This window comes from Phalacrocorax carbo, chromosome 3 (assembly GCF_963921805.1).
Source record: "Phalacrocorax carbo chromosome 3, bPhaCar2.1, whole genome shotgun sequence".
Taxonomy (NCBI): Eukaryota; Metazoa; Chordata; class Aves; order Suliformes; family Phalacrocoracidae; genus Phalacrocorax; species Phalacrocorax carbo.
In genome coordinates this window covers 22,217,043-22,289,131 of record NC_087515.1, presented here as the reverse complement: position 1 = coordinate 22,289,131, position 72,089 = coordinate 22,217,043, and the positions used below count along the sequence as shown (strand labels likewise).

At 39.7% G+C, this 72,089-nt stretch overlaps 1 long non-coding RNA gene across 4 annotated transcripts; it reads right to left on the bottom strand.

Moving 5' to 3' along the window:
• Positions 1 to 20,117: 20,117 nt before the first annotated feature.
• Positions 20,118 to 51,258, bottom strand: LOC135312825 (uncharacterized). 4 transcript variants are annotated; one of them, XR_010372443.1, is made up of 6 exons: positions 50,791 to 51,258; positions 50,633 to 50,698; positions 50,422 to 50,555; positions 35,715 to 35,818; positions 27,135 to 28,211; positions 20,118 to 20,921 (listed from the first exon to the last, which is right to left on the bottom strand). It is a non-coding gene; the product is annotated as an uncharacterized LOC135312825 (long non-coding RNA). The 4 variants fall into 4 exon arrangements; XR_010372442.1 differs by lacking the exon at positions 20,118 to 20,921 and having other exon boundaries at positions 27,037 to 28,211; XR_010372445.1 differs by lacking the exon at positions 20,118 to 20,921 and having other exon boundaries at positions 27,037 to 28,211; positions 50,422 to 50,549; positions 50,637 to 50,698.
• Positions 51,259 to 72,089: the final 20,831 nt, after the last annotated feature.

The following is a 72,089-nucleotide window of genomic DNA, read 5'->3' as shown; positions in this document are numbered from 1 at the left end:
TTTCTCCTCAGGAAGTTGTTTTCATACAAGAAACTTGCAGGATCAAGCCATTGTTCACACAAACCTATGTGCTGCAGCCCTACAGCCTACTGCACAGCCATTCATTTATTTGATGAGAAGTGGTGATAGCAACCAGTTACCTTGGCACAGTTTTACCCAGCCAAGGTGAGGTGTAGTACTGTTTCAGATATGCTGCACACTAGGTGAGCAGGGTGCTCACCAGCTTTCCCAAAAGAAAGCCAAACTTCCAAAGCTGTTAGCCATGTATACTTCAGACAAAAGTTCTGGAGTTACTAGGGTCTGGGAGGAGTAAGAAGAGGGTGAGAGAGACTAGAAAGTAATTTTCCTTATTCTCCAATGGATATTTGATGAACTTTACTGATTTTTTGTGACTTTGTTCTTTTTCTTCTTAATATATTTAACATCCTAGTTTGGGAATGAGGAATTAATAGCCCTAGGGTGTTTCCCACTGCTTTGAGGGAGATGCTAACAGGAGTATACCAGAAAGTTGGAGAAATGTGTGCCTCTGCATTTCTTCCAGTAGTTGTACCTCTGACAGTGTATGGTCATGCAAGCAACGAATGTGTATTACGGTGTTGTATTTAGAGTAACTGCATGAAACTCCTCCACATTTTTTCACAAACTTTTTTTAGCTTGAAAAAGTCCTTTTCAGACATTGAAGAAATGCTCCTCTGTTGAAAGTTTAGGATGATGCATTTTATTTTGTGACAGTTGAAGCAAGGAAGAGGAATATTCATTTTGCTCACTCTTTTCTGTGATCTCTAAATAAAAGAAGATGAAGTGGCAGACATGCAGTGTCACTGTCTTTGTTGAACACACTGGCTGAGGGGTTCCCTAGAGGTTGCTTGGCCATCTCTGTTTGACTGTTCAAAGTAAGAAGATGTCAATGCTTACTGTTGCCAAATTCTTCTCTACTAGAAAGCTAGAGTAGGGAAATAAAACCTGTTCATGATGAGCATAGGCTTGATCCAGTAAGAAACTAAGTCTCATAGATAATGGATGCTAGCATCTGTGTGAAAAGTTCACAACAAGCATGTGAATATTTCAAGTCTTCATACTTATTTGCTGTGAATTTCATCATCCTGGTCACACTTAGACTGTATTTCTATGTAGCCATTTCTGTTACGTATTCCATCCGTTCATCAGGATTTCATTGTTTTGGCTGCTTCAGGCACCAGGTTTATTTTTGGTGGTTGCTTAAGCTGATGAAGCATATAACCTTCGATTAACAGAGTGTTTCAGGTTTGTCTCTCAATATTGCCTGTTTTTCTTGACTAGGAAAACCTGGGGTAAACACTACACATACTAGTAGTGAAATGCAGTACAGATTGCTGCTTCAACAACTCACAAAGTCTATTTTGTTATAGAAAAAATAAATACATTGGGCAGACAAAATTGCTTACAGCAGTGAGTGGGGGTTTACAAACTAACTAAAGATCTTTGATTCCTGTGTCCTCTAGTTGCACTAAATACCAAAAGATAATATCGCAGCATAGCATAAATAAAAACACTGAAGGCAAATCGTTTGTTTATTACTGTTTTGTTTAAATTTGTGGATACACATGTTCCACTCTGGATGCTTATAGAGTTGCATAAATATGGTTTTGCCTGGGTAGGTTTCTTTTTTATTTCTTGGAGCCACAAATTATAATGTTTATCATGCTGATGAAGCAATGGTTGGGGGACAAATATGACATTAAAAATAGACTTGGATTTCCCAATCATCTGAAGTGCTGGCTTGCAAGCCTATGCAGCAGTGTTGATTTGTGGGTAGTTAATTTTCTTGGCCATTGTTTTTCTACTGTGTGATGCTGTGAGGTTATTTCTAGGCAAAATGAAATATACAGTTATACATAGTAAGAGAATTGTATAGTAGAAAATGTTCTTGGCACACACACACTACTCGGACGGAGTACATAATGTGTGCTTGAATGGACTAGCTGTTTTTTGTTTGTTTTTCCATTGACAAGCCAAGAAATAAAACACAATCCATTTTGAACTTAATTTTTCCTTTTTTTTATTTTTTATTTTTTAAGATTAAGATACAAAATCTTATTTTCCTTTGGATCCAGTTCCAAGACTCTAGACCAAAAGCTTACTTAAGTGATATTTCCATCACTCTACAGATGTTACTTATTCACTTTTCAACCCAGTTTAAAAATCTTAAAAGATCCAGATATTTAAGAAAACAAAAATTTATTTCCTTACAGCAGTACTGAGTTCATGTTTTGATCCTGATACAAATATAAAGGTGAAATTCACTAGGGGAAAGAGGGCAGCAGAAAGCCATGCACAAACACTATGTTTTAAAATGTTTGCGTGGGGGATAGCTCAGTACCTCCTTCATCACTTCAGGTTTGCATTACCTGGAGCCGAGACAGAACAGAAAGCACAAGCTGGGGTTGAACTTGGGTTGGACTCAGTGTCTGAAGGCTGGATTCAAGGCTAATTGAAATAGAATGGAGCTTTTCCTTTTATTTCATTGGTCTTTGGACCAGACTCAGTTTATCTGGCCCTAACTCATTTGCTCCACAGGGACAGAGATTGTAGATGCTGTTCCAATACATGGACTGGAGCTGTTGATTCAGAAGAGCTACAACTTACTCCCAGGTTTTTCTTCTTCAGGAAATTGGATTATCTGAACTTCTAGATGGTGAAACTAATTTCATGCACAGCTAGTAAAAGACAGAATTAAAGCATTCCTGGTACAACAAAACTTAATTTGCAGGGCTTTTTAAACATTCTTGAGCTAAAGAAGTTGTGGCAGAGTGTCCTGTACTATGAGATCATTTCCCATCATTCTAGGAATATATTATCTTATTATTCTGCCTTGAAATGGAAATATGGGAGACAGATACAAGCAGGATTTGGTCTATGATTTCTAGGTACAAAAAAGTCACTTCTTGGAAGAGATGACTAATAATTTTCTTTGTAAAAAAGGAGGGAATAGTTAAAGAATTCAAGTGACGTGAGTAATTTCCGTGTTTAACACCATATATCTTCTTACCTTTTTATTCTCACTTAGATATGTAAAAGAATGGACATTCTCTTTTACCTTGGAATTTTGCACTTATTCTTTCATCTAGATGATCTGAAAAAAAATCAGTTCACATAACTGTCTTCCTCTTTCTGTCAGGCACGAAGCGTCTTTGGTACAGATAGGGATGGAGTCAGACTAGGGTCAGAACTATCTTTTGGATTCATGCTTTAGACTGGAAGAAAATGGTTAATAGGTGGCAGAAACAGATTGGTTTTACTCTTGTGACATGACAGTCAGAGATTTCTCTCTGCTGTTGTTCAGGCTGTCAAATGTTCCTAGGAACAGTAGTTAAGCAAACTGGTGGAAAGGGGGATTAAAAGAAAAGAAGCAGCAAGTTGAACAAGGTGAGAAATTCAGAGTGGACACATAAAGAAAAAAAGTCACTGAGTTCTCATGTATTCTTTGTAGAAAACAAGATGTGGAAAATCATCAGTTTTCTAACCAGACTGTGCTAGTAATTTTGTAATTCCAGGGTTTTTCTCCTCTCCCTCCCATCCCCAGCAGTGCTTCAAAATTCGCTGTAATTTTCATGGTTCAGTTATTAGAGTATGAAATGCATAAGGCTTGGTGGGTAGCAGCAATGAACCCTAAAATTAAGCATTTAGTACTGAAATGTCTATATTATCTGGGGTAAATATGCCTATATTTTTGTTGGATGGGTTCAGCTAAACTGGCTGGGAAAACCTGAAGTATCCTAAAACTAACTAGGTGAAGGGAACAGAAAGCAGTTATTTGACTCAAGTGGTGGTTGGGGAGTGGGGAGAGCAGTAAGGGGAAAACTGAGTAAGACACTTGAGAGATGCTGTAATAGAGTTGGAATACGGGGTTAATATTAGAGGGTTAAGAGATGGAACTGCTTATTCTCTGTCTCTTTATATGCTGTTCCTTACCTTTGTGCTGCATTATCTTGCATTCATATTTTTTGGACACACTCCACTTATCTTTTTTTCCTTTTTTTTTCTTTTCTCACCAACTATCACACTTGACCCACAGCATGCATTCTATTTCTATACATCTTACAGCAACTTTTGGACCCACATACAACCTGGATATTGCTCTATACGTTACAGCAGAGGACTTCAACTTGTACTGAAGGCCATAACTATTCAAGTGCCAGGCCCTGGCCCTGGATTTAGGTCACAACAACCCCATGCAATGCTACAGGCTTGGGGAGGAGTGGCTGGAAAGCTGCCCGGTGGAAAAGGACCTGGGGGTGTTGGTTGACAGCTGGCTGAACATGAGCCAGCAGCGTGCTCAGGTGGCCAAGGCGGCCAACAGCATCCTGGCTTGTATGAGGAATAGTGTGGACAGCAGGAGCAGGGAGGTGACCGTGCCCCTGTACTCGGCACTGGTGAGGCCACGCCTCGAATACTGGGTTCAGCTTTGGGCCCTCAGTACAAGGACATTGAGTTGCTGGATCATGTCCAGAGAACGGCAACAAAGTTGGTGAAGGGTCTGGAGAAAAATACCTGTGAGGAGCAGCTGAGGGAGCTGGGGTTGTTTAGTCTGGAGAAGAGGAGGCTGAGGGGAGACCTTATTGCTGTCTACAACTACCTGAAAGGAGGTTGTAGTGAGGTGGGTGTTGGTCTCTTCTCGCAGGTCACTAGCAATAGGACGAGAGGAAATGGCCTCAAGTTGCATCAAAGGAGGTTTAGATTGGATATTAGGAAAAATTTCTTCACTGAAAGAGTGGTCAGGCATTGGAACAGGCTGCCCAGAGAAGTAGTTGAGTCACCATCCCTGGAGGTGTTCAAAAAACCTTTAAACGTGGGACTCTGGGACATGGTTTAGGAGACATGGTAGTGTGGGGTTGATGGTTGGACTTGATGATCATAAAGGTCTTTTCCAAACTTAATGATTTTATGATTCAGAGGAGCACTTGTTTTAAATTTCAGGTGCGAACTTAATGTCTCACATGGAGCCCTAAGGTATTTACTGGCAGACAAGAATAAGAATAAGGGTTTTGCTACTATAGGTGGAATAGTGAGTGGTTGCCTACACAAATGCCTCCTTGTTCCTCTCGTCCTTGTTCTGGAAATCCCTTTGGGCTGACCACTGGGCTGGTGGTTCTGTCTCTGTTATTGTGGTATTCTGACTACGAACAATTGTATGAGGTACTGTCATATGCAAGATATGCAGTAACTTGTATTTCTGTTTGCCACAAACATTGTTTCCTAGTCTTTTTCTATTTCAAAGTTGCATTCCCCTTAGTGAGAATTTCGGTTTCCCTCCAGAGTGCTCACAGATATTTCTGCTTGAAAGGGATTTCCCTTCATCCACACTTTGTTCTTCACCTGGTATCTCTTTCCTTCTTTCTTTTGTCTTCTTCAGGGGCTAACCTGAAATAGAAAGAACTCCCGGCCTTGCTGTTTTCTTTCCCATACTCATTACCTCTGATCTCTTCTGGCTATATGCGCTTGTTCTGGCTATTGAGCGTTGTTCTATCCTGTGCATTACTTCTCATTTCCCATAAGTTCAGCATCATCAGCTGTTATCATTCACTGGGCTGTATCCTTTGTGGGTGTAAGTCATTTTCCAGAATATCAGGCAGGGTCCTCTCCCCTTCCCTTTTATATAACCTAAAAGGCTGCATCCTGCTGACTGAGGCAACTTGGTTACACAAAGCATGCAACAGAAAAAGTTCCACATGCTACTTACAAATGACCCACCAAAGCTGGTGGGGGTATGGAGAATTGTAGTAGAAATGTTAAAAATAGTATCTTAGGACAGCTAGTGAATAAGTCCGGTTGCAGAAACATCAGAATGAGTAAATAGTTGGAGAAGGGTTATAAAAAAGGCATGTGCTGATGGCAGCCGGATTAGCAGGTCATCAGGATCCTAGCATGCATATATGTGCAGCTTTTCAAGTCACCCAGTCTGGGAGAAAAAGTAGAGTGAGTAAATCTTGATGACTCACAGAGGTGGAACAGGATGGAGTGATTAATCACTGTCATCCCCTGAAGGGTGCAAAAAGGCACTTCCAAAACCAGTATAGGGTCGCCAGCTGAGGAAGAAGAGGAGACGTGAGGAGGAGTTGGTAGCTGCAGGTCCCCTGTGTCACTGCAGAGAAGCCTGCCTGGACAGGACACCTGGGTAATGAACATCTGGGTGCCTGCATGCTGGGCAGACCACTCATGCAACAAGCCTTAGCACTTGTGAGGGAGGGTATGAGGGTGTGACTGAAATCAGCTTTGTTTTAAAATAAAATCCCCCTTCTCCTAGAATTCTTACATGATTTGCTGCATTGTTGCCACAGTACCACAGCATTATTTCCTGCAATTTTGCCATCTCATGGATGGCAGGGAGTCGAGCTTCCCCTGGGACAGCTCTGACCCTAACCCAGAAGTGGGAGGAGGAAAAAAAGGATGATACCAGGTAGTTCTCCGGTACACACACAGGGCAGAGATGGTGCCATCTCCACATCATAGACATGGGCGCTGAACACTTTATTCATCGCACCAACCTGCTTCATCTTTTACAATGAAACTGGGGCCTGGACCTTAGTCTTGACATCCAGGATGCTGATGTTATACCCTTTGTGCTGGTAAAGTTCTTTCCTACTCTTGGAAGAAGTAGGAAAATCCTCTTTCTCAATGAATACTACTGACCTCAGCTAAAGGACACTGCCACGCTTTTATCATTTTCTGGATAAAGCAGGAAGAAGAGACTAGCATTCTGCATAGAGAGAGAAACATGCCTCTCATTGACATATGTGTGTTTAATGCTGGAACATGCAGTACTTGGCACAAGTTGCACCCCATTTAGCAAGTCTGGGCTTCCTTAGGTGAGCTGATTTGCAGGGTGTTACTCAGTGGTCTGAAGTCTTAGCAAATTACATTCCTTCATAAAGTCTTACAGCAAAATTTCCCCATTCTCATTTGAGGTAATAGCCATATAATCTCCTCCTCTTAAGTGTCACATTCCAGATGATTTGTCATGTTTTCTAGCTAGAAAAACCATCCAGTGATGTCCAAGTGATTTAGAAGCAGAAAAGTGTTCGCAAACATGCTCCTGAGAGGATCTAAAGCAAGGAGCCAGGGGCCTACAGATCCTGGCTTTTAGATACTGGACACCAAGGTATCAAGGTTGCCTCTTTACTAAAGGAGTTAAAGGCTGCAGATAGATATATGGGTGCTTCCAAAACTGTCAGTGTACTGAGAAAGGAATCCTTAGTAGGACAACAGCAGCTTATAGTCAGCCCATAAAAAACACAAACTCTTCAATTTCAAGTCAAGGCTATAGAGGATTGTTTATGTCTGCTCTGAAACCACAGACTGGAGCCCCCTTTTCAGGCAGATACTCTGACATGGGAGGACAGGCAATTTAGCTGGAGCTGTAGTTCTGAAGTGAGGTAGTAGTTTGTAGGAATACTTGTATTTTATGTCCAAGACCATTGCAATCCTAAATGGCAATTTTTACTCCAAGAACATGTGTAATTGGAATTTCACAAATCTGTAAACATACACTAAATGTATCTTTCACAAAATGCCTGTTAAAAATTAACTCACTTTCATGGCACCTTTAGAGGTTAGTTAAAGTTTAAGGCCCATTAAGAACCATTAGAGTGAGACACAAATATCATGACATGCCCCATGTCCAAGGCCACTTCATTGCTGGAACAGAGTAACTAGTAACAATGGGGAATGAGATGGTCTGGCTGTCTTCTGTATTTGTCTCATGCTTCCTTCACTTCCACTCTCCCATAGCACCCTGTATGTGAGTTCAAACCTGCAAACTCTTTTACCCAATTAGCAGCCTCTCAATCAATGGTCTCATTCAGCTCTCAATTAATGTCGGCTTTTACCAGGTCCCTTTGCCATTTGGATTCAATAGAACATTTATGTAAGTGAGAGCCAGTGATGGGGGACTAGTAGGACTTGTGTGGGCTGGTGTTCCATTTTATGCCTTTGTAATGGATTTTTTTTAAGCATTTGCTTCTCAGAAAGATCCTCTCTCACTTTTCTTTTAAGCTGGTATTCTCAGTTAATAATTCTGCTTCATTTAAAGTTAATGCCAAGTTACTGCTATTTTATAGGGTGTTTGCTTTGTAAGTGGAGAGCTGGTAAATCAGTGTGCTAATTTCTGTTGTCACCCCAGTGTTTAATTTTGCTTTTGTCAGATGATTATCTGTTATGTACACAACGGTGTAGTTTCGTACTTGTCATTTGTCTCTCTCAGTTATATTTGTTGCACTCCTGTCTCAAGGCTTCTTGCTTGCAGACATCTGACTGCAACAAGCTTACAATTATTATTTTATAAGCCTAAAAGATATGAAGTTGCAAAAGGGCAAGAACATTTTAAATATAACTGTGCATTAAGTATGGTTACTGAGTCATTGTTTCGGTTTTATGCAGTACATATTTCTGGCTAGTGTAAAATGCACTAAGATCCAAATTTAAAAACCATCTGCGCCTCCTGTTTCCGTCTAAGACGTTATTTATGTTTTTGGCTTTGTACCCTGAGCTAAATACAGAATGTGTAAAGACTGTTAATTAACCCTTTGAGACATGAGTTTCCCATCAATGTGTGGAACAGGAACATGTTTTTAATTAGGTAGTAAAACTCCCAGGATTTATACTTACTCAAAATTTGCTCCATAATGAAACCAAAGGGAGTGCATGTTAAATGAATTAAGAAAAAAAGAAGGAGGGGAAAAAAAAAAAAGACTCTGTGTTTAAGTAAAGTTAAATTTGTGTCATATTCCCACCAAAGCCAGGAAACTCAAATTTAAGGCCAGTGGTATGTTATTAATCCAAGATATTTTCATTAAAATGATCAGTGTTAGATACAATTTTTCTCACTTGAAAAGGCAGCCTCTTAGTCTTTCTCTAACATTTTTGGTAAGGTCTATTCATGCCCTTAGGAATTCCCAAGGATGCCCAGTATCCTCCTGATATGGTGGATCAGTCAATTAAAGAAGGAGGCCTCTTTAAAGCTGAGATGGGCTCAAGTCCAGTAAAATGTTTGAGCACTTGTCTAACATAAAGCAAGTGAATAGTCCTGTTGAAACTGATGGAATTAGTTGCATAACTAAAGTTAGCCACACACTTAAATAAGTTAGTGCATTTTGGCCCAAAGAAACACTCTGGCTGTTTAATGATAAAATGGGGCATTGGTGTTGTGATGTGCCATGGCCTGCCGTAACCCAAAACCAACAGAATACTTCAGTGGGGTTGTAATCTTACCTGTAGTCTTATTTCAATCCTTAGTTAAACTTTATAGAGAGATTTTGATATTGATATATGTAATAAAACATGCTACAAATAAAAAGTTACCAAAGCACAGGGCTTGTGTTCTTATTCTGCTGTATTTGCTACTCAATCATTTCAATTTAAAATCAGAAATTCCAGAAATGCCTAATTCAAGCATAGGTCTTAAGGATCTGGAAAATATCATGTTTTAAATAAAAGCTTGTTTAAGTTACACAAGCACAAGGGATCGAAACCAGTTCAAACTGGGAAGCCTGTTTGTTTTTCTTTGTGCATGTTTAACTCAAAATTAAACAAAATATATTTATCTTTTTAAAAAAATTTTTAAAAGGATGTTGATGAAACCCTTCACAGTCCTATATCATATCTTTGAGTGCCAGTTTTCAGTCTAAGTGAATTTTTGTGGACAAGTGATAAAACACCAAAAATAGTAGTTCAAAGCAAATGTAGCCAGACCAGCTGAAAAGAGCTTCAGCTGTGTAACTGTTGGTCCAGAGAAGCTCTGTGGGCTTTCTGTTTGGTACAGCGCCACAGAAAAATTTTACTCTTCCCTGGAGAAAACTTCCTCCCCCCTTCCCACGTCCTTTGTAATGATCCTCCTCAGAAGCAGGGCCTGATTCTGCTGGCTCCATAGGAAAACAGAACCACTGCTTAGAGACAGTTTGCAGTCCAGAGACTGGAAAAATTAAAAGAACAAAACCTGAAATTTAACAAATTGGCTTGAACACTATCTTGTTCCTAGTGTAGTTATTTGCACCTATGCTAATTGGGTATAAATTAATGACATTCATATTTTGTTTAACCTTGTATTTCGTCCAAGAGCTGGTGTAAATGAGCCCCCAAGCTGAAAAGCAATGGATAACCAGGTTCATAGCGTAGGCCAGGAATACGTCTGGAGAATTATTGCTCCATGAGATTTAAGGTACAGTTTCAAATACACTTATTTAAATGGGCATGAGGTAGCATGGCTTTCAAAAGTAGCAGCCCATCCTCTGCCTTCTGCCACAAAGTTTACCATAAAGCCACGCAAACAGCCACACTGACATGATGGATGCAGCAGTGATGCTAAGGAGCTGAGAAACAGGGACAGGACAGGCTGTGGTCACTGCTCAGCTTAAGAGCTGATGTAAACTAACTGTAGGTGAAACACCACCTTTAGACAGTAAAACTGCCGTAGCACTGGGTTGACCACAACTCAGACAAATTAAAATCTTAAAACTCAATTTGAACAAATTGCAATTCAGACCATGTGCAGTAAGCACATTTTTAATGCTTTCATATTAAAAAAACTGTTTGTTTATAGTTTTATATTTAAGAAGATCCCCACATGTTTGGCAGTAAAGGTCTGTACATGCCCAATTGAGAGCTCCAGATCCCTCAGGATCTTGTTCTTCTGTGCATCACCTGAGATATTCAAGTGCACAGATGTGGCACTGCACTCTAGCACTGAAAGACCTGCACCTCTGCACTAGGGTTATGAATAAATAAATGAGCATCAGGTTGGAAATTGGGATAATACTTCTCTTATATCAAGGTCTTTGCCTATTGTCATAGCTTCATCGCTTCAGTGCTTCCTTCTACTCTGCTTTCTGGCTCCCTACCTTGCACCGTACTACAGGGTGCTCTGATAAGAGAGCAGGCCCGGAGTGACTCAGTCCTGTTGTTTTTCCTTTTGGCTGCTCTTTGGCCTGATGCTCATGCTTGCAGTCCCATTAGCCTCATCTTGTTTTTCTCTGGTCCCTTGACAAACTGATTCAGTTTGCTAACACAGAAGAAAAGTATTTGGTAGTTGTTTTTTCCCCGAGTTAGTGTTCTTTTAATCTAATGTCCTGGGTCCTTTCTCAGAAGGACTGGGTGAATATACAGTCATTAAGACTCCTAAGCAATGTGCTAATAGGAGTAAGAATTGTAACATGCCTTAATATACTTTTAAATAAGTATTTATCTGAGGGTTAGTACTTCAATATCTTCTGTGTTGCAAATATTTCTGTTCGGGGTTCAAATATCAAAACTTTTTGGCTAATGTGATCCTTTAGGAGGAACACCTGAATTTGAGTCTAGAAGTAATTAAGCCTTTAAAACGCCTGAGCTGCCTTCTCCTCTTCCAATGTCTTTTACCTTGCATAGTAATTTACACTTTCTCAAAGTGAGTGCAAAGTGGGTGCAAAATGCTACCTCCTCAGCTGGTAATGTTTTACAAATGTGTAAATGACTATTCAAGCTGCAAAGCTGTGTAAAGGCAGATGTCTTATCTTGGTTGACTGGGGAGAAGCTATTACAGTTTTTAGAAGACACCTTACAGGCTGTTTCTCTTTCTTCATGTTCAAGCAGTCCTTTCCTTGCTCTAGTACTTCTAGTAAGGCAGCAGTGATGATGCTAAAGGTCAATGGGGAAAGTGGAGAGAAGGTAGGATGTACCCTATAGGCTTGTATGCTGTTCTGTGTTTACTTAAAATAATGAGGAATTGCTACAGTACAGTAAAGGGGATTATAAATTGGGATCCTTCACACTGTATCTGTTATGCTTGTTTATATTTTAAAAGTCAAAAGTCTTTTTCTAGATATTGTGGTATAATGAGAAAAGGAGCATAGTAGTGTGATTTGCTGAAATATATTGATTGTTCTCCCTTCCTCTTATCTCTGATAGTGCAAAATCAGAGGTGGCTGTGCAACTGAAATTTGACTGTTTGTAGCTTTCAGGTCCTAGCAATGAATAAGCAAAGCAAATAAAGTTATTTTGGTTTTTTTTTCTGTCTGTTGGCTTGCTTTTTGTTGAGAAAGGTGGTGTGAACACACAAGTGCATGATCTCATTTTTGCTGTGTCTTTTTGGGGCACAACTGAGCCAAAACATTTTGCTTAGTTTTGGAGTGTAAGTGGACTGTAACAGTATACTGCTATAGCTGGTTGGGCTCTGTGGGCAATATAGTGTCCTGACTTTATTCTCTGCTTCTCCTGTCTTACTATATTACCTCTGTTCTTATACATCTCATATGTATCATGTTCACAGGCCTGTAGTACTAACGTAAACTGTTTCCTGGTATTAATTATTTCTTGCTTTCAATTTGAGAGGATCAAAACATTCTAATATAATACAAATATTACTTGTGAAAATACAAGGAGAGAGTAATTCTATACACTGTCACAGTCAAAAATTGGCTACAGAAGTTATGTAGGAAAATCTTGTGTAAAAGAGTAATCTCTGAACACTGTTCATTAATAAGGAGTTATGTACGTTGGTAGAGAATAAGCCTCTTGGAAAATTGGGACTTAAAAGGATGGTTAAATACTGGAGCAGTTTATCAGAAATGCAGTGAAATCCCTGTCCTTGGAGGCTAAATAATGAAAATTTTACCGGTACTTAACGGTCTGATGTGCTGGCTCTGCTTTGACTTAGGGCTTGAGGCAGACAAACAGAAATCCATCCCAGTATCAGTTATTTTGTGTTTCTGTTTTCTGAGATGTGCTCTACATCCGCAGCCTGCACTCTTAAGTCACAAGCTAAACTTTTGGCTTAGAGGAGTACAGTCTATAAACTTTGATACCCAGGCAGTAATGATTTTTCAGTGACATGTTAAATGACCTCAGCAGGTGAGCAGGTACTGATGTTTCTGTGCTATGATATTTAGCTGGTATGTTTCGGTGGTGCTGTCACATGAGATGCGGAGAACTAAATGCAATGAGCATGGAGACCTGTATGTCATTCTGAAGTTATGTATGTAAGTGGTCAACTGACCACCGCTTCCCCAGACAGCCTAATTCTGTGAAAATCCTCACCCCCACCTGCCACTCTGTTTGCTCACTAGGTCTGTATCCATCTGCAGAAGAGGTCTTCTAGCTCTGAAAATTCTTCATCCCAAAAAGTGTTATTTTGTGAAGGGTATACAATTATATAATATTTCATTACCTCCATGAAAGGAAAAAACCTACGTGTATCAGATACGTTTGAAAAATATTTCTTGTAGAGAAAGCAAAGCTGATATGTTGCATTTCTTGTAGCATCTGAATCAGTAGGCTGTTTGAAACATTATTTGCAAAGTAAATGAATTATTATAAAGAAGTCTCAGACATGTCATTCACTACTGTTTTCATGTGTTTTATTTTTGTGTCTGTATGGGCAACAGAAGAATAACTCAAAACATGTCGCTCATTGTGTGAAATTAGAATTCCAGTGCAGCTGTCACAGGCATTTTAGCTACTTGATACATAGAGGTGTCTAAGAACCAAGCATGGGCTACACTTCCTATAGATTTCCAAGAAAAACTACATGTTGTGTAGAATTTATTCATTTGTTATATTGGTGTGTGGAAAGGCTAAGTCTACACCAGGAAATGCAACAAGTCCTTCTTGTAGCCTTGAGCACTCTTCTGCAGGTGCCCCATACTGTTTTCATTGTTAGCATGTTTCCTGGCACGATTTTGATCCATGCCAACTGGCAGTCTCCTAGGAAGTCCTTGGGCAAGCTCCAAGGAACAGCATAGGCCAGGGGCAAAACCCAACAGACAGTGAGACGGGGGGGCACATTTAGGGTAGATGGAAAGTTAAGCTATATTGAAGGTGAACTGTGTCCTGCCACTTGGCCCCCGTGGCCTTCAGCACTCTTGAGGCTCTTTCAGTAGAACAGACAAAACACTTTGGATTTCGCTCTGTAAAATCACTTCATACTTGAAAACTGTCCAGCATGAACTAAATTTTCCTCTCAGTTGTCCTCATCTCCTTTGAGGCCAGCTCTGTACTAGGGATGTCTGCCAGCATAGCTGTGTCAGTCTGCATACAAATAGGTGTGAGTCCTGACCAGCGCAGCAATCCCAGCTGAACAGTCCAATGCAGCCATGGCTGCTCTGTCAAATTATTCTTTAATGCTATAGCTGGCTTAGTTTTTTCAAAACATTGAACATCTTTATAAGCTGTGCCCATATTATATCTGAGTGCTGTGCTCCTGTACAGGCAGCGTTGCAGCTCAGGATGCAGCTTTGGGCAGAGCATGATCCAAAGATTAAAGTGATGCAGCTGGCCTACAAGGTAGTTTGCAGGTGAGCTCTGTTACCTACCATCCACCCCCGGGCAGATTCTACAAGCAAACATTCATTATCCCTGTAAGCTCTCTGTGTAGCTTTTTGCATGCTTATTTCTCCCATCAAGCAGGAGCATGTTGTATATTGACTCAGTCGCTGGAGTGAAACTCTGTTTGAACTTTTTTCCAATCCAAATGTGAAAACATAACTAACTGAAAACATAGTTCTTGCTCTAAAGGAAAAGCAGCTGCAGTTATCCTTTTTTATTTCTTTCAGTGTCATGCCAAAAAAGGTCTGCAAAGACCTGTGTGGGAGAGGAAGTGTAAAATTTCCCATTTAATCATTAATAGGAGCCGGGTTTTTTGGTGACTGGTACACTGCTGAAAACTGGCAAAGCAAATTTATTTTTGCACTCTGTGGACCAAACTCAACCGTGGGATAAGGAGACTGAAATTCCACTGAAGATTATGGGAGTTGTGCCCATGTGTTTAAGTATTTTTACTCTAACCATAGGAGAGAGAGAGAAATACTTGTGATGCCCAAATCTTAGCAGAAGGCAGGGATATCTTACTTAAGACTGAAATTCACTGTCTCCTTTGTTGAGGCTGATGCATCAAAGCACTCCTCTTTGCCAGAGGCCATAACAAATCTTCCTCTTACCTGTGAGGTAAAGGACTTAAAAGGAAGGTTAGTGCTGATCAGGTTATTGTGCCATCTGATTCTGTGCACCTACTCCATGGTGACAGCCTCTAGCCTGTTGATTTTTGCTTATAAAAGTGGGTGCTCCGTCTGGGGTTTAAAGCTGAAAGACTAGTGATGCTGCTGTCGTAATACCCACGGAGACAGAAAACATGGAAATGAGTATGTGATTTGCTGATAAAGTATGTCAAAAATTTATTGTTTGTCGAGATCTATGGGTATGGGGGGAGGTGTTAGCCACAATTCATGGTTTATTTATCCTTCTCTACCCCTGAAGTCTCATAATCACTAATTATTAATTATTATAGTCTTACACATGACATTTTTTTTTCTGAAACAATCTTCATAGACCAGATAGATGTTTGAAACTTGAAGGAAGTTTTGCATCCTCACATCAACTGCTTTGCTGCATCATAACCTTACAGTAGAAGTATTGCATTTGTAGTTCATCAGCATGCAAAAGGAGGTAAGAGAAGAAACTGGGTCTCAGAGAAGCTTCTATCGATCAGACTTGAGCTGACAGCAGGACTAAATATACTGCATTATAAGTTAGCGCATGCCTGGTTTCAACCAACCTTGTAATGAAAGAAAACATTTTACCTCCCATGCTATTCCACCTTTGAGTAATGCCCTCTGTTCCCTAACCCCTATAAGAAAAAGGCCCAGTGAGCTCACACCAGAGTAGCCTTCCACAAACTGGAAGGTTTTCCTGTACTAGGAAAATCTTTTGCTGCCCATGTGGAGTTTTTAGACATCATAATGCATCTAGAGCATTGTCTGTTGAAACTGCAAGGCAGTGTCAATCTCAACAAGGGAAACAGGCTGTGCTTTCCTCATGAGTGTCTCTCCGTGGATATATGTGCCTTGTCTTCCTGCATGAGGCTGGTACTGAGGAGGTATGTTCAGGAACCTCAGAAGGGATTTCAGGAAGGGATCCACCTGGTCTGAGTCTGCATTGCCATCCTTCCCAGGTGCTCACAAGATGACTGGATCAATTGTAAACATTAACAGTCCTTTTCTTGGAAGGAAGGGAGCAGGGGAAGTAATATGACATGGGGTGGGAAGGAGTAAATGTAGTTTGGAGGTCCAGGGCTGGGGCAAGATGTGACAACAGCTAAGACTTAAGCCAGTCATTCACTGATAGCTGCAAGTGCTTGTCTTAGGACTTTCTGGCAGGAGTAGGAGGAAGGACATTTATGAAAGCAAAGTATTCTGAGAAAAGCAAGAAGAGAGCATTAGTCCATGTCATGAACTACACATCTCATATTTTTATTTCCCCAGATTCTGCAGTATTTGGATCTACTTTTCTGTCTTGCCAAGCTTTTGTCTTTGGTTTTTTGGATTTCTGAAATGATGGCAGAGAGCACCAACTCTGAATGTGCAGTCTGGCTAGAATGCTGGATGAAGGAGTGGCATATAATTCAGTAACAAAAACATTGTACTAGAGTTCTTTTGGAGTTTGTTTTGGAGGAAGCATCATTGTGGACAAAGTTCTTGTGGGCAAGACTTCTCATATTGTTAAGGCTGTCTGCCCTTAAGGCTGTCTCTTCTCCTCCGGATGGCAGAACTGTTGAGGTATCTTTGTTTGTCCAGGAGTATGGGTGACAGAATATATTAGAAAGCTATTTCTGTTAATTGTTGGAATTCATTCTTATGGCAGCACGGTGAAAAGCTATGGGTAATTTTCCTTTCACATATATTTTCTTTAAGGATTAAGTTCCCTCCTCTGAGTACGGATGAAGAATGGTGCAAAAATAAAGTAAAATATTAAGGTTTCTATATAATTTGCTCAGACTTGCTACTTTTGTAGCCTAACAGATTAATATTTATGCAGATCATAGAACCAAATTGTAAATCATTATACTTACTATACGTATATAGCATATATAAAAGGCATACTCCTAAATAGGTTCTATGCATCTGCAGTGTGATAAAAGGTAATAAATGTAAACATAACGTATGCTTCTTGAGTTTACGCAAGCAAACAGGACCTAGAGAGATCTTAAGAGACATGCACAGATGAAAATGCAGATGAAGCTGGACCTTGCAGTACCCGCACTTTTATCACCCTGCTTTTCTTTGACATAAGCCAAAAATAACATAACATTTTCCATGAGTCGGAAAGCAGGAATTTTTGCTGGAGTTATGATTCATTTATAGCTGTAGTTAGATGGCAGGAAAGGCTGTCTGTGAGCCACATGCTAACTGAGTTGGTTTTCTATACACACATACATATGTTCATACATTCCCTATATAAAGGTGCATTTACAAAATGTGTGCGGAGAGTGTGTGCGCATGCAAGCACCTATAATAACTGATGTAATACTTGCTTTGGCAGTGGACAGAGACAGGATAATGGAATGACATTCTAGGTCTACTTTTCTTCCAAGTTTCTGTTTGTTAGAGTAGACTAGTGTAATTTATCTACGGAATAAAAGCACAAGTATTGGGACAGGGAGGAACTAATTGAATAGATCCTTCATTCCTTTTGCTTCACCTGCAATTAGTTGCCCTAACAGGAATCCCACTCGCAAGGTCCTAAGGGACAAATGCACTGCAGGATTGCTGTTAATAGCAACACTTGTATCAAGCCAATGAACACAAAGATTATAAGGTTGGTATAAGATAGAAATAATGATGTGAAGTGCCATCTTTGTTTCCCAAACCAAGATTCCCAGCTGTGCTCTGTTTGCACAGACGTACTAAAAGCGGCCATGGGAGGAAGATACAGCTTGCTTTAGAAGAGTAGTCAGTATGTACAGACTTATTTTTAAACCAGCCAGGTTATTTAATCATTTTACTCATAGGTGGAAACTCACTTCATTTAGTCAGGTGAAAAGTGGCCAAGATGTGTGAGGCTTGAGAAAAGGGAAAACAGGCTTGAAGACTGGAAAGTACTAACTAGAAGTCGCTCACTGTGGTTCACTCTTTACAGCTGGACAACGTTTCCCATAATATAGTATATCTGTAGGATTTCTATCATCTACTACTTGTGATTCAGCTAAAGGCAAGACCGTGGAGGTCACTGGAGGTGAAATCTAGTATGGAGCCAGCCCATGGAGGCAAACAGAAAGAGACATCCAATCTATAGTTTTCTATGAATCATTGTGACATCTCAGTCAGGGGCAAATTATTGCTGAACTGACCTCAGATAAATTGGTGCTTCTTGACAGCTAAAATATCTTGACTTGGATTCACCTAAAACTGCATATGTTATTAAAATTTTCCTGGTGTACAGTCAAAAATATAATTTTTTCCTGTAAACAATAAGTGTTTAAATGGAAAACTGCGTCTCAGGTACTGTCACTTTCCACCTATTCTATCTAGTTCTTTCTGCATGGATGGCATATTTAAATTCCTGAATATTATTTAACTCATAAAAAAGATATGTAAATAATGCAAAGAAATTACCAGAAGAGGTTAAAAAGCTGCTTTTTCTTCTTTTTCTTTTTTTTTTTTTCTTTTTTTTAATTGGCCATACCATTCTAACCTTTTTTTAGGTCTTCTCTGCTGTTCTCCCCCCATGTTACCAACTGTTTGCTTGGGCATATTTTTAACATGGTAGCCCGATAAAGACACCAGTACTAATATGTATGCTTACAAAGATTGTTTTTTTCCCCTCCAGATGTCTTTGCTATCCTGTCTGTAGGCCAAACTATACACCACTTATTTACAATATGGAGCACTAACTAATAGAAATACTCAGAAGGTTTAGTGAGGTTGCTCATGCATTTAACAAACATGAAGAGAGGAGAAAATAACACTTAGAACAACTCTTTCCTGTTTTGCTTTGCTTTGTTTGGGTTTTTTTTTTTTTGTTTGTTTCTTTTATTAACTGAATATAAATGCAAATCCTGAGTGAGGTTGCTTGTTTTCACCCTTGGAAGGTGAGGTTGATTCCTTGAGCCAAGGCATGGGGTTTTTTTGGTTTTTTTTTTTTTTAAATGGCCCAAGTTGATTAAGCCTTTTGTTTCTCTATTTTTAGGGAGGTTACAAAACGAGGGGTTTCTTTTTTTTAAGACCACCTCTGGCACCAAATCTCTCCTTTAAAAAAGTTCACTTGTTATCGTTTGGCAAACCTCAGGCAGGTCTCTGGACAAAAATAGCTTTTTTTAATAGGAAATGAGCTTAAGTAAAATGAATATAAATAAGTTTGTACATAAAAACAGAGCTATTGTTAGTCTATGTCTGGATACTTCTCTCATTTGAGCATTTAATCTCTCTGGCCATTTTTTGACAGCTCACATATTTGGACAACCTCAGGCTGAAAAAGACCTAGATCCCAGGTTCCCACTTCCCAAGGTAATGCTCCAACCACTGAGCTATTACATTAAACACAGCTTGTGGTACCAAACACACTTAAAAAGGTAGCCTCTGCTTGAGTCTATGAAAAACAAGGCAGAGTCTTTTGTGAAGAGATGTCCCAAGCTGCCGATCTTAAAAAGGGAAAGATAACCTCTCTGTAGCAAGGAATGAAGGGCAGAAACCCTGGGAGGGGTAAATATCTGGGACAGTGTCTTGCATTTAGCATTTTCTCTTGGGTGGTTTCAAGTAGCTGCATGCTGAGCACGCTTATGTCAGTTGTGGCTCCTTGTTCAAAGGCTGCTTTAGCTTCTATACTGAGACTCCTAACTCTCATTAACTGTATAGAAATCTGAGACACCTCCAGCCTCTGGATGCCACAGGGAGGTAGGCAATATACCATTTTATTTTAATTGCATCTGGCTATAAATGACTTTGGAACATGCACTCAACTGATTTGTGCTTCCAGGAAAATCGCAGCCATGATAAAGCATTTGCAGGGTCAATCTCATAATCTGACAGTGAAGATATTAAACTGGAACAATTTTAACTAGTGTCTTTAATTTTCTATCTTGAAACAATTTCCTTATAAAACTTCTCTTTGGAATCTGAAGGTTTCTTTACAATTGTATCTTATAGTGAGCAACATTTTCACATAGAAGGCAAGAGAGAGGGAAAAAGAAAAGTTGTCCTTTTAAAAACGTACCTGAAGTATTAGTAGCATGTAAATCAAGGGGTTGATATTAATTTCAGAGCCTTCAAAAAAGGCTTGGTGGATTGTATCCATTACTGCCCATGGCCCTGATTCAACTTTTATAGAAGTCAATAGGCGTTCTGCCTGTTTCCTCCCATAGCTGTTTGGATCAGGCCCAAGGCAAACAAGAATAGCCATGGGGAGATGCTACAAACAGTAAAGTTTAAAAGAAAAAAAAAAAAAAAAGTTGAGCAGCATCTGGTGGGCACTAGCAAGAATGTACCAAGAATGCCCTACGTAAGTATGGCATAGACTGAACAATGTTTTTGTGCTTGCAATTTATTTAAAGACTATTACACTTCCTGGGTTTTCAAACTGAAATTAATAGAGTGGAGATGAGGTTAAATAGCTGATGCAAAACCTTTTCTTCCCTCTGGTTTGCAAGCAAAGCCTGGCTTCCAGTGCCACAGGTACTGAGGAGGGGGCCATGGAGGCCATGCTGCCCGTTGGGATGTCACCTCCTGCCTTCCCCAGGCCTGCTAAAACCCAGCTCCCTGTCAGGGAAACTGGCAACAACAGGGGAAAAAAGTCAGCCAATTTCTTCAGAGGTGTTTTATGTGAGGGCCTGTCTTCCCTGGGCATGGCCTCGTACAAAAGGGCTCAGAAAGGAGGGTGACCTCCTGATCCCCAGTGATGGCCAAAAAATAAATGAGAACTAGCCCTGAAGCAGTCCCTCTGCGGGTATGAAGCGACCCTCCCCCCGTCCTTGCTGAGGTTTATTTATAGATAGCCTTATTTGTTTGTATTGTCAAGGAGCAATAATTCCTAGATTATTTCTTAAGTGTCTAGAGAATAAAGATCAAATGCTGCCAAATGTACACATGACACATAAATGAGAGTATAACAGCAGAATCCTCCTTTGTCATGGAAATTGTGTTGGTTTCCTGTTAAGAAAATGAAAAGCAGATGTTAAAAAACATAGCTGGTTGTATGCATACTCATGCTGCATTGGGACGGCTTGGATTATGAAATGGGGAATACTGAGGGGAAGGAGGGTGGTTTTAATTTTACTTAAAAAAAAAAAAAAGGGGGCTGCTATTCAGATGTTACTGGTAAACTAGAATATATCACCTTCAACTGATTAATGGGATATGAAATACTAATGAGGATCCTTTCTAGATGAGAGCACTGAGAGTGATGCTGCAAATGCCAGGATTTTCTATTTTATAGCGGGTACTTTTTGTCATGAACAAGAACTTGGGCAAGTCAGAGCTCCTCCCTCTGCCTTGTATTCCCTCTAGCTGGAAGTTGATCATGGCTATCCCATGACAGCTTCTTGATAAATGAATTGGTCATGACTTTCCTTATAATGTGATTTGAAGGTGGAAGGCAGGGAGAGGGGTGGAATTAAAGCCTGCAAGGAGAGGAAGGCAGGTTGCTGCTTTCAGGGTGCCTCTGCCATGGAAAGGCTTCTACCAAAGGAGAGAAAACCTCATTCTGAGCATCTCTCCCCACCCTGTGTAGAAATGTTATGTGTATCGAGGAGAGAGGAAAAGAGCAGAGGTGTTATGGGAAGGCTGTTATGGGAAAAGGCAGTGTGAAAATAAGTGATTATTTATAACACTGCTTGCTCAGGTAGTTCCATGAAAGACACATCTCTCTTCTGTGAGGGTATGAAACTATGTGAGATTTGGGATATGCCAACTGTGGTGGAAAAGTCCTGATATTCCCCCCGCTCCCCTCCTTTTTTTTCAGGTGGCTCTACTGATTCTTGGTTGGTCTGCAGGTTTTTTAATGACCTGTTGCTGCGGTGCCACTTCCTGTTTGTACAGTAGGTTGACGTATTGGAAGTTTGAAAGACTGCCCTGTCTTCTATGTAATTGATATTAAATATATATACATATTATATATATGTATACAGTCTCTTAACAGGAAATGGGCAGGGTTGAGGCAGGTTTCAGCTTTATCCATGGGAGCAATCCTCCAGGTAGGGAGAAAGAGCTCCCCAGGAATGTAAATGCTTCCAGGCTGTCTCCCCCAGAGATGGAGAGGGTGATTTGGGGTGAGCAGGCAGCAACAGCAGGACCAGGAGAGAAGGTGGTCAATGCCTTCCCTCAGCGCCCCACCAGTCATCCAGTGGCATCAGTGCTGCTCACCTTTCGAAGCAACACTGGCTTTAGCTGCGTGAATTTACCTTGGCCATCGCATGTGGCGACTCCTAGCCCGTGTTATGCAAGGGAAACACGTATCGCAGCCAGTTGCTGAGGAGTCCCAGGGAAGGCATGAGTGCACACTGGCTGGAGAGCTTAAACTGATATTTCTTCTGAAACAGTTAAAAAGTATTAGGACTGAATGTTCCTGAGATCAAGGCAGGGGGATGTGAAATACAGTCATATTTCACAACAATAATCAACATTTTCAAGGGTTTTCAACAGCTGAAAATACTCCTTTTTTTATTTGACAAATTCTCAGCTGTTGTTTTTCTGTTTCTTCAAGTGTCCTCTGTCTTTGCCTTTTTATTTTTCCATTTGCATTTTTTCTCCCTGTGTAGTTAACAACTATTTGCACGGGTGCATGTATGTGTATGCAAATTTTAAATAAATAAAAATCTGACACTGGCAATCTGGCTGCAATCTCAGTGGATTCTAAGAGCAGAAGGTAGACAGCTCACTAACTGCTTTGCTGAAGTTCCTTAAATTCATAGGGAGATGGTATGGGTTCTGTATATAGGTGAGACAGATTTTAACACCACATGCAGCCAACTCAGCTATGAAGTACACTGAAAACTTCTTTATTTACCCTGGAGAATCTATATTTTTCCCTGTCTATGCATGAATGTGTAACCTCAGTATGCACTTCCTTTTGATTCTGCTTCTTCTCTTCCTCGCTTCAATCCATGCAGCGAGGATAGGCAAGCTCCAGATTCCTGGATGTGATTAAAAGGTCACCTCCTTTTGCAGTTGTTGCTATTCCACTTCTAACCTCAGGATTGCAGGGGAGAGCAAGTCTTGAAATGTTCAGGGCCTTATTTCTTGGATGAGTATCCAGCAATATTTATCTGAATCATCTGATGCAAAACTGAATTGGGAAAAGAAAATATCTTTGGAGTATGTTTCCTCATTAATTACACTCAGAAATATTTAGTGTTTTGCTTTGGGACTTTGTTGCTTCCACATCCATCCCAGATCGAAATTGAAGAAAGAGATGTATGAAATCGCGTAGGCTATTATTTGTGCTATCTGGTGACTGAAGTGAAATTATATTGATGGTGTAAGGACTAAATGATCAGAGTGCCCAAAATGCTTCAAGGAATTAAATTATTATTTTTTAATTGTAGATGACATTGGAAGGACCCCTTGGTGACAGTTGCTTCAGAGAAGTAAACTGGAGAGGCTCAGAAGTTATTCTCACACCCTGAGGACTGTATGTCTTCTCACATCATATTTAATGTACTTTGAGGAAACAAAACAGGACCTTCCCCGCTGCTGACACCAGCTCTGTGCTGTGTCTGTAGCTCACCAGAGCATTTGAGCTCTGAAGACATCAGCTTGGCACACTTTGTAACTCTGAAATTCTTCGAAAGATGTAAATTTTTTTGTGTGTTGCTGGTTCGCTTCACACAGACAAAATCAGCAGCTGCAGCCGTGAGTCTTTGGACGCAGGAGGAGGAGATGGGTTTCCCAATGGGCTTTTGTCAGTGGTGCTCCTTGGTGGGTCGAAGGGTTCATTCATGAGGGGCTTAGCCTCTCTTCGAAGGAGCTGATGGCTGTTTTGATCTTTCCCTTGCTGATTTAGCAGTGCATTGAGTTGCTGGTTCTGAGTGGGGAAGATTATAAAACCTTATATCCCCCAAATATGACGTTCTACCAGACCTAAAATATTTTTAACACCCATTAATGTCTTGTGTTGTTTTAAAGTCTTGCTGTAGGAATGTTCACCCATGGAAAAAATTGCTTCTATGGGAGAAACATTTTGCTTTAGAATAGTTACTGGGAAAATTTGTTTCTTTAGATCAAAGAAAATAACAGAAGAAAACTCCCTTTATTTTTCTCATTAGAAAAAGAAAGACAGTCTTAAAGCATCGAGAAAAACAATATACCTTTTAGGAGGAGGCTGGGTTGAGTCTAATTTTAAATGATTTTCTGGGAGGTTTAGACTGCCCTTTTTGTAAAAACTGCTTTTTGCCTGTCCCCACAGAGGGGAGCGGGAGCCGGGGCGTGCGGCGGGGCCGGGAGGATGCGGCGTGCGCCGGGATGCGGGACCCGTCTGCACCAGCCCGTGCTGAAACCAAGTTTCTTTTGGGGTACCAGCCAAAAACCCGTGCGGGTTTTGACACGAGCCAATGCTAGCGGTCGGAGGTCGCCGTTTTCTGAGCCTGCCACTAAATTCCTTGACAAGAAGGTGGCGCTGGCACTCTGAGGTTGGGATTTCTTGCAGTGGGTGACTTCACATCCACAGGGGTACCTTTTAACCAATTTCTACGGGCTGCATCAAGTGGAAAAACAACTTCCCTGCAGCTGTTTTATGTTGTTTGGGGTTTGGTTTTTTATTTTTGTTCCGATTTTTTTATTAATGCTCGGCACTTAGAAATCCTGCTCCCCTGCAAACAGGGTCCTCTCTTCTGTGAAATGCAGCCTGAACTAGTTCATACATTACACCGCCTTCATTATAGCCCAGCACTAACCAACTTTGGGAAGCTTTTGGTTACAATGGGCTTCTTTGTAAGGAGGGTGTATGCCTTTGTGGGTGACCTCTGTGAGCAGTGGTTCATTTTAGTGGGGTAGAGGACATGGTGCCATGAGGGGGGAACCCTGCCCTGGTGTCAGCACGGGTTTTTGTTATTTTGCTGACTTAAGTGCTCAGGGTGTAACTTCAAACTTCGCTCTGTTCCCAAAGCCACTATTTTTTTTTTTTTTGCACTCACCTCTTGCTTGTTTGTGTCTAAGTCCATGTGTTAGGTACAATTTTATCAAAGTGTGATGTCCCGTCTTCTCCAGGCTGCCTGAGAATGACAGGTGTTAATGAGAGTGAATTGGATTCACTTTAACCTTGAACTTCAAGGCATAAAAAAAAAAAATCATTGTCCTTTTCTCTCTAAACACCTTAATTTTTTTGTTTACCCAACCATTTTGGTAAGTACCAGCCATATACATTGCAGGGCAAATGATTGCTGTTATCTTCAGTATACTCTAGGTGTGTGTGAGTGGTGTGTACATAAAATATGTGCCTCTACTTGCAAGGCGCTCTAGTGTGCCACGTATTTCTCCTTCTAAGATTGTTTGCATACTTTGCCGCATACACTGACTACAGTTTTCAGGCACCATAAAATAAGTTTAGGATATGAAAGGGTTAAGTCTCTTGTTACTGGCTGTGCAAATAGCCTGTGTGTACATAGCTGTATTCTCTTTCTAGACAGATTTTTTTATTTTTAATAATTTAACTATGACATTAAAAATTCAAGTTTTTCTTAAATTCTATGGGTTTTTTTATGAAGTCACTTAATAATAAAGTATTATATCACAAATTTCTCTACATTAATTTCTCTCTTAAGTTGGTGGGGGAGGGATGGGAGAGCTGGGGAGAAGGTGGTGTGTATGAACTCAAGGCTGCATTTGGCAATTTGGCCGAGTGCTTCCTGCCGGCACAATGGTTACCCCAGTATGCAATTTGTGCAAAACGGATAGATGATTTTCTTCGTAAGCATTAAGTACAAAGGGTACTCCATGATGCCATCTAATTGCTTAATCCCCAAGGAGTTCTTCAGGCATTTATTTAACACTAATTGCATGTGTAAATGTTCTTAATTTACAGCGTGTGAAAGTTGCAATGAATGCACACAACAGAGGATGTCAAAGTGACACTTCATGGAAAGATGCAGTTAAGGCAGTGTTAAGTTACTTCTAAATAGGATTAATCATTTATTAAAGTTCAAAGCTCATCAGAACACAGGAACAAGCATATGATGACTTGTTATTGTTCAAAAGTAACTTGTGGATGGGAGTCATGCCTCTAAAATTTCTATGATATAACTTAGTGCATTGCAGTAAATGATGAACTTAAAAAGCTAAGCAGGGCAAAGATTCAACACAAGGCAAAGAACTTGGCTTGGCAACCGTTGCACAAAGCCTGCTTGGGCTGTTAATTAGTGCTTGCATTGTAATAGAACCGTGGCGTCCCAGGCACTGTACATACAGAGCTGTAGTCAGGGAGAGTGTGTGTGGGGGGGGTGGTCCCTGCACTAGAGCTCGTACAGTTTCAGCCCACGAGATACGGGTACAAATTAGTTTTGCAGGGCACAGTGCATCCTCATCCTTAAAGTTAAGTGGCATTATTCGGAAAGGAACCTGCAGACCTGATGCCTGGGGCACTGTCAGTAGTTTCTTACTAGTGGATTCAAAGCTTTGATCCTCTCTGCAGTCTTGAATACCACTGTAGATATATGCATAGGAACGCAAATAACAGCTGGCACCTGAGCTCTTAGGAAAAAAGTCCCAAGACCTAAGTTCCCTCTGTGCTGGATTTCACAGGGCAAGGTAGCTCAGAAAATCAAATTATACAGAAAACTATACTTTTTGTGACATGATTATATGCTTTAGAAACATAATTGCCCGTGAGACCTACTTTGTGGTATGTACTGTTCAGGCATACAGAAGTAGCTTCCAACAGGGGAAAAAAATGTTTTGTAGTATCAGGAGGTGCAGAGTTCAGGAAGCCCATGTTCAGTCAGCCTGCTCGCCCAGCTCAAACACAACCCGAAGTCACATACCTTTACCCCATGAAAGATGTATCAGACCTGGGCCTTTCCTGGTTCTTCAGTGGACACTGATACTTATACCTACATCTTAGTATTTAGATGCAGGTAAGTAGTTGATAATCATCCCCACAGGGTCTAGAGTGTGATATTCATGTGGAAAGGCAATCTAGCTAGAATTTGTCAGAATGAGTAGGAAAGATGAATGTTTGCACGTGAATTTCCTTGTCCATCTGTGAGATGCCTTGAGCTCTTATTAGTTACAGGAATAATGCTGATTGAATACTACCTGTTTAGAGACTGGGGACTTAAAATGTTCATTCCTTTTATTCTGAAAATTAGATAGGTGTATTCATGCATTTATATGCATTTTGTGAGATTTAGACACATTCACATAGTTTCATACCTTCAAGTTCAGTCTTGATTATCCTTAGACCCATGAGGAATAGCATGTGGTCATCTCTTCTCCAGCTGTGCAGGGCTGTGAAGGCTTTACTTTGACATAGCAGAAAAAAAGTTTAAATGTCTGATTTGCCACAGACTTCCATGGTAAAGACTAGAGCTGTAGAAAGGGCTAAGCATCCTGTCACATTGTGTCTAGGTCTTTCCTACATAGTAGAATCATAGCATAAAATTTGGTGCTTTTAGTGCAGACAGAATTATACATGTCAAAATGGGATCTGACAATATTGAGGAACAGAGAAAGTGTCATCTACAGCTCCCAGCATGCTGAAGAGAGGCATGTGTTTCAAATTTAGCCTTTTTTCTGTACTTAAAACTGAGCATTAAAGTGTTTTTTTCAGCCATCTTAAAGGAGAGGCATGTAAAAAGGGACAGAAGAGTTAATCATATCTGAATGCCAAAACCAGGAATTAATGTGTATGTGAATTCTGATCCAGGATTCAAGCCAGGTCTTTTGTTAGGCTAAATGGCTTCATCATCCCCATGTGAAACTGCTGAAGAGAGCTGGAGGAAGTTTTTGCATGATGAAGAAAACCTAACTTCTCTTGCATCTATCCTGGGCCCTTTGATTAATGGAAAGGGTCCATTAATTCAAGCATATGCTTTTGGTCTCTAGGGGAAAAAGTGGTTGTGATTAAAAACCACCTTCTACTCATATAGTTTAATTTCCTCTGTTTTCATCAGATGAGACCAAAAAATTGGAAGGGGTATGGATGGCCTAAACAGTTTAGTTTAAAACAAAACAGAACAGCCACAAATCTCTGCCTTCCCTTTGCACTGAGCTGCGCTGGAAGACTTTGGCTCTCTTTGAAGGGTTGGTTTGTCTCCTCGCTCACTGCTTGCTTTTTGGCAGGAGTGGCATGCACTGAGCTTGCTGTTATCCACAGCTTCCAGAGTAAGGAGACCGCAGAGGGAGAAGCCCACATCTCGCATAGTGCACTCTGCTATCTACGCCGAGGAAGCCCAGTAGATGTGAAATGCCAGACAAGGGTACAAGCCCGCACCTCCTGTGAGGCAGGACCTGAAAGTGGAAAGAGGACATGGCACATTGGTGGGGCTGGCTGCCTGTGGGAGGACGCAGGGGGTCTCTGCAAGAGAAATCTGCTGCTGTGGGAGGAAACTAAAAGGCCAGTACCCTTGGATATCTTCATGCTAGGCCAGCTATGGAGGAACAACTTTGCTGTTACCAACAGGCAGAGTGGCACCAGGACACATTTAGGTAATGTCCATTTGGGTGCTGCGTTTAAACTCATTTAGTTGTACCTGAACTCTAACAGAGACCAAATTCTTGCTTTTATTTCGAAAGTTCAGCCATTTGAGCTGACAGAGCTCATACTGGGCTGTCTGTCTCTGCACAGCTGAGGTGTGTGCAGGCAGCGTTCATTCCTATCTGTGGTCTGCAAAGGCACATGATCCATCAATAAGGAGCGGGGAGGTGAGGCGGTAACCCTGGAGGTAGAGGGGCTTGTTCTGCTGGGGTGCTACTGAGCCTGTTGGAAGGGATGGTAGGGACCAGAGAGCCACAGTGCAGACCTGGCCAGCTCTGACTCAGAGACAGCAGTGAGGAGCAAGGAGCAAACAGGTCTCAGAGCAGATGGGAGAACTCAGTGGGGACAGGTCACTGCTGCTACTCACAGAGTAACTGGGCTATGTCTAGCTGAGTGCTGGTGCATAAGGCCCTTCCTATGTGGACACAGCTGTTGGAGGAAAAGCCATGTGTAAAATATTTCATTTTCTGTCCTCTCTGATATATTTATTTGGAAGGTGTTGTGCTTAAAGGGTTAAATTCCTAGAATTTGTTTATTTGTTTTTCAGTTCAACAGCTTTTCAGTCTCTTGGTGAGCAACCTATAAGAGAAAGCCTAGACAGAGCAAGGTCAAAACTGTCTGGCCCAGGGTCTCACCATAAAGTACTGTAGAAGCGAATGTGATATGCCTCTTTGTACCCACCTTAAAAAAATCCCGGTGCTCCCAAGTGTGTGTGTGTGCAAAATCAAGACTTTTGAAACCAGAAACCTATAAAAATGAATCCTACAATTAAAATAAAAATTGCCAGTGTAAAAGTAAGACACCCTTAGTAAAGACAAACCCGTACCTCCTCTGGGTTGTTTATAACCTGAATGTTATGGAGAACCAAAATTTGCCATTAGCAATATAAGCAAACTGTCTCTTGTGTCATTTGGGTACCTTATTAAGGACTATTCTTATTGACTGGACTGGGGTTGTGCCTGAGGTAAAATATTATTTAAGATAAAAAGGAACATCCAAACTCATGCTATTAATGGTTTCTAAAATTTCATCATTTACAGTGTGTATGCTTATAATTACCCCATTGGTACCCTTTAAATATCCCCAGTAAAATGTGATATAAGATTTTAAGGTTCCCCAAATGAACATCTAAATGGATCTATAATATAAAACTTTAAAAATAGGTGGTTTAAGAGAAACCTTTATCTGATTTTACTGTTGGTGGACGAGATTCTGAAGTGGACCTAGTTTTTACTGAGGCAATTGCTGTACATCTTCATGGAGTTTTGGTAAGCTAACATTTAAGCAACTGGTTCATTTAAAATACCTTGGTACCATACAGGTGTGTATGTTTAACCTGGAGGGAAGAGGGACAAGGAGAAGGACAATTACAGGTTTTCTCTTCCCCCCTTCTTTCCCCCCTCCCTTGCCACTCCTGCTTGCCCAAGAGGAAAAAGCATTGCATTTCAGATCCTAGGAAGTCACACTTGCCCTGTTTGTTCTCTGATATAGGCCTATAAACAGAGACATTCAGTCTGTAAACAAGTCAGGCTTACAAAGTGACTGAAAGATAGCAGTCCCCCATCTAACAGTGGGAGAGGAGGGAGGGAGCAGGGGGAGGGATGATAGAGAGGCTGCAATAAAAACAGGAAGGTCTCTGTTGGTCCTCTTGAAGTTAGTGGTTAAAAACATCAAAGCATGGTGTGTGTTTTTTTCAGCCAGACTGCTGTGTCACTTTATAATTCTTCATAAAGCAACCATCCAGCCACTAACATACTGCAACTGTTAGTGTGAGCGGTACTTTGATTTAGAGGAACTGTATCCAGCTCTAGGCATGTTAAGCTAAGGAATCTCTTGTAGGTTTACTTGGCGTGCTGTGTGCCATTGAAGAAACTATAACTTTTCGGAGCTGCTAATTGCAAGCTGTTCAAAATTTTTTCCTTTCATTAAAAAAACAACTCACAAACAAATTGCACTCCCCTTCTCTCACTCCCAAGGCCAAATCATTTTCCCAGACTGTGAAGTCTTCAGAATTTCCTACATTGAAATGTTAAGTGAAAAACAAGATGGCAATGGAAAGGAAGGGAAAACAGCTATACTGTATATATTAAAACAAAAATGCACATATAGTCAGCTCAATTCTAAGAAATATAAATTATTCAACAGCTGCTTCAGCAGAGAGATATTTTTAAAGTTCGAAGCCAGCAGAGTGCATCAGTTCCCCTGGATGGGGGAAGGTATTTTGTTCTCTGAAAATAAGAGATTCAGAGAATTGCATGGAGCTTTTGTCTGCCCGTGGAAAAGCAGCCAGATAAAGATAGGTGGGAAGAGAAGCAAAGAAGGGCAGGAGCCTTCAAAGTGGGTAGAGAAGCAGCGTTGTTTTGGGAGTGGAACCGTGAACATTCATGTAAACAGTGTTAGAAGCTTCTTTTCAGTGTGCTGCACAGGCCAACCACTCTGATTTATTATTGCTCAAAAAGCTGACTTACTGAACAGGCTTTGCTTTTAGCTTTATCACAGGACGAAAAGAGCAGTAGCAATTCTGTAGATGGACAGAGCAGTCAGACCAGAGCCAGCCTTTGGCCTGTACTGGAGCAGCCTGGCTTGGGGTTGGAGGTTAGTTTTTTAGCACTTTTCCTCCGAGGGAATAGCCACTGTAAGATTTCTCACTCCTGTAAGGAGTAGTTGTGTAGGAGGGGTTGCTGCAGTTGGGAGGAGGAGTGGAGGCAAGGTGGGGGAGATGGCTGGTGCTGTTACCAGATATGATAGGTAAAATTTCGTGTCTGGATGATGATTTAAATTTCCTTCAGCTGTGAATCAGGATTTTAGCCTTGATCCTTCATCTCTGATCAAAGCTAGTAAGCACTCTCAGCAGTTGTGAAGCTGCAGCAGAGATTTTTAAATGGAGGTCAGCAGTGCAGAGCTCATTCAGGGGACATTTTTTCTGTGGGCTTCCAAGTACAGGCAGAATTTGAACAGGCCATCAGTTTCATCCACAAACTGCATACACACCTGCATACTTCTTTCCTCTGGCATATCTTGATGATACCCCGTGAAGTACCTAGATAACTAGAATGATTTCTATAAACCATTTCTAAAGGGTTTCTATTTTTTTTTAAAGTGAGCATATCTTTCCACTGAAGGGAAAATTTGTTCCTCCTTGTAGTTTTCAACAACTGAAAAAATAAACAGAAGGCAACTTAAATTTACAGTTTGCTTCAGGTGAATCTGTATTTCTCTAAAGTGCTGATGCTTACTTCCAAAATGTATATTAATTTTTTTTACCATCAGCTCTTCATACATTATCTAAAAATGTCTGCTCCATATAATATCACTAATAGTAATCAGCTATAATAATGTGAATGCATGTTTTGTCTTTTGCACAGAACAAATCAAAAGACCGGTAAAATTATTATGAAAAATCACTTACGTATGGTAATATACAAAAAGAAAGAGCTGCAATCATTCTCTGTGCAAACTTTCATTCGTATCAGCTTAAATTGAGACTTTGCTTTTAACTGATGGGATATGTGCCTAAACTGCTACACAGCCACTTAAAGGTGAATGTGCACACATCCACCCAGGCAAACATATGTAAAAAAAATTAGGTAAATAAATGTAGGTTAAAAAGCATGCGTTTTTGGGAACCTCAAAAGGCTTAAGTATTGGTCCTTCAAAAAGGTGTATGTAATGACTACCTGCTGCAGACCAGGGGTTGGATAATGTCCTCCCAAGCATTCCCTTAAAGCCCCTTGCAACCTTTTGCAAAAATATCACAGTCTTGGTTCCATCCCAACTGATGTAAAAGTTCACTAGTATAATAATGAGAAAAATTTGTCATCACTGGCTAGTCCAGTGGCAGGAGCTCATCATGAGAGATCAGGGAAACTTCTCGAGTACAAGCCTAATTTTTGAATGCATACATGTAGTTATGTTTTAGAAACTTACTCAAGACACATCATTGCCCAAAGTGGCTAGTGGAAAATGAGAACTGAGGTTGCCTGGCAATTCAGAGGTTTTCTTTTCCCCTGTAGAAGTTTGCTGGCAGTGTGAAAAAAAAATGAGTGAATAATATAACAAAGTATTCACAAGCATTCATCAGATAAAAGCCACAAAGTTACTTCAAATGTATTAGTGCATCTTTTTATTTGCTTTTCATGCACATTCATATGCATGACGTTGTGTTTGGAAGACCATCCATGACAAAAATTCCAGAATGCTTGCATGAATAAATATAAGCAAATGTTCATCAGATGTTCATACCACAAGTGACTTGCTCAGTTCTCTTGCCTGCTTTTCAAAGCTTGTTGTCCATTTGGAGCAGATGAAACAAAATTAATTTGAGGGTTTGGTTTTTGTTAATAAATGTCTAAGTAATGTTTGCAAGGATACTTTTTTGAATATAGACATTCCAAAATTTATTAATGGGATATGGTCATAGAAATATTATAAATAACAAATACACTGAATGTCATTTAAGTACCTTCATGAATAAAAAAGCCTGTTCTCTACTCATAGTTCACACCTGTGCTGGACCACAAGTAGCTGTGAATATTTAAAGTTAACTTGAGTATATTGGATGCCTCAGAAATCTGCCATATTTTAGGTAGCTGGGATCCAAAAATCGAATTTATTTTTTTTTTCTATATGGTAGCTTGGCTTTTTTCATAGCTTTTGATCTGCCTCAGAAGAATTAAAGTTACCTTCAGGAAGAACCACTAATTGTAAGTTTAGGTGGTGCTAAACCGATAGATACTATGTAAATCTTATCTGCTGCAGTTTCTGTAGAAGGGTGGATGCCATCAAAACCGTTGAAAGTAACAGGCACCTTTTTAGTGATTTAAAATTACTTTAGTTTGGGCTGCATGTATCTTATTGACAGAACACTTCTCAGTCTGTTGTGTACTTGGTTTCTTGTGTCTGTTTCCATCTGAACGGATGCATTTCAGTGCAGCTCACAAAGCTGCAGTGCTGTGAGCCAAGGCCTGCTTGCCACCAAACTTGCGTGGATATCCACCAACTTGAACTAAGCTAAGGGGATGGCAGCACAAATATGTATGTATCAAACTAATCCACAGCATGTTTGGAAAAACTGTGGCACATGAGATGTTGGATAAAAGCAAGATCCTATGTGTGATTATTTAGGAAAAATATTGTGGGTCAACAAAAGGTTTTGGTACTCCAATAGAACTTATTTCTTATTTAGAAACCTGCATCAGTGAGCACATTTTCCCTTCTTCATTGCTCTCATATAATGAAAACAAGTAGGTATGTTTTTCTTGTTGCTATTTTTATGTGATTGAAATAATTAGCATACAAAAACAAGAATATTAATTATTAATAATAATAAACTGATGGGTTAGTATATGCTTTTCTTGTTTCTAAGCCTGAAGTTTCTGTGATGGCATCATCTGTAAGAGAGAGTAAAATAGTAACAGTGGCATCACTTCAGAAAGGTGAGCTGGTTTCTCAGTGGGTATAGAAGAGAACAGAGAGGGCTCTATGGTTTGCTTTCAGCTCACTGTGAAGGCCTGGGGAACTGGATTTTATATGGCCAGAGCTCAGCAGAACAGAGTTTTGTCTTGATAACTCAAAATGACTAGATCATGCCTGGTAGCTGGTCCTGGAAACCTGACCCTTGTCACAGGCTGACTACATCAATTTGCAGTAGATTGATGATGTATAGACTGCGGGTGCCCCAGGGGAGGCCCAAGAGAAGCCTGAGAAACATTGTATTGTTAATCCATACCCCTCATTAGCTTCTGCTGTGCTGGATTTCAGCTAGCTGGCAGGGCCGGAGGAGTTGAAGGGAGAATGTGGTGTTGTCTGGCGTTGTTATTGTTAGTGCCTTTTGAATGAATGGATGTTTTAAAATACCTTTTCTTCAAAGTTTAATACATCAAAACTGGCAGGATTCTTTATTTTCTTCTCTACCCTTCTTGTCAAGTGCCTGGAATTCCTAGATTTTATTTGTATATTGATTTAGCACTCTCCCCTTGACAGCCTGAGCTTTATCTCCTCCTGATGATAACAGTCTCTCTCTAGCCTTTCCCAAGTAGTGGCAGGCATATTATATACGCCATAATCAATTTATGTTTCACTACCATTCATCAGCCCTAGTGCTGCTGATGGAGGCCGTAGCCCTGCCTTCACTGTTTCTTTATGTACTTTGAGACATGTTGCTTAACCATTTCTTCTCATTACACTGCAAGGTTTTGATTTGAAGGAGGCTGTAGTTTTAAATGCGGTTTCCATCAAACAGTAACATCTTTGTCAAACTTCAACAGAATTAACCTTAACTGCCAAGGAAGTTTTGACTGCCATCATAAAAATGTTTGATTAGTGTTAATAATTTATTAAATTGGTTTGTCCTGACACTGCCAACATGTTGGAAATCTCTCAACCATTAAAACATTAACAGAGGCTGTAACACAATGCTCCTTCTGTTCCATGTTTTATTTCAAGACTGCATTCTTACAAGCCTGATTCTGTGGTGTTCCAATATGCTCTCATTAGGACTGCATTAAAAGATGAAATATGACAAATATTAAAAAGCGTGGGAATATGGAGTAGAGCACGGTGGGTGTAGTTTTGTGGGCAACTCTGCTGCGATTAAATTTTTGCAAAGCAAACCTGTTTTTGCAATATGGGGAAATAAAATTACTAGGCGAGTGTTTAACTGAAACAGGCCCAATGTGTTTGACAGCTTATGTATTTTAGGAGGTTGGATGAAGCATACTTAGAATTACTACTAAGATGTGAAAGCTCATATTGGGCCTGCTTATGCTGAAGCATGCCATTCGATTATATAAGCAACAAAGTCCTGTTTGAGAAAAGTATTAATGCCTTGAGAATAGATTGATCAAATTTTTATTTGATCATTTACATCTGTGCTTGAATTGCTGGTGGTAGGAGCTCTTCTATATTCTACGAGAAACACCTGCTTTGCCTCATGCAGAATCAGGAATTGCATGTAATGTATTCTGTATAAAAAGCCATTTAAACAATAACAAGAATTTGGTTTATTTTCCAACTGAATGGAACATAGCCGAAATGGAGGCTCAGTTTATTCTTTGATTTGCTGTTAATCCCGGTGATATTAAGTAAGCAATTACTTTTTTTTTTCTCTTTAGTACTCATATAGGAGATCCAACTTTGCCTCAAACACGTAGGCTGAGGTTGCAGGTTGCATTAGTGAAGCACAGATGTTGACAAGTGAAAGCAAAACTTTTCTTTTCCAGTCATGAATATATATTGGGAACAGTTTCAGTACCTACCTTTGAAATTTAATCCAAGGCTTTTGAACTTTGGGAGTGAATTATTCCATAACTATTCATAACAGCTGGACTGTTTCCCTCTCAAACCTTCTCTCATTTGGTACCTGAAAAATATGATTGGTACATTAGTGAAAAGTGTATTTTATTCTACAAACGGAAGTAATCTAAGCTAGTCATACCTGTACGTCTTAAAGTACATGTGTTTTCAAAACCGAGAACAAATCCTTTAGGCAAGACTTGCTTAGTTTCTGTATTTTATCATTTCCAGGTATTTAGCTGCATGGAGTACAAATCTGAAATAATTGACCTTAAATCAGAGGACTGGTTTACTGTGAGGTCAGTTATAATACAACTTGGCCCTTCTTCCATTTAGTCTCTATAGATATCTCCTTTGTTACGTGCAGGACAATTTTGTGGAAATCATTGCCAGTGATCAGCCTTTTTGCAGTTCTCTAAACTTCAGAAAGTCATTCTTAATAAACTAACAACACTGCAAATGCTAATTTGTTTTAGTATGTATTATGGCTTCTAAGATGTTGGCGAGAACTGTGTAGCAACAGTACATTTATACGGAGAAAATAATCAGTTGTTTCAACATCAGAAAATAATGATCCATCAGCTCTATAAATTCCCAAAAGATTTGTCAAATACGTGAGTGTTTGAGGAACAGACTGAGTATAAACATTAAAATTGTGGCTCTGGAATGGCCAGGAATAGAGTTACCCTTACTTTTTTTATTGTGGTCTTTGCCTTTGTAATTGTTTCATAATTATTTGCTGTGTTGAATTGTTGTACGTTCTGCAACCTCAAAACGGTTGTACATTTATTAATTATAACAGGAAGGTAAGCAGAGCAAGTGACTACTGTGCGATGTGAGATATTTTAATATGAACCTTCAAATGTCTCTTTTCTTTTTCTCCCGCTTGGCAAAGTCACCAACAATCAGACTGTTTCCTCGGGGTTCGGCATCCTACATGCTGTTGTTAGGAACATTAGATATTTTGTATCTTGAGATGTTTACCTCGGTTCTTGGCTGGAGTGGGATAAACTAAGACAAGCACTCTTATTAAGTGCCAAGAAATTTCCATCTTATTAAGAGCATCCTCAGCTCCTCCTGACAGTGCACTACGAATAAATGATCTATGAGACTTTCCAAATTGTTATCCAAAGGTTGTATGCCACCTGCACAAAAAAGGCAAGGTGAGGAATCTCATATTCTTGGTTCATACATTCCCAAACAAATTTTTTCCACTGTAAAGGGGTTTGGAAATTTTTGAATTAAGTCCATAAACTAATTATTTTCAGTTCCAATGTTTCTTTTGTAATGAAACTCCTGACTCAGTGATTTTGTAAATGGCCTGCAGTTATATGCCCCTGAGTGTGGTCTAATGAGGGTTGGAGGGTGCCTCTTAGATCATGTTGGAAAACTAAAAGGACTTTTTTCCTCTAGCTTTTGAAATTAATTATTCTCTTTTTTTAATATGAGAACAATCCTTACATATACATTGAAATCCCCTTCAATGGCACCATTTTCCTGTCCACAGCTTTGATGTACTGCACATACTTACAGAAAGGTTACGTTTTGGGAACTAGAACAGGCCTTGGTAATTTCAAATATGGTCATATGAATGTACTGAAATTCAACAGAGGAAGTTCTGTTCAAAACAAAGCCATGCTTTTAATCTCCAATTATTTGTACTGATCTTTTACCCATGTTTCCATGTTTCAGGGACAGTACAGTTTATGAATAAATGGGCTACAAATATCTCTGACCCACTTCTCTGCTTATGTGCTGTGACTTGATGCTTGATTTGATATTGCCTATTACCTGTATCTCTGGTCTTAATTTGTGTGTATTGTGTGCATTATTTGCCCTTCTGTTGCACTGGCTAATTCCACTGGAGCTCTTTAAGGTATAAGCAAGATTGCATAGTCTGCTTTTTTCACCACCTTTCAGTAATGGCTACAAAATCATGTTCTTCTAACACTTCTGACCAGCCACAATACTAACAAAAGGGACTATTGCCCAAATATCTGATAGTTCAAAACTGTGTTAGATTACCGCTTCCTTATACTTTGCTCAGCATTGACCTGGAAAATGATAGTCATGTAATCTCCAAATTTTGCAACAGAACAGATTCTGACTGTAATGATTGTGTATTTTACAGTTATTTCAATGATTTGTATGACACTGGAGTCCAAGAGTATATTGAATGAAAAACAAACAAAACAAAACAAAACAAACCCCAAAACAAATTAAAAATGTAAATAGAAATGAAATTTGATTGTAACTCAAAACTAGCCAAATTTTTGACTGTCAGTTTGCCTCATTGTGAAAAATAAATAACAGAAGGCAGAATGATCCAATATGGAAACTGCAAACCTGTGCAAGGCAAAACAGAAGGATGTAAGATAGGATGGCTAAGGGCGGATGTTAAGGTGATAAAGAAATGTCAGTTGAGAGCAAAAAAAGCATTAGCAGAAATAGCCTACATTTAAGTAATAAATGAGTACTGAAAAGCACTAATTTCAAAGACAGTTTTGAAAAATCAGAAGACCAGACAACAGGAAAAACAATGATATGTGAAAGTGGGAAAGCCAGGCTGGAGATCTTGCTGTTTGTGACTAGGAACTGAAAGATCCATGCCTAGTGTGCCATGCTGCTTGTTTTGTTTCCTAGTGCAACAAGGTTATGTATTCCAACCTATTGTAAGTCTAGATTCATATCCCTTCCTATCTCTCTAGGTTCATGTTTTTTTAGATGTGAATTTAACTTGCAAGATCAGGACAAATTTGTCAGCCAAGGTGGTGCAAATTAATAATGATACCTGCGTCAGCCACAGTTCCCTAGCCACTCAGGACTTTAACGTTTCTAAAAGCAAATGTTGAATATTTTATTACACACAAAGCCTTTGAGTTGTTCGGGTCAGTCTTTTGTGTTTCTGTGTTGTCTTTTGTTTCTACCTGCCCTACCTCGTCAGTTAGTAAGTTTTATGTCAAGAGATAGGCAGGAAAAATAGAAATGCAGCTGCTGAGTATTTTCTTACTCATATCCAAATAAATTACCAACAGAGTAGTGTCTTTCTTTTAAACTGCAATTCAACTTTTTCTTGTAAAAGGAGGCAGAAAAAGCCAAGGCAGACAAGGACTCATAATTTTATCCTACTTCTGCACAAAGACTCGTGGCTGACAGTTGGTGTGGTGCAGTCTTGTGTTACATGTGCAGAGTTCAGGAATGAACCCTGAAAGCTGTTCCACAGTCAGTCAATATTTAGCTACAGTTATTTAAGTTGCACTGGTATTGTGTGGACATCTTTAACAGGAAATGATGAACTTTGTCCCTTTCTAGTAAAGGTGTTATCTTTATTAAAAGATCCCTCAGAGCTACAGTGTACCTGTCTTTTTATACGCAGCTGCATTTGACCTGTTAGAAAATTTTGTAGCATCAGCAAAAAATTAATGTTGTTGCCTGTTTGGGGAGTATTTGTTTTGTTTTATTTTTGGGGATTGTTTGTTTGTTTTTAAATCTGCCTTCCTTCCTCGTTCCTTCCTTCCTTGTTCCTTCCTTCCTCGTTCCTTCCTTCCTCGTTCCTTCCTCCCTCCCTCCCCTCCAACTCATAAACTGAAAATCACTTTCGGGTGCCCCAGTTAGAGGAAATTTCTTCAGAGATATAACATCAGGTGATTTATGCATTTCTTTCTGGTATAATAAAGATAAGGGAACCTTTCAGCATAATTACTTAACTAGCCAAATATTTATTTTAGATATATTGTAGATCGTATTGCTCTGCAGCACATTAGACAAAGTATATATTGTGAGAGTGGGTGGAACCTGGCGGCTACCTTCATTCATCCTGACCCCAGTCAGACTTTTATCAAAAACCACTCCAGGGAGGTGAGACTTATCACTCCCATGGGAAACTGCAGAAAAATCTTTATTATTGCCCTGGCAAGAGTCTAATGGAGGGAAGATTTTCACTGGTACAGGTGTTGACAGTACTGCATCCTGCATCCTTTCTGGAGCAGCTGATTGCACTAGAGAGCACTTCTTACAGGATTAAGTCTGTTGCATGCACTGGGGAGGCTGATTTGCCTCAAGTTTGTATTACAGCATTGTGTTATTTAACAGAAAATGGTGCTTAGTAAGCAGTGAGATTGCAGCTGCATCCTCTCTCTCAGTGAAGAGTGGCCCAAGGACAGGAGCTGGTCCAAGGGCTGGGCAGAGCAGGCAATGGAGGAAGGTTTCAGCAGCTTCCTGGGGTGTGCCTGTATGCAAGGCGCTGGTGAGTGCCACCAAATTGTAAAATGACTCTTCCATGAGGGAAACCTGAAAGCAGTGGCGGTCTCCTGGACAGAGACTGTCCTTTAAACGGAAAGGCTGGCACACTGCAAACTTTGGAGCATGATAGACATCTTAATCTACACTGATTAGAGCACTTGGGAAAAGAGATTACGCAGTATTTTCTGCCTCGGGTTGGAAGGCATAAGCAGAAAAAGAGACTTGCTCTAGAATTGTAGGGCAAGCGGGAGAAACTGGGATGAAACATGAGTCTCCTGATCTTTGTGGTCCTTTTGGTAACATCCCAGCCCAAGAAAAAGTATATAGGTGTTCACACTGTACTTAAATACATTTTTGTACTTAGATGTTGTCACTGCAGGCATGCCATTATAATCCAATTATTAATACTTATAAAGAAGAAACATGATATTACTTTACGTACACACAAGAGAATTTTTCTCCTCTGGCTACGCATTGAGAAGTGGGTGGGGGGCGGGAAAAGGATTGACAGGGTGGGGGTGGAAAAATGTATTTTAACAGAAGAAAGAGCATGCATAGTTATAGTCTCACAGCAAGAAATAAACATTGTAATCATAAACAAATGTAACCTTGAGTACAGAAGACAGGGATTTTATTGTATTGACATATGGCGCTTGGGCAACAATAGAGGATTTGTTCTCTTACGTTAGTCAGGACACGTTGGCAGGCAGGCCTTTTCTGTGGCCATTGATTCCAGATAGCATGTGTCAGAGCTTGGATTATAAAATGTCTAGGAATGTACAGACAAAGGCAAGAAGGCTTGCTTTGAGGGGAGATGGGGGAACCTCTTCGTCTGAAGGCCTGAGTAAGAATGTTCTTGAGAGCAACACTGGAAGCCAAACCATCATTGAGGAAACTTCCATAATGTGCCTGCTCTGCCTTTCACATTTATTTAAGTGCTTACATTTACACTGTGCAAAGTCTTATCTGCATGAGGTATCATAAGGCATAAGAATCCAAAGCCAGCTCTGCAGACCTATGCAAACTGTGATGAGGCAAACTGATGATGTGGCTCCACACAAGACCATGCCCTGTCCTTGTGTGTCAGGTTTCTGGCTCTCAGTGCCACCAGCTTAGATTCTATCAGGTTCCTCACACAGGTCCTATGGGATTGTGTTTTTAAATCTGCATCTCGATGAGAGGTGGGAATTGTTGTTTCTTGAAAAGAAGCTACCCCAGAGGAAGGAGACCTTTATTGTGTGCTCATGGACACAATCTGGATGGCACAATTAACTGCTGCATAAGGGTGTGAGAAAAGCCTTGTCTGTCCAAGAGTCACCAGCTTTTCAATTAAGCAAAATCAAGAATATATTTGCAAGGGAGTGCTTGCTCTTTTTCTTTCTTTCTGTTTCTGTTCATCATATGTTAGCAGTATTTTCAGGTTTTTGATATCTTGAATGCATTGTGGTTCATGCTATAATAGGACAGACCTCTTTTCCTTTCAGTCCCGTGTATTTAGAAAGGCAGAGAGAGGCAAAAAGGTGATATCAACTTCTTTTCTATGGGGGAGAAGTGAGGCAGAGAAACCCAATATGTCTTGACCAAGGTCCTTTAGGGTATTCATGCAGAACTGGATATTAGAGCAAGATCTCAAAGTCTAGCACAGTGCCTATTTAATGCATTGTTTATGTGTGCTTTTAGAGTATCTTCCAACTCTTCATTTGCTTGTTTAGAATCCAAACTAATTCTAAACAAACCCCCTGTTTTGTCCAGATCAGATTGCAGATGCTGGATGCAAATATAACATCAAGCTCAGATCCTATTTGGGTTTTCTGTTTGTTTGTTTGATTTTAGTTCTAACACTAGGAAGCTTTCAGGGGTGTTAAAAACAAAATCAAACAAACAAACAAAAAACTCAACTTGGAGTTAATCTATTCCAGTGCAAGCATAAAGAGGGGGCATCTGTTAGTACAAGGAAAAAAACCAAGACCTGCATGTTCCTTTTCCTGTGAAGTGTTTCCTCCTCTGAGGTAACACCCCATAAAGGAAAAACTCCCATCGGAGAAAGTAAAACTAAAGAATATTTTTGTACATTGACAGCATATACCACAAATTCTGGGGCAAATCTTCAACCCAATAGTGCTTAATACCCTTCTGGCATATGGAGCCCAGAGAAAGAAGTATCTAAAAGGTTACCCTTTTTTTGGTGTTGCCGCTGTTAATATCAAACCTGTTTTCTTGTGAGATGCTTGTCTAAGACAGCACCCTCACAGCACCTCTCTTTGAGGCCCAGGGAATAATTCAGCCTGGAAGGGCTCTCTGGAGGCTGCCTGGTCCAACAGCCATGCTTAGAAAAGGTGTAACCTTGAAGTTAGATCCAACTTCAAAGATAACTTGGCTTGCTCAGGTCTGTGTCCTGTCAGGTTTTGAGCATCTCCAAGGATGGACACCTCTTGGCCCCCCGCAGGTGCCTGTTCCAGTCTGTTACCACTCTGACAGAGGAAAAAAAATTCCTAACATCTAATTGGAATTTCCTTGGCTGCAGCCTCCGTCTATTGCCTTTTTCCTTTCACTCTGCACCTCCAGAAGTTTGGCTCTGTCTTCTTTAAAAGTTCCCATTACATAGATGAAGAAAATCATAAGATCTCCCTTCACCTTCTCTTCTTGAGACTGAAAAAACCCTGTTCTCTCAGCCTCTCCTCTTATGTGCTCCAAATCCCACCAAGTCAGCAGACTGGTCCCTTCATCCAAAGCAAAAACTCAGATTAATTTGCAACAGATATGTCTCGACTTTCAAGACATCAGTGAAGGCCAGACACGTGGGGTAAGTTATTTCCATGTTTGAAGGGAAATGTGTTGGCACAGACACAAGATACCTTGTTACTAATGTAATTTTTGGCAGGTACATTCACTCAGACAAGTTTGTTAGATGCCAAAGCAAAACGTAGTGTAACTTATATTTCTCACATGTGGTCTCACAAGCAGCCCTGTGTTCAAACCTCCAGTCAGCCTGTGTTGCCTTGGCTCTTCTCCTGCCACATGGCAATGCATATCCATGGCAATTCAGTAAATTATTCAGTAAATAGCAAAATAAATAATTTTTGAGTACTCCTCTAACTTCTGACTAGAATTTCAATTTAGTTGTATGAATGCCCAATTTTATTCCCTTTATTCCAAAACATTGAAGAATGTTTGAAAAAATATATGTATGGTTTGAATTATTTTGCAGAGTGATTCTTCACTGATTTCCTAGATAAAATTAATTCCAGCTTATAAAAATCCTTTCTGGACCTTGTCTGTCATCAGCTTTTATCTCACTTGCTCCATTGTAACCTGTCTTCATTGTAAACAAGGTTTCAAAGATGATGTGAGGACAGATTGAATGTCCAAACAGAGAAAACAAAGCCTAATTGTGTAGTAAGTTTGCTTTGTTGATTCTTTAGGTGATTTTTTTTGTTAGCTTTTTTCCCCTCAGAGAGTCAAATGGGCCTTTACTTGAGTGAATTTAATTGTTGTAGAAAAGTTTTCTTTATATATGCCCTGCTGGGTATCTTGGTTATCTTTTTTTAGTCTATGCTTTCATGCCAGGTGGGGATGGGAAGTGCTTTCTCATGCAATATGCTGACATTATACCTTCTTGTCTGTGGAGGGCTGGAGGTGTTTTGTATACTGTGTATACAGCTCTGAACCTATGGGTGGCCAACAGACTGTCAATACTATATATATCATTTGCCCACCAATTTGCAATTGCCTTTAACACAGTTGCTTAAAATTGCCTGTAGGGAAAAGGATGCTGCTGTGTTTCTCTCACTAGTTATCTTACAGTTAAAAAGCAGCTTGTCTACAGAGTCAATGATACCGGTCTCTGAGGAGGAGAAATAAGGAAGGAATTAATGTGAGGAGGGAAGTGCGCAGCATTTACTGCTCTGCCAGCTCTCATAGTGGCTGCCTTCATGATGAACACCAGTGGTGTCTGATTCTGATGGTTCAGCTTAGCAGGGATAGCAAGAGCTGCATTTGGCACAGGAGCTGGTCATTTTGTTGTGACGTTACTAGCCTAACTTGCATTAGCTTAGAAACTTCTCTGAGCCCCAGATTCCCCCTTGCTAAAACTGCTGAGGCAGTGTTCATGAGAAATTTCTACTGTCCATGTTGTAGAAAGGCAACTCATTGTAGCTTTTTAAAAATCTGCTTGACCAACTATAAATCATGGTGTGATGCTGATTGTGCAGTTGTGGGGTGAACAGTAATCCTCAATTACTTTACCAGAAGCGGCTTTTTCTTTGCCATTAGCAGTGGCATTGAAGATGCCCATAGATAAGATTTGGAGACCAGGACCCCCTCTGTTCAGGTTTGTTTTGGCACCACAATTTAGTTTTCATTCATGTTTAACTGATGGAACTTACAATCTTCCACTTCCCACACTTCCCAGCTCCTAAATCAAAGCTAAATATTTGGGTGGTTTTCCTCACTGGGGCACAGTGTAAGTGACCAGAGTTGTCATTGTTAGTGCTTTTGCTGCATGAGCACCTGGAGCCCAGCAAGGCCGGTACCAGGCTGGCTCCCAAGCAAACACAAGTGAACAAGTGACTCTAAAGGGAATCTCTGTACATGAATATATGTCAAGTTATTTGGTGTGGTTTTGATGATATGATGCACGAGTTGAGGTCTTGCCGCAATGCTTGTGTCCTACAGTGCTCCCTTCAGGACCTGAGTAAGATGAAGAAGTTTGGTTTTAAACTGTCACATTATATGCTCCCATTTAGTTTGTGTTTGTTTTTCTGTTCTTCACTGGCTGTTCTTCTGTGGAAACCTGTGATTTGTTTTCTCCTTTCTAAGTGTAATACTTTAAAATTACTTTTACTGAATTTCATTTTCTAGTTTTGGACATATTGATTGTTCTAGAGTGTTTTATCACCTTATTGCATTCCGCTATTTCCATACTATTCAAGAGCCCTGGAGGATATGATTAGGCCCTGAATCTATGCTTGTAGTATCTCACTACTTGATTGCTATCTGCACGCTTTTTGCCTGTTGTACTCCATTGTTCAAATCATTCATTAAGTAAGAATTATTTCCAGGATGAATACTTCAAGGATACTTTAGATACCTGTTCCTCTGTAGGAATTGTTTTGGCAGTGAATCACCGATGATCTTCAGTCAGTTGCGAACATGCTCTGTGGTGTTTATATTTAAACTATTTCTTTCATTAATTTTGTTAAAGTTATGTATGACATGTCAAGTCTTATTCAGGCTGAAATATATCTACCACTCTCCTGTTATCTACTAAACCTATTAATCCATCAAAGAAGGAAATTAGACTGGCTTGCCGTGTTTTTTTCTAGTTCTTTTTATCCCTATTATTTTCCAGTAATTGAAGATTGTTCGCTTAATCATTTGCTCCAGAACCTTTCCAGGACTTAAGAGTGATTTCTGATTTCATCAATCATTCTGTGATTCCTTCCCCTTCTTTTCTTTTCTTTTCTTTTCTTTTCTTTTCTTTTCTTTTCTTTTCTTTTCTTTTCTTTTCTTTTCTTTTCTTTTCTTTTCTTTTCTTTTCTTTTCTTTTCTTTTCTTTTCTTTTCTTTTCTTTTCTTTTCTTTTCTTTTCTTTTCTTTTCTTTTCTTTTCTTTTCTTTTCTTTTCTTTTCTTTTCTTTTCTTTTCTTTTCTTTTCTTTTCTTTTCTTTTCTTTTCTTTTCTTTTCTTTTCTTTTCTTTTCTTTTCTTTTCTTTTCCTTTCCTTTCCTTTCCTTTCCTTTCCTTTCCTTTCCTTTCCTTTCCTTTCCTTTCCTTTCCTTTCCTTTCCTTTCCTTTCCTTTCCTTTCCTTTCCTTTCCTTTCCTTTCCTTTCCTTTCCTTTCCTTTCCTTTCCTTTCCTTTCCTTTCCTTCCCTTCCCTTCCCTTCCCTTCCCTTCCCTTCCCTTCCCTTCCCTTCCCTTCCCTTCCCTTCCCTTCCCTTCCCTTCCCTTCCCTTCCCTTCCCTTCCCTTCCCTTCCCTTCCCTTCCCTTCCCTTCCCTTCCCTTCCCTTCCCTTCCCTTCCCTTCCCTTCCCTTCCCTTCCCTTCCCTTCCCTTCCCTTCCCTTCCCTTCCCTTCCCTTCCCTTCCCTTCCCTTCCCTTCCCTTCCCTTCCCTTCCCTGTCCTCTGTATACTCTCAAAGGTGATTTCCTATGGTTCAAAAACTATTTTGATTATTTCCTGAAGTAGTCAAGACCAGATTTCATGAAGCCTTGCTTATTTGGGTATACCTGTTTTGTCTAAATAATCTGTCTGTCTTCTGTCCTCTGGTCAGCATTTCTTTTCTTTGGTGTCCACAGAGGAAGAAAAGTCTGTCTTTTAATAAGAATTGGTTTCTCTGACTGCTTCACCAGCCTATATTGTGGAGTATCAAACAAGTAATTATCATTACTCTGAAAATGGTGTGGTATTTACACCATTTTTAGAAGAACTAAAGTAATTTGGCTGATCCTTCACAGCAAGTCAATAGTAAAGGAATGGCACCCAGACATTTTTGACTCTTATGATAGGTAGCACTCAGACCCTTCATCATGGGTCAGGACTCAGTTGTTAATGATAAGCTCTGTGCAAGCAAGATGAACCTGTCCCAGAGCGTGTCATAGTGAAAACTTCTGACAAGAGGCAGGCAATATGGACAGCCAGCCAGCACCACTACAGTAAAACCCAGAGTTCAACTATAGTGTGTAAGATAAGCAGCAAATCAGACTTTGGTCCTAAATTCTCCTAACAGCATGTTATTTCATAAAAGAGCATCCCACGAGTGCGTGAGATGAAAGTTTCCTTGGTGATGCTGACTTTTCTTGAGATGAAGAAGTGTGAGCAAACTCATACCTTGGAAACTACGGTCACTGAATTTGACCAATTGCCCTTTCCCTTCAAGCACCCTACAGACAAAATTACCATCTCAGGTTTTCCTTGGCCTCATTGTGCACAATTTACAAGCTTTGTATCCCATCAGTGTTTCAAAGAGAACTAGAAATATAGTACTCCATCTCATATGTTGTGGAAGGATTCACATGGAAATGTAATATTGGTAAAGCATCTTTAGTGTCTATATAATTCAGCATTCAAAGTCACAACCAGACCTAGAAGCAAGATCAGATGGCTTTCTAACACCCGCTGTGCATTTCTGTGGGCTATTGTTACCTTTGTGCATTCTTGTATTTTCTTTGTGCATATTTATTCTCATTCAGGATTCACCCATCCAAGAGGAATATATTGAGCTTGTACATGCATGGTGACTAGACACTTAGTCTTACTGTTCAGCCTCTATTTTGTGTCATTTGTTTTTAAAATGCTCTGACCCAGTCTGTGAATGTGCAGCATGATCTGCAACATAGATGAATCCAGGGTAAATAAGAACCTGAATATTTTATTGTTATCTTGATGGGGCAACTAGAAAATTTATCTTCCTTGTCCTGTCACTTTAAACTGGCAATTAAAAAAAGCTTTACAGAGATTGGGTTTTGTCCATTTCTCATATACAGAGGTAAATCTAGGGACGCATGAGGTGGACTTAAGGAACTATACTACCTTTCATTATTTTATAGTCTTTGTGGGTACATGGGATATAGCTGTATCTGCTCAAATTGAGGATAAAGAACTGAGAAGGTGAAGACTGCTAATGAAAAGACTGGTTTGCTTATTGCTAGGAAGGCAGATTAAGATATCTTAATACACAGTTACTCATTATTTTAGGGGTCTGTGTATACAGGCTAGTGATGTCTAGATAGCATGGATGTAGGAGAGTTTGAAACTCTCCTACATAGCGCAGATCACAGCACAATGTAATGTGAACATCTCCTACATAGCACACATCATAATACAATGTAATGTGCCGTGTAGGAGAGTCTCCTACACGGCACATTATATTGTGCTATGATCTTTCTGATATCTGAAATTCTGGAATAGAGCTCACCGAAAAGTTAAGGATGTAACTGGTTACGTTCTGATTGTTCTGAATCACGTAATCTAAGATTTTACTTTGGAAACCAATGTTAATATTTTAAAGAAAGTGTCCGTGACCTGCATATATGGAAAATGGACAGTTACTAGACCAGAAAGTAGACACATTACGCCTGCATTTTTGTGGATGTTTTGATGCTGTGGGTGCTACATGCATGGTTTATGTAGTATATGTTTACCTTATAGTTTTGTGGAACTTACTATCTGTGGATCAACTGAATTTTTAAACTGACTATATCTTTTTCACTCTATGAAAGCAGGCAAAAGATTTGACATAAAGGCTTCTGTAGTTTGTGCACCTCCATTTAGATAACACTACACTGATTTGCTGAAATCAGATGGTCTTATGAGTGGTACCCAAGCCTGCAAATAAAAGGTGTGTGGCACATCTATCATGCACATTAGAAGCACAAATTTGCAAATGTGTATAACCCAGCATTTGGCAACACCATCTCTATGCATGATTGACAGATTATTTGATTTGTAATAATTCCCAGCCTGGAGTCCCTCTCAAGCCAAACATGCAGACTTATGCTTCCAGTCCTGAAGTTTCCTGCTGTATTTGTGAAGGCTGTGGCCACCACACATGCACATGACTAACCTTACTCGTGTGAGCCATCCCATTTGGATATGTGCATATAAGGCTATGATGCCATAGCCTAAATGATCAAAGTAGTAATCCAAATCCTGAATTCTTACTTTCATTCAAGTACACACATAATCCTTAACATCCCAAGTAGTGTTTTAATTAACCATTGAAAGCAATAAATGTTAGGCTCTGAAACTGATTATACATCTAAAAATTACTTGGGCTAATTAAATAATTCAGTTTCCATTCACATTCCATTGGCTCTTTCTCTCCTTTCATTAATTTTAACTCACAAATAACCTCACTAAAATCACCCTCGGTGTAAGTGCATGCTCAGACTTTGCTCTAATCCCTGCAGTGTTGGATATTACTTTCAACTCAGACCTAATTAACAGTGTATGTTCTCTATTGAAATCAAAGCATTTATGTATATTACAAGTCAAAACAGATACTTGTTGTGTGCTGTCATTTTCAGGATATTGTTCTTGTCCGTGTCTGGTACAATCCTTAATTTTAGGAGGCATTACATTACATTAGAGATTCCTCTAACAGAAAGCAAATCTTAATTTTCTCCTTTTTCTTCTTTCTGGTATATTTGTACTGGTTTTAAAACTGTGTGTGATTGAAAACTGTGCTCCAGTTTTCTAAAAGGGAAGTGTCCTTTTCAAAACTACTAGTGATGCCCTTTAGCAGAGGGCACAGAAGTCGAATGGGGATTGTGAATAAAGGACTTTTCTAGATCAGGTGTGAGTTCCAGTGATACAGCAGTATTGGAAACATGACTGCCACCGATAGCTCTGCTTCCATCACTAGCACAAGGTTTTCAGGTCAGGACAAGGCATAAGAACATAGTTAAATTCTCTTTGCATTTAAGGTGGAAAAAGATTGTGCTTTGCAGAAGCCCTGCTTTGTAGAAGATGTCTTGGTTACTTGCATGATAAAAATTAAACATTTGCTAAAGTGTTTCACTGAAGCAATGCCCAAAACCACAATGGAGGGAAAAAAAACCTAAACCCCCAAACCAAAAGTCAAATAGAAATGTCTAAACAGAAATAACCAAGTGCATAAGCCTAAAATATATTTAAAATAGCTGTGATGCAGCATCCACTTAGAGTCAGGATGCTGCTTGGACATCTAGGCCTGCCAGTCACAGTGATTAATGCCTGACTTGGAGAGAAGGGCCACCTGCCTCACTGGGGCTTGGAGGAGTGATCCTAATGTTAGCACTTTTATACCTGGGCTGCTGAAGGCACAGGCGTGTCAAGATTTTGATATGGCCAGAATGAACTATCTGTAACTAGATTTAAAACTCTTTTCCATGGCTGTCTCCTGAATTATTTTAAAGTTCTTCAAATCTGTATTGGTGAAATGAAGAGATGAGAAGGACCACTTGCAGTGGTGAGGGAGGCTATTGGATAATTTAGTTTTAAATGCAGTTGTGTGGTAAGAGCTAGCTTTTTCCCCCCTTCCTGATGTCTTAGGGACATCGTTGGGCTTCAGTGCTTTTAGCACCCCACTTATTTAGTTATTGGCATAGAATTGCTGTTGGAAGTCTTAGTTCAAATGAATAATTGTTCCTAATATTTAGTAGAGGGAACACTGTTTTGTGGTTTTACCCTTGGTCATTAAGACTGAGTGGATTTGTCTGGAATAATAAAACAGGTTCTGATAAAATGACTGTAGATCCTCCAAAGATTTGATTTTCAGTGTGAGAGACTTTCAGGCAGGTTGATTTTAGAAACTGCTTGTGGCTAGCCATTGATTATGGAACAGATTTATTTAGGATAGCTGAACACAAGACTTAAGGCTACATAATCTTCTCGAATGTACTTAAGGGTAAGAAAATTATATGATGAAATTATGAATACACAGAGGTTACCTGATTTTGAAGTGGGAGCAAATGATACTTCTCTGGACAGTTGTAGTAAACGCAACCCAGATTTCAGCAACAGTTTCTGCCTTCAAACTGCACAAGACTGCTGTGGTTGGAGGTGTCTCTGCAACTCCCTTTAACTCAAAGACACAGATAACTTTCAAAAGCAACTAACTTGTGCATTGGCATGCCTCAGCATTTGGATGCTCGCTTGAACACACCTTTAAAAATCTGAGGATGTGCCATTTTCTCCAAGAACAGGCTATTTTCTGTTGGTTCATGTCTGTTAGGTAAAAATAAAAGTAGCTTAGGCAACTGTTCCAAGTGAGTGTCAAGTCTATAGTGGAAAAAATAGGATAGTAAAATAAAAGTTACCTAATTCTATTTGAGGTGCACCTGAAGCAACATTGACAACTGCTTGAGGGACACCTGGATTCACCATTGATCTGTTGACCTCAGGCAAGGTGCATCCTCTCTCTGTTCTTCAATTCATAAAACAGAGATAATGCTCAAGGCCTCCTTTGTCGCATGCTTTCAGATCTTCTGATGAATGGTGCCTCACACAAACAAATAATAACCCTATTCACTGAGAATTTCATACCATGGCAAACTTATTTTCCAGGTTAGTGCAAATGGATCCAGGAATTCTGGAACCAGGAAGCCCAATATGTGCTCTAGGCTAGTCAAGCTCTTCAAGTGAAACCTGCCCTGCAAAACAGACACTTTGTAAGTGTCTCTCCTAAAAGGATTCTGGATGTCTGATATGTTGTCAGCTTATTCTGATTTAGATAGTCTTTGTTCTTGGTTGGTTGCCTTTCCTCCCCCTGCTCCCTCTCCCCAGTCTTGCAGAAACTCAGTCTTTGAACTCTTCATTCCTGTCAAATCAGGCTGACACTGACCTACAGGATCAGAAGTTGCTACGGGGGTGGGATGAGTGGGCAAAGTCTTGTGTAGCATGACTGTGTAGGTTTCATATCTTTAGGAAACCAGGGCAAAAGTCAGGCCTGCCTTCATTCCATTTGCTTTGAAAACCAGAGAATAGACTTGTCAAAATAGTATGTCCAAACTGAAAGCTATCTTTATCCTTAGCAAATGGGACGGGATGCTAGCCAAAGAGTGAAAGAATAAATTTTACAACACAAATGGGAGCGCTTTGTGCATGAATATAGCAGGTGAGACACCAGCTAAAATCTTCATCACTGCATAATCTGATTCAGTACAACTGCTTGCTACAAAGTAAACAGAAGTTATATATAGGATTCCTGGTTCCATGTGGACAGAGAAGACAAAAGGATATAAGATTAGCCTTATAAGGGGCCACAGAATGGAGAGGAATAATCTGTTTTCCATGTTCGTGGTGAGGAAGTCAAGTATGTGCACCAAGAAAGAGGTAAGGTAGATATTTTATGAGAGAGAGGGAACCTTTCTTATGCAAAGGTTGAATGGATATTGCAGGGAACAGGCAGGGCCTCTGTCATTACGTGTTTTTTAAAACAGGATTATGCAAGTCCCTGTCAGGAATGGCATTAAGAATACCCGATGACTACAAGGCCTTCTGAGCTCCATTTGAATCACTATTTCTATAATTCTTCTATAAAGTACAGGTTGCCTTGTGAAAAACAGGTATATAATGATCTAAATAAGACCTTTGTGCAATAAGCTGTTAAGGTTTGTCTAGCTAGAGACTGAAAGAGCTGGAAGTTTGGCTGTGTAAAACATAGAATCATAGAATTATTAAGGTTGGAAAAGACCTCTAGGATCATTAAGTGCAACCATCAAACAAGCAAGCTCATAGAAATGAACTGTTCTAAATGACTTATTCAGTCCTCAGAGGAGGGAGAACTGAAGCCTTTGAAAATAGCTACAACTTGCTAGTAGCAGCAGGACTCAGAAGCACTTTCAGCAACAATGTGAGCACAACTCATAAAATGCTAGCATAGTAAATGCCACGTAACACTACTGACTTGCGAAAGGCTACGAAGACTTTTACCTCACCCAGGCAGCTCCTAGGCAGAAAGAAGTTTCCCGTCCTTGGCTTCAGTCATTGATCCTGGAAGCTGATGCCATGTGAGACGACAATGTGTCATCCATATCCTGCCCATGGTTAGAGAAAGATAAGGTATTACATAGCAGAGAAATGAGCTGCTGTTTGTTACAAACTTGGATGACAGAACATGGCAAGTGCTGTTGCATCTAAGGTCCAGACCCCAGAGCCTTACTCATACACCAAGTCCTCATTTAATCTGTTCTGGAGTCAGGTTCTTGTTTAGCCACAAAATAATTTCATGAGACACTGACAGAAGATTCTATCAGCTCAGAAGCCAGTTGTAATATCTTTGAGCACTGCCCAGTGGTACTGGATCTACCAGCAGAATTTGTGCAGTGCTGAACTTTGACTATACAGCATTTCACTGCTGCTGTTTCTGTGTCTCCCTGTCGATGCTTCTATATACATTTTTCACTTATTTTAATGGGCATTTATGGCTAAATAATTAAACAAAGTTTTACACGAAAATTTTGTTTGAAAAGAAAGTCTTTAACTGAGCAATATCACATTTTCTACAAAAACATTCCATCAAAATGTTTTTATCAGAAAACTGAAAACCAAGTGAAATGGTAAAAAAAAAAAAAGTCATTAACATTTTCTGTTTTGTTTTCTAGTTAACCAAACTAAATTTGCTGAGAAAAGCCTCTAGTTTTCCAGTCAGCACAAGTACCAGGCTTACAAAGATACTTTTACTCTGCAGAAAAACAGCCTGAAGAGTTGCTTATGGGGAAATACTACATTGTCACATTAAACTTACTGAACCAGGAGGGAAAAGAAACCCTGACAAATCTGCAAATGGTGATACTTGCAGCCTGCCTTGACCTCACCAATATGAAGAACAGTGACACTGCTGTCTTAATGTATTGCTGACAGAGCTGCTGTACTCATTAACCTTTGATGAAACAAGATGTCACTTTGTTCACATCAAATGCTCCTTGATGCCAGTGCTCAGACTGTTTTTGTTGCTGATGCAGACATCAGCTATTGTTGAAAACATTCTCTCTCCCTTCCAGTGTTTCACTGCCCGTGAGGATTTATAGGTGCTGATCATTATCAATCTGCAAATGGAGTCTGAAGCCAAGAGGGCGTGCTTAAGTTTTGCAACTTTTAATTATTTATTTTTATTTGAAATATTTATTTTTATTCAAAGTATTTATTTTTATTGAAAATATTTATTTTTAAATGTAATCTAGGAAATTCAAACACGAAAATGTTAAATCGTTGACGTGCCACAAGATGTTGCCATGAACTCAAGGATACATTTGAGTGATCCCATCAACTTTTTTGAGACTACTGGAACTATTAAAGGAATATTTACAACATTTAAAATTCTACATAGTAGAAGCACATTGTAGTGGGAAGAGAGGCATTGAGTTGTGAAGTATTCTGGTCAACATCATGACTAAATAGTGGTATAGCCTGGATTAGAACTGAGGTCTCCTAATTCCTGATCTATTCTCTAGCTGTTTATCAGCATTGCCTTCTCTGATAAATATTAGGACCCAGTCTCTCTGTTCTATGTGCAGTAAATATCACATCGCCTAGCAAGGAAATCCTGACTACTGTCTCTAATCTGGGAATAATTAATGCCCAAAAGTATGATCTTTGTTTAGTCTTTACTTTACGTGATAAGTACATTCATTTTGCTATGAGATAAATGAAGGGGGAGCAAGAGGGAGAAGAAAGAATTTTGGATTCCTAGCTGAATACATAAATTTTCAGTACTGAAAGACTGCGAGATCAGATGTGCATATTCTCACAGTTGCTTCTGTGTTTGTTACTTTAGTGAACAGGACAATATTTACAGATGACCTCTAATGACATTCTTTCCACTTTATACTCCTCAGTATTTTTTCCTTGCATTAGGGGACTTTGCAGTTTTTGCATTTGATCTGTTCGGGTGTGATTTTTTGTTTTGGTTCAGCTTTTCTTTTCACAATTAGGTTTGCAGTCATTACAGCTGTCATGCAATTGTAGCATCTTGGGAAGGAGTTGAAGATAAGAGTGGGGATTCTTCTAATTTGCAGTTGTGCAGAGGAAGAGTGTCTGACCAGAGCCTGGTGCCAGAATTCTAGCTAAAGGCCACGCCATGCCTCAGGGGGTGCTAAGCTTTCAAAGCTTTGTGGAATAAAATAGCTCTAGAATAAGTGGTCTTTAAGAAAAAGATTTGAAGGAAGGAAGGAAGGTAGAATCATCTTGAAAACAGCAAGTTGTTTAAGGCATAAGAGCCATTTCAGACTCTTGCAGTGAGAGGAGGCAGCAGAGATGAGCGTTAAAGTTTAAGTAGATGAGATGCAGGCAGCAATAGTTTCATGTGAAATGTAGGAAATATTATTAGTTTGCTAAACACTCAAGTGCATCTGTCCCTTATTGACTGATGAAAGCCTGGGAGACTGACCATTCACACTAGACCAGCTTTACAAGATGAGCATGTGAAATTCACAAAATAGCTAACTTACATGAAATATGACCGTGCCACTAAACAGCAACACAATGGAAAGTGCATCTGAGAACGCTTATGGAATATGATCAAGCATAGCTGATGCAGAGTCCTTGGAAGGTGGTGGTAAATACACTCATTTAAAGACTTTCACCTGTTGCTTTAAATCATTCATACCCCATGGCATGTCTGCCAGCACTGTGACCCCTGGCGCAGAGTGAGGAACATCAAAGAAAGAAGCGAGTGGATCAAGTCTCAGGTAGGCGTTGCACCCTTGTTATGGATAAAAGAAGTGTCAGTAAGTTATAAAACAGGTGCAATTGGGATGTTGTAAGCCTGACAGGAGTGCTTCAACAAATATTAGTAGGACAGTACTATCTGTTTGTGCAGAATCATATGGAAGGCATTTTAAAAGATAATTTAGAATTATTTTTGTTATGTTACCTCAAAGTCATGAAAACTTGTGGGCTATCTGTTGCTAGATTAATAAAAGTTCCGCTTGACTTTTTAAAATTTATTTTTCAAGCCAAGAAGGATTTAGCCTCTGACACTGCCTGCAATCACAAATGAAAGTAAGATCCTTGATTTAGTTTTTATCAGTCAGGTTAATTTTTTTGAGACGCACCAGCATGCCATGTAACATCTCTGCTCTGCTGCCAGGCTGCTTATGGTTAAGTATTTACTGTCAGGCAGTGTTTTCTGCTGAAATGGCTGGTTTTTCTGGAAATATACATATGCTACTTCCCTTCTCTAAATGTTCTTAATTTGCTTTTAGGTACAACATGTACAGACTGGTTTTAAAACAGTAGAAATTGCTCCCTGGAAATGAACTGTAGTTAAAATGGAAGACAAGCCCATTTACAATCAGAGCCAACAAGTCTGTGAACATACGCTCTTGGTATCTAATATCAGGCCAATTTCAGTAATGTTCGTTTGACTGTGTACTGTATAATCTGTTGTTATTGAACCAGAAAAAGTCTGTTATGAAAGTTTATCACTTCTAATCACTGAATCCTAACATCAAAATACTTTTTGAACAAGAATAAAAGCACTTTTCAAAAATCCTCTTCAGAAAAAACAGTTTGTAGGCTATTTTTCTGAACTAAGAGGAACTTCAAGAGTTAAACAGATTCATGATAACACTGATGACACATGTCTGATGCTGACCTCAGGTCTTTCAATATGGGCTTAGACATTACTGATTTTGGAGGACATTTTGTGCCGTCCATGTACTGGACCCAAAGAAATCTGTGCTTTCATAGCAGTAACTACCGTTGCAAAACCAGAACCATACCCAAGCCCCTACTGTAACAGCTATCTGCCCTCTATGCTTCATATTTGCATCCTGTCCGCCTTACTGATACTGATAAAACCCCTGCTGTCATCCATTGAGCTTTTCATACATAAGCGTCCTTAGGTTAAAATTCTGTTGAGCAGGGAGTTGTTGGTGTTTGGGGTGGATTTTTAGTATTTCAGTCATGATTTTCTTTCAAAGTTGGTAATTTTTTTTAAGGTTAACTTTGGTTGGTTGGTGTTTACTTTTCTGTTGGTAAAGCAGTTAAGAAAGGAGGGGGGGGGGGGGGGGGAAAGGGAAAGGAAAAGCTTGGTAGTCTTCTCCAAGTGGCCAGAACTTGGCTCTGTCAAAACTAATATTTAAAAGTGATTTCAATGAGTCAGAAATGTTTTCTCTAGTGTTTCTATGTACTTTCTCCCGGGTTTTGTGATCCAGTGTGTATCACAGGAGTTCAGATTTCATAGTGCTCTTGAGCAAAGTGTGTTTCTAAGACAAAGAGCAGCCTCATGGTTGCAGTGAAATGCAACACAGCACGGTTGCACTGACATGAGGAAGCTGGATGAATGCCAGTGGCACATGGGCCTGGTGGAGATGTGATGGTCTCTGCTGGGGAGGGAGCAAGGGAACTTTCTGGCAGTGGGAAATCCGTGATATTCATACTTATTTCCAGAGAGAGTCAATTATGGTAATCAACACTTTTTTGGGTTACTGTTACCAGATGCTCATCTGATAGGAAATGAAAATATTTTCTCTAAAGTTAGAAGTTAAAAACCCCATCTTTTTTAAATACCACTGCTACCCAACCATCCATATAAAGGCTTCATACCATTCCTATGGAAGATGTCGTTCAGTGGCAGAGGAGAGAAAGTCTTGTTTCATGCTTGAGAACATTTACCATTTTCAGTCATCATGGTTTTGGTCTTTCCCAGGCTAATGTGAGTCAAAAGCTCTTCCTCCCAGAATGAATTTCCTTACCCATCTTAGTTACTCTAGCCTGGCTTGGTATAAAGAAGTCTTCACATTTAGTAATGGTGTATAGGAGTGTTCAGTGATATCTTTGTCGGTGGACACTGCGGGTGCCATTCCAGTAGACCTGTGGTTTATGTGTATGAAAGTTGAAATGTTACTCTGCTGTCCTAACAGAGAGAAACATGATCTTAAAATAAACACAACGTTCAATGCGATAAGTTAGCTTTTATAGCTTTTATTGTCTTTTTCACCACCTAACGGTAAGGTATAATTTTTCATTGCTCCTTTCTCCTACTTCAGCCACCACTGCCATAGATGTCAAAAAGGACAGGAGGAGTAGAGTTAGGCAAACACATAAATGTAAGGGGCAGGGGAGAAACTGGGTGCTTAAAATATGGGCAGCTCTAAATTAGAGGTTTCCCTAAAGTCATTCCAGTTTAGACTCTACCTAAAACTTACAGAGTGTCTGGTACTATAGAGTACAGAGTACTATAAGCAGTAGACATTTTAAATTACTCAGTTGTGACACAGGTTTCAAGCACACACTCAGATCCAAGGGCACTGAGTTGGGCTCTTTTTCCATACTGTAGACAGAACTGTTGAAGCTGCCTGGAAGCAGCCTACTGCCAAAACTACATTTGAAATGCCATCTCGTAATTTTTCATCATCCCTTTTCACATCACTGCTGATTATCATTGATACTGACTTGGAAAAGGAGACACTCTTCTATATAATCATGCAAACACCACAGTGTCCAAACATCACCAGGGCAACCTTTCTTCCTGCTGTGCTCTGCACATTTTTGCTACGGCTGCTCCTGTAGCATAGATGAGTTTCATGGCTTAATGGTTTGGTGCCCACAGACCCAAACTCTTGGCAGGAATAGTGAGGTTAATTACTTTAATTATTTTCTATTAAGGTGAAGTCCTGGCTCACAGAGACTTTTCCTGGTGACTTCAACACAGCTTGGATTTCACCCTTTATAAACCAGTGACTATGTGCAACAAAAGAATGTGTCCTGCCAATTTGTGAAACTTTTATTTCAGTTGCTGTTGTCCTACTTAGCACCGCATACTAACTTAACAGTGTCTGGAATCCTACCCATCTCCTCAGCTTGGCTTCACCCATCCTTTAACTAATAAGCAATGTATTATTTTATTTACTGACTAGTTTAATCTCTAAACTATACTGCTTTATGTTACTGGACACTGGTCTGTTGTAGGAACTTCGTATTTTGTTTTGGAAACTTGGCTTGTGACAATCTAACCACAAAAGCTAGGAATAGAAATAGCAGCATAGGTGCACTTTAGAGAATGGTTTGACAACTTTGCAACAAATGGCAGAAATTCTGCGTATCTCATGTATGCAAAGAAGGTTTATTTTTTTTTAAGGTTGTCATTGGTCCTGTGTGTCTCAAGGATACCATGATGGCTATTTTAAGTTGCCAGGGCATAGCCAGTTACATTTCCTTTATTTGTTTTGAGTTAAAGGAAAAAAAGATTATTTCTTTTTTTATTTCTCATTCAAGGTTTCTGAAGAATATATTTTCCCTCTTTGAATTATCAAAGGCTCTTGACCTCATGGTTAATACTTTGTTCAAGGTTACAGAGAAAAGTTAAGACAACTCAAGTAAACAGTCTCATTGACTTTAAGGAGGTTGATTACTAATAGTAATCATGTGCAGAAGAGTTTTCAGCACTGGCTCTCAGCTGAACTAAAAATTCAGCAAAAGTATCCACTGGAGTCAACTGGAAAGTTTTCCAGAGTAGGGAGTGAATATAAAACTGAGGACAGTCTTGAGGACCAGGCCCATGTTAAATAGTTCTACTCTCTGAATACAAACAGCTGAAGGTTTCTGGATAAGCCAAGACAAATACCTTTCTTCTGAAATTTTTCTTTGCTGGCAAAATCTAATTTCTAGCAATTCATATGATAAATGCCACTAAGGTGGCGTGGAAATAGAATACATCTGAAAATGATATGTCACTTCAGACTATAGTTGGTACAGTGTGTATCTCTCTGTAATATGTAATTAGTTCATATCTAGTCCCCAGTGCTCCTCAGCTTGTTCCAGTTTTATATTTGTAGTATATAAGGACAATCAAGGCACTATGTTCTTTCCATAAAGTTTTTCCTTTCATAGCACAAGGCTGGAATGGAACTAATATAAAAGGGAAAGTGTGCTTCACCAATGCCAGAAAAAGAAAAGCATGCAAAGTTAAAGCTTTTAAGTTGAAGAACACAAAGTGTGAAGTTCAAAAATCAAATAACTTTCTCTTTTTTTTTTTTTTTAGATACCTGGGACCAATTTTCAAAATCAGATTTTTCCTTGGAAGGACAGAATAAAAAAGTAGAGGAAGCATAGTGTCCACAGATGTCCTTTTAATGCCCTCTTTTATTACCTTACTGGATGGACCTTTTCTTCCCTGGTCTTTTTACTCCAACTGCCAAGTAATCCTAGCCTGCTAATCCTGACCCTTAAACTCTGCTACATTATAATTAACTTTCAGTGTCTCATGACTGATTTTTATGTATTAAATACATGCCTTGTTATCCACTCAGTACAGTATAAGACACTGGTTTGACAAAGAATGAAATACAGTGCTTGGGAGAGAGCTTTATTCGTCCAGAAGACAAATAAACCTTATTTCCAGGACTTAAGTGACATTAAAGGTTTGTTGATATTGAGAAATTTAATCTGTTCAAATGCTTTAAAAAAATACTTTCCAACTAAAATCACACACTTGCACTAGATCTCCATTGATTGAGATTGTAAGGATTTTCCTCTGGTTTAACTTAATGGATTAAAAAAAAAATTAAAACAAACCAACCAAACCCACCTAAACCATTATAACTTTTATCTTGAGATATGAGTCAGCTAGCAGGTAGTCCTTGCATGATCCATTTGTAAGGTGATGATTTTCAACAGAAGAATGATGAGCCTGTTTACAGAACAGAAAATTTTGAAATCAGTGAAGCTGCTTTCAAGAGAGAAGCTGAATGACTCATGGTATAAAGGGACTTAAACTTGGAATCAAAGTTAACATGTTTAATACTGGAATTACCTTAAAGATTCAACATCAAAACTTCTGTGACAAGCAGAGCAGCGAGGGCAGGATCTTATATTTTTTAAAGCATGCACTTCCAAAAACAAGCTGTTTTTTCCAAATAAGTTAGCTTATTTTTATTTTCCCAGGTTTTAATGACAAGCAAAGTTTGGATATTTAATATCTTGTTTCTGTGAGAAATAACAAGTTATCTTTAGAACAGCAGATGTAATTTCTTTATATGAGAAAGGTGCATTTTTGCTAAACAGACTTTTGGCTTTACTGGCAGGTTGTCAGGAAAATTAAGTGAAAACTACAATGTGTTGCCAAAGTGCAAAAGACTTGGATTTAAAAACATCTCCACAAGAAATCTGTGTTTCAAGCCATCAGTCTGGAAGTTTTTCCATAGTTTTGATTAAAGTGAAAAGGAGAGAAAAGGGCCTAGAATTCAGAAGAGCTCAGCTCTTTCACTGGTCAAGTTGTAGGAAAAGGTGACTATATCCATTTATCACAACGTATCAACATAACTCATTAAATACACCTCTTCTAAAGGGCTTGAAAAGGAAGAGGAGCCTCTTGAAAAACCTTGATCTAGCTGTGGATGCTAAAAATGAGGTCTTCACTTTTAGACTCAATGAGAAGCCTGAGGGTTGGCTGGGGAGAAGGGCAATTAAGTTTATCACTTAATTTTGAGAAGGTCCAAAGGCAGCTGGGAATGGAAGTGGGAAGTGAAGGGACACTGCTGTGAGCCCACAGGAGCAGTTAGCAGCCATCAAAGAATAGCAGAGCCTGATGGTACTGATGTGGACCAAGCCTATTTCTCTTTGAAAATGGAGATTTTTGTGAAAAGCACGAACAACCCTGAAAAAGCCCAGGCATGAAACGGAGTAAAGGAATAACTTGAGCGCTGGGTTGGTGGGAGATAGTGACAGGCAGCCTAGCTCCAGGTGTGCAGGGGAGATGTATAAAGGCAAAGCACTGAATGCTGCTGGGTGCAGCTGGGAGCTAGAGGCAGCCACCTAGCCAAGGAATGAGCTGCCTGGATTGTCTGTCAGTAGGGTCATTAACTCAGGGATTCACTGGCTGCTTAGGTAAACTCAGGGCTTGAATTGAAGGGAAATTGCATTGTTACAAATCTTAAAACACAGAAGCAGGTTGAATGGCTGTAGGAAAAGAGGGCCAGGAAATTGTTTTCACTGTCCCTCGGTGGCCAGTCTCTCTGCTCTGTCTCATTCTTCTCCTTCAGTGTCCTTGCTGTGGCCACCTGCCCTGGCTGAAAAGGCCCAGCAGAAGGTAGAGAATTGCCCAGCGCCCCAAAATTTTGGATATTTGAGGAGATGTCTCTGTCTCAAGCCAGTAAATTCTCCTGAGAAAGGAAAAAGAAGTTAGTCTCCTGCTTGTTTATACCTCTGTGGCTGGGATACCTTATGATAAATGCTTCAGACAGTTGTTTCCCTTCAAAAGGAAGGTGAATGCCCATGAGCTATCTTCTTCAATTTAAATTGAGCTTTTTCTAAAAGAACTGTGGCACTTGTAAGCATGATTAGTACTTAAAGCTGCTGTCATTTAGCCAGCAAACAGTGCACATAACAACCACTTAATTGTTGGCAAAAACAAAGTTCTGTGTTGTTGGTTTGTTTGGATTTTCTTTTTAATTGTAACCTTATTGTAAATAAGAGTAGCGTGTATGGTAGTGATGTACAGGAATTTTCTTGGAAGTTTTGAGACTAAATACCATCTCTGCTAAATTCTCTATTTTAGGAGTGATACAAGCAAAGGAGAACATAGAAGAAAAAATTTGTGGGTGACATAAAGCCTGTATCTCCAAATCTAAAAAAAAATTTCAAAGTGAGCTACAAAACAGCAAATGTGCTGTAGTGATAATGAGCCCTTTTTTTTCTTTTTCTGTGAAATCACGAGAAGACTGGTACTACTTTTTATCTTTTGCCATTGCAAGCTTGTGCCAAAATGCTGGAGGTGTAATATAATCCCCCATAATTACATGTTTTGAGATAGAGCATTCCTTTGCTGTTTATATGGATTAAAACTGACTTAGAATGCTAGAAGGCATTCCAGTTATAATAGTAAACTAATTAGCAATTAATACTCTGCTATGGTTTAAGAGTAATTTTTCTGTTATACTTTACCATTAAAATACAAATATTCAGGTAAGCTACAAATGGTTTCATGGAGTTTTATCTCATTAATGTGATAAATTCTTTGTTCCTTTACAAACAGGAAAAAAGTGTCATGGAATAGCAATTAAAGAAAAAAATAGTGTTGGGAGCAGCACATGTAACCTCACTAATTTCAGAAAAGTCATTACTTATTTGCAGACTTGCATTTATCTGTGGCAATAATTGAAAAAAAGGTAGGATCAGATCTTTATTCAGATTTTAATTGCCACCATAAAAGCTCTGCATGAACAAATTGACCAAAAGTTTGTTTTACCTCTCTTAAGGTGTTGGAATCCTGCAATGGCTAGACAGACCATAAAACAATACTTCATAGATTTCTTCTTATATAGTTCTATTCTGGAACATTTTTTTTTTCTAATGATAGGTTAATATGTTTAGTTTACATCAGCTGCCAAGTACAAGTACTTCTCTGAACTGTATCCAAACTGAGTATGTCTAAACTAAGATATAAGACTATTTTTTTTCCACTTACTTCAGTAGGCTTTGGATCAGATCCCTATTGAATCTTCAAAGTCAAACTGAAAATGTTGTGTAACCATACTTTCTTATATCCCTTGAGTTGATTCCAGCTCCAGAGCTGGTCTATGTAGAGATTTCTGATAATGTTGAATAAAAAGAGACCCTAGCATGATTCTTTGAATTTGTTCATGTATTCAAGTAAGTTGTTGGTTTCTGAGAACCTAGAGAACGAAATCTAAAGCTGTGTTTTCATCGTGGTCTTTGTTTTTTAGGGTTTCGTTCCTTTTATTTAATGGAGTTACCATTCTTTGCCATTACACTCAAATGACAGAAAAATTGATGTTTATGAACAGGTACGGTAACTGTCTGACTGTAAATACTGACAGTCATTGTGCATCCAGTCTGTTTTATTAGTAAAGGTGATCCAACAGGCAGGAGGAAGGCAAAAGCTTTGAAATAAAACCTTTAGACATCTATGTTTTCCCCATGAGCTGTTGCAGATATGACTTGGAAGACTGGCAGAAACAGAAGAAAGACAAATTTCTTTCCAAGCCCTGGCTGTCAGCTTAAGTTATGAGTGCCCGTTTGTAAAATATTGTTGGTTAAAGTGCTTAAGTGCTCAAATAGAAAACTTGCACAGAAAGTATCTCTTTCATAAGTGTCCTCCTGCTTAACAAAATGGATTCTTATCAGCTAACAATTTTGTCCTTGCAGCATTGGCTTGATGTTTTTTTAACACCTTGGCTGCAGTCCCTGCATGCCAGCAAACCCTCCATAGATCCCAAAAAAACTTCCTCACAGGGGCAGTCCTTCTTTAACCAGGTCTCAGGAACCCTGCTGAAAACATCCAACATAAGATTCTGGGGTCTGGAGACTTCTGGAGGAAGTCAAAAGAAAGGAGTGAGGTGGGAGTGTGCACAGGTGTTGTCTTCAGAGCTTTTACTACATGAACATTGGGATTCTGAAGAAAGACACACAGACCTGGGTTATTCCCAGATAATGTCATGCAAGATATTCCTAATGAAAGGCAAAACTGCTCACAATTAAATCTTTTCCACATGTCATTATATGTTTGAAAATGGTCCAAATTTTATGAGGAAGGGGAAGGAGAACTATTGATCTACATAATTATTTTTTTTTAGCAGGAAATTTGCCAATCCCCTCATAAAAATGAAGAACACACCTCTCTGAAGTAAAAGTAGCTTTTTCCCCACCTCCATCGCCACTTAGCAGAAAGGAAAACATGGAGAACATGAAACCACATCACCAAAGGGCAAAGGATTAGCTCATAAATGTGTAACTTTCTCACTGTGTGGTGCTCAACCCCTAAGAATTGTGTTGCAAGCCACCTTTTGCAAGACGCTTCTGTGGGGTTTGCACGAATCCATGGAGTTGTGCTTCAGTCTGCCCCTTTCTCCTCCCTTGCTGAGGAATTGGCATCAGCGTCCTGCTCTGCAGGACTTTTTCCCCTGCCATGCTACAAAGCCGAGGGCCATGGGGTCTGCAGGACCACTCATTGCTTGTGGGGGCAAACTGCTGGGGCAACAAGTGGTCTAATTGCCACATTAGTTCACTGATGGCTGTGGCATCACTGCTATAGTTTCAGAAGTGCTGTGGCCAGCTGCAGAGGAGCCCCAGTATTACCCCACAAGCTAAGGAGTTTCCTGCATACAAACTTCTCTCTGCCTCCAGCCTAGAGACCACCTTTTGGGGCAGGGGCTGGATATAATCCAGAGGAAATATCAGCAGAGCTCAGTTGCGCCAAGTGTGACACGTAGTGTCTTGGAAGTCAGGAAGTGTGGTGGCTCCTTTCTTCAGTCTCCTATCTTCTGAGTGTGCTTGAATGAATTTTCATTTCAGGCTTTATTTGTCTTATTTACTCATGTTTTAAAAGCTCAGATCTCGGAGGTATTTTGGCATTGTTAGGCAACAGTGTCTGAGGATGCTGGAGTTCCCTGAGGCAAGGTTCTTACTTGCTTCTTACTGAAGGCTGTCTACTGGTGCAATATAGATAAACTGTGTAGATAAACTAAGCTTGTTCCCAGGGAGCCTGCTTGCAGGCCAGGAGCTGCTTGTCTGTGCTAGTGAATCAAGCCAGCACATACCTTTTCTCAGCATGGCTGGTTAGTCCAAACAGTGTTGTCAAAACCATGTCTACACCTCTCCCAGTCTGCTTGAGTGTCTTTTGCAGCACTGCACTCTGCCACACAGACCTTCCAGCAGAAGGCCTTACCCAGTAAGTCCCACATATAGACTAAGGGGCAGTTGTGTCATACAAGTAATAAAAACATCTTGGTATGATATACTTGCAGTGGGACACTATAAATTCTATTGTGGGACCGTAACAGGTAATAGCATACTTTCCATTCAAGCTCTTAAACTTAATTAAGAACCACCAAAAGTTAAATTGAATCAAATATGCATTCACCCTGCTTGTCAGTCTGAGGTAGTGTAACATAGCTCCAATTTCTAAAGTGGATTTAAACCTTTGTTCTCAATTAGGTTATTTAATTTGCTTCATTTAAACACTAGAGGAAAATGAAAAGCAGGTGTTTCCTTTATCAAGCACCTATTGTTATCCTTTTTTTTTTCTACTTTGAATTATAGTCACAGCATTTTAAATAATGAACTGGGACCTCCTCTTTGTTTTCAGCAAAGTCAAATGTACACTAGAGGACTGGAATGAAGCTGTTTCTCTGATCGGTTACTGTCATAATACATAAAGCTCTTTCATAAATGGGGGAGGGAAAGGAGAGGCATCTCCGAACCTTTATTTAACATCAGTGTGTCTTGGTGGTACTTGTAATTTCCTGTGGCTACTATGACTAATAAAAAAGAAAAGTTCCTGGAATAAAGGAACAGAAGCAGAGCTCTGGCCTCAGAGCATAGCAATAGTATCCCAGATAAGCATGAACTCCTTTCACAAAGTTACAGAGCTCTCCTATTAAACTGCACAGAACTGTGCAAAATGTAAGGAAAAGCCGTTGCATCACTTGGCTGAATAATGATTTGTTTCCCAGTTCAACCAGGATGGCAGACACCTATTTGCATTCTACTTAAATGCTGTGTTAGTCTTTTATGAAGGTCAGTGGTTAATCGCAGGCTGCAGAAACAAAAACTTATGAATTTGAGACAATCAAAGTAACAGCCAATGTAAATTTTTTTGAAATCATTGAGAGTTTGAAATTACCATGTTTGTATAATAATATAGTTGTCATAATCAAAACTGTAGGCACCTTATGACCAAAGAAAAAAGCAGATGAGTATGTTTGAAACACAAAAGCTCAGGTCTTGTCTTGGAGAGCCTTAACAAAGTACTCACTGGTCCCAGTACTAGGATCAGCACGGAGCACCCTGTTACTGAGTGAGGAAAGAGTTCCCGGAATAGCCTTTTTTGATTGTTCCAGAAGAAGAATGAACACTCACACTCTAGAAAGTGTTTTCTGAGAATTCCTGCAGGCTGAGGAGTTCTTATTCATGCCAAACATTTGATTAATGATGACTTTTTAGGTTGATTTTCCACTAGCAATGGGTAAATTTAATAGAGGTCAGTGGCTTCATTCATTTTACTAAAGGATGTTTGTAAAACCCTTACCCAAAATTCTGTGAGATAGACATCTTCTGAGATTAGATGCTTGGAAAACTGTGGCTTAAGCTGCAGGAAATTGGGTGTGATCATTTCATTACGAACCAATTTGATTGCTGGCTCTTTGTTATTTCAGCAAAAACCTGCCAGAAGATTTACCAAATGTTGCACTAAATGTTGATCTCAGTTCCACGACATAATTTACTCCACTGGTTTCAACTGAAGCACAATGAAACTGGGACCATCGCTTCTTTGTGAGAGGACTTATTGGGTTGTATAACTAACACCATTGCAGAGGTCTTTAGGGACAGGGAGTAGCACTTGTAACTGATGAAATCTACTTGCCTTACTAACACCACAGTCATGGTATTAAAATGGTGGTTTTCTCAGCCTTCTGTGGTTTGAAACACTAGCTTTAATTTCGCAGCAGTTGACCTCGATCATGCAAGACAATAAGCAGCAGCACCATGGAAAAGTCCCAGAATACAGTTCTATTTAAAAGAAGCAAAACAAAATCTGATCCACTAGTAATCTTAGAAGGTATTTAATCTAGCAGGAGAGATGACGGCTTCAACAGTAGTGTTTAAAAACCTAAAAAACTTCTACCCATATGCCAGTCCTAAGGATTTTCAAGTACAAAGAAGAAGCAAAATATTAAATTTCCAAATAACTTTCGCCCCCAACCCTGGAAATGCCTTACCTTATAAGAAATGAGCTTCACCTATAGATAAATACTGAATGTGGTTGGGCTATGAGGCTTCCATTTTTCCGAACCAGATTCATAGATGTATACAGTTTTAGCACAGCATGTTCCTGAATAAGCACCCGGAAGGCTGTGCAAATGCCACATTTTTATTCTATTCTTTTTAAAAGCACGTCCCTCGCTCATGAAAGCTGGTGAGCAAGAAAGGCCAGACAGTTCTGTACCCTTATATTTTGTTTTATAATGGCAATTCAAACATTTTTTTCCCCAATTTGTCCCATTAATATGGGTGAATGAAAAGGGGAACTATTCTACAGCTGATAGTCTCGTTATTATGCCTGTGCCATCATCAGCACACAGTGCCAGCATGTGGGTAATGTTATCTGGGGGAAGGGGAAATGGGTTTACTCGATTCTTCCCTCTGTTTCTGTGCACACAAACAACTGACAAGCCAGCACACTGAGGCTCTTATTCAGCAAAGCTGCCTAAGTGTGTGCTCCAGCCTGCCCATGCTGGTGGGGCTGTTAAGAACGTGCTTAACTGTAATCAGATGTTCAAATTCAAAAGGATTTAAACATCTGCTTCTCATTAAGTGCATGCTTAAAAGCTTTGCTGAATCAGGGCCTTAGCCATTAGGAAATAAACAGAGACCACCAACTTATTTTACATATACTCTTGAAGAGTGTTCGGATAGATAGTAATGACTTTCAGTCAGTACTGACCAAAGTTGGCTTTGAACTGCTGACCTAGAGGTGAAAGGCTTGTATCCTATTACCAATCCCTAGGGCAAACTAGTCTTACTTGTTTTCAAATATTAATGAATTAAGTCAAGTCAAAATGTAGCCCCATTGATTGCCTTTTCCCTGTATTTTTCCTGTGTCAGCATCAGTAACTGATGCTGCTGTAGAAAATCTTTGGGAATCAGTGCTTGCAACATTTCTCTGATTTAAATCACTTGCATTGTAAGCAGAGTCTTAATAACTGAGACAATTGGTTGGTTTCTAAAAATATTTAGAAATGGACCTTTCCATGGATGTTGATAGTAGCTGTTCATCAAGGAAAACATACTTATGTGTACAATCTAATGAATTATTTAGGTATCTATTCTCCCTGTGATATTCAGACATAACTCTCACTGACACTAATAGGGGATTCATATGCATGCCAGGAGCAGGGAAAATCCTTGGAGAGTATTAGACAATATTCCTTGAAGGACTGGGGGGGGGGGAATAATTGATGCAAACGTGAATTGACATTTTTCCACAGAGGATATGTGTATTTTTATTTTTAAAAGACAGTGGGGACCACTAATTAACAAATATTTAAAATTCTATTTGCATCTCTAAAGGCAGGGCTTAAATGAAGGCCATGCACAGACGTCTCATTGAAAGCGGAGGCACACTAACATTGAAGAAAAGCAAATGCTCCTGGTAAGTGGTCTTTTGAAAACTTTGGTTTTAGTCTTGGGTATTTGGCTTTTGAGAACCCTTCTTTCCTATGAAAGGAAGCTTATTGAACCACAAGTATTTTCTGAAATCTGGGGGGTATTTCTTTATCATTGGCTATAGAATGTACATTTGATCCAGTGATTCATATGTTGAGTGGCTCTGGTCAGATACTGCAAAGGCCCATTTTTGGCAGGATTTGCTCAGTTGCTGGGTGACCTACACATAGTGGTGTCCTATGCACATAGGACCTATGTGACCTAGGACAGGTTAACAGACCAGGGACATCTGGAGCTTAGACAGTGACATGACTGCAAATGCAGATTTTCAAATGCAGAAAAGATTCAGGTGCTATGGCAAGAGATGCAGATAGATAGCTTCGTTTTTGTTTCAGTCTTTTTAAGCCATCCCATCATCTCAGAGAGCCAGCCCTCCAGTAATGCTGTATCAGAGGAAATTCAGTCTGGTTTGTTAGAAGTGGCTGTTGGAAATCATGGCAGTATCAAAATGACGTACTCCATTCCCTGCCTCTGCTGCCTCTCCTCTCTGGAGTTATCCTGCTTTGCATGTCTCAGCCCAGGGGTCCTCCAACTGTTTCAGATGTGGGCCCAAAATCCCTCAAACTTAGCTTCACCACTGTGCTCTGTTCCTTAAACTGGTTATTTGGTAACAGGGAAGAGCAGCTCTCTAAACAAGGCTTCCTTGTTTGGTTGGTTTTACTTGCTTTTCCCCAAGGATGCATTCTGTAGTGAGCTGAGCAGAGGCTGAGAAGGGGCTGATGAAAGGCCCTGCTTTAGCTGAAGCTTTTGGGGTCCACCTTGCAATTTCTCCATTTTGGAATCAAAGCCTTCTGCCCCACAGTATATTTCTGGTGCTTGGTGTATCTGACCCCTTCCTCTAAGTTGCATTACAGACAGGTTAATTCAGTTTACAGGAGGAACTGTGATGCTATTGGTAAATGCTTCTGGTAAATGGCAGTAAGTAATCTGTAACCTTGAGAAAGTTATCATGGCCTTTTCACCTGCTGCACACCTGGCAGGAGGGCAATGTGCCGGGAGTCATCACCCTGAGCTTCTCCTGGCTCTGCAAGGAGCCTGGCCCTTCCTAATCTTTGGGGTTGTGTGTAACATGAGGAGCTGCATAACTTCCAGGCAGAAAAAACAACTTTAAGTGGGTAGTATTTCTTTACTATAAACACTTTCTGTCAGTTCTAGAAAACCACAAAATAACGATAATGCAAAGTTACTGGAAAGCAAAACTTAATAGAAACTTTTTCTTGATACAAAAAATAAGTCACAGCAAACCAGTGAATTCTTATGAGAAACATAGCTTAGGAGAAACAAAATGTGAAAAGCCAATTTCCAGTAAAATATAAATTAGATTATTAAAACATTTTAATTAATTGAAGATTGAATCAGCAATTCATAAAAAGCTATACTGAACATTTATTATCTTATCTTGACAGCATGTCATTTGTGGTGGGAAAAAATACCAAAGCCAGAGCAGAGGATAAGGACTTGCCTACAGGCATGCAAATATTTCTAGGAATTCAAGCTTTTTAGCATGTAGAGACTGCAGTTTACTTTAGCCTAACTAGTTTTCCAAAAACATTCAAAAGGTTGATAAATTCCTCTGCCAGGCATTTCATTATGTTTTATATACTGCTGAAGATATTTACTGCTTTCTCCAATGTTGGATTTTTCAGGTTGACATAAAAGAACATGAAAGAAATGTCATCGCATTAAAAGTGGACTTTTTAATAAAGAATGAAAAACTTCTTTATGAGATGTTAGTTTGGTTGTGCTGGATCACTAGGTTCAGTTTTGGGTTGTGGCTTATATTTAACTGGCGTGTCTTTTCACTGTAGTTCAGAGAAAAATGAGCAAGGCCATGTGGGGGGAAAATAATCACAAATCAAGGGTAGTAAAACTGAGTTTGGATCTCTTTATGGAAAACAAACATTTCTATGAGTAAGCTGATACTTTTGTTGAAATGTTTTAGGTTTTAGTTTAAAAAAGTAAGTCTCTCTTCTCCACTCCCCCAATCCAATTTGCTTTTGTTTTTTGGCAATCAAAGAAAACAGTCCTCTTTTCCAGAGCTAAACATAAGGTAACATGGTCTTTTGTATAAGAGGGTGTTTATCCACATGCATTGTCTGCTACTGGTTTCAGTCTTTATGGTACTTTACAAAAAAAAGAAATGTTGCAGAGTAACTAAATTGGAGACTCAAAAGATTTCAGCTTGCTGTGCAGTTATCTCCTGCTTTTCCCTGGGGCTGACAGCTCTAAAACAGAGGCAAATACAGCAGAAAATACTGAGATTTCTAAGTGTCTTAGGGGGACCATTTTAACTGGACTAGATTGTTTGGTGGCTGTAAAACACCTTCTTCAGGCAGAGATACAACAGTGCCAGATAGGACAGCCCATTAGTCCACTCATTTTCACTTCATGAAGAGAAGACATGCATTTACCTGTCAGTGAAGGTAAGGGAAGCCATCTGTAAACAAAATGGGTTGTTTTTTCAGGGCTTAAGGTCCACATCAAGCTAGGCCAACTAGGGCAGTGCCTTCTTGCATACATAAATATTGTTGCCCTTTAACTAAGTGATAAAACATTATATTACAAAGAAATAGGGAAAAGGGACAGGGCTAATTAGTTTCAGTCAACCCTGATGAAAGATACCTGTGTATCTTTGCAAGCTCTCCTGTCACAGAGCTGCCTGATGGGGAGGGGATGCTCCACTGTCAGACCTTCTGCTTCTCTCCAGATCTCGGGCTCTCTGCAAAGCAGCACACTGGGAGGCAGAAGGCAGGCAGGCGGCTACTCAAGGCACCCACAAGGCTCAGCAAACCCACGAGGGCATGGCATCCTTTTCTGCTATGCCAGGCTGCTGCCAGGGGAGAGGAGCTGCAGCTCCCGCTGGCAGGGGCATTCTCCCCTCAGCAGCCACCCAGTTTGTTTTTTTGCAGAAAGAATATGAATCACTGAATTTGGTCTGAGGGGGCTTTTTCAGGGTGAGGGATTTACTCAAACCTGTTTTCTAGCTGGGGTTTTCAATGGTTTGGTCTATGTTTCCTTAGCAAAGATATATGCTGGGATTAAAGGATCCTCAGTTAACTTCCCCAGCTTATTTAAAATGCACTCTTTGTAAAATACACATCAAAAATATCATGAACTTTCACTCTGGGTGGAATGGAGGGTGGAGAAATATTGTAAACAAAGTAATAGAGGGTAAATTGTGATCTAAGAGGCAATCTTTTTTTCCTATAGAATGTAGCTGAACCAAAAATGCACTCTTTAGCTGCAGAACCATGCTAAGGAGGATAATGTCTTATTATTATCATTGCTTTATTGTTATGCTGCTTCAAATCAGTATTTTGTTCCCTTCTGGGAAAACAGGTTGGACATAAATATACTTCATATGCAGCTGAGGTTTGCTGAGCACTGCTGTTTGCTTCAGTGAGAGGAAGTTGCAGGTGGCTTGCAG